The sequence below is a fragment of the Rutidosis leptorrhynchoides genome, chromosome 5 (genome assembly GCF_046630445.1).
Source record: "Rutidosis leptorrhynchoides isolate AG116_Rl617_1_P2 chromosome 5, CSIRO_AGI_Rlap_v1, whole genome shotgun sequence".
In the NCBI taxonomy this organism is placed as follows: domain Eukaryota; kingdom Viridiplantae; phylum Streptophyta; class Magnoliopsida; order Asterales; family Asteraceae; genus Rutidosis; species Rutidosis leptorrhynchoides.
In genome coordinates, this window is record NC_092337.1 from 191,877,730 (window position 1) to 191,949,818 (window position 72,089).

Genomic DNA, 72,089 nt, shown 5'->3' on the forward strand with positions numbered 1-72,089 from the left:
CAAATGGTAAATTAATTTCAGCAGATAATATATGTCGGAATCGAGAAATTAAACTGGTTAGCGAAACATTTAAGATTGATTTGATACCAGTAGAGTTAGGGAGTTTTGATGTGATAATCGGTATGGACTGGTTGAAAGAAGTGAAAGCAGAGATCGTCTGTTACAAAAATTCAATTCGCATTATACGAGAAAAAGGAAAACCCTTAATGGTGTACGGAGAAAAGGGCAACACGAAGCTACATCTTATTAGTAATTTGAAGGCACAAAAACTAATAAGAAAAGGTTGCTATGCTGTTCTAGCACACGTCGAGAAAGTACAAACTGAAGAAAAGAGCATCAATGATGTTCCCATTGCAAAAGAATTTCCCGATGTATTTCCGAAAGAATTACCGGGATTACCCCCACATCGATCCGTTGAATTTCAAATAGATCTTGTACCAGGAGCTGCACCAATAGCTCGTGCTCCTTACAGACTCGCACCCAGGAGATGAAAGAACTGAAAAGCCAATTACAAGAACTTTTAGAGCGTGGTTTCATTCGACCAAGCACATCACCGTGGGGAGCTCCTGTTTTGTTTGTCAAGAAGAAAGATGGTACATTCAGGTTGTGTATCGACTACCGAGAGTTGAACAAACTAACCATCAAGAACCGCTACCCACTATCAAGAATTGATGACTTATTTGATCAACTACAAGGCTCGTCTGTTTATTCAAAGATTGACTTACGTTCCAGGTATCATCAAATGCGGGTGAAAGAAGATGATATTCCAAAGACTGCTTTCAGAACACGTTATGGTCATTACGAGTTTATGGTCATGCCGTCTGGTTTAACTAATGCACCAGCTGTGTTCATGAACCTTATGAACCGAGTGTGTGGACCATACCTTGACAAGTTTGTCATTGTTTTCATTGATGACATACTTATTTACTCAAAGAATGACCAAGAACACGGTGAACATTTGAGAAAGGTGTTAGAAGTATTGAGAAAGGAAGAATTGTACGCTAAGTTTTCAAAGTGTGCATTTTGGTTGGAAGAAGTTCAATTCCTCGGTCACATAGTGAACAAAGAAGGTATTAAGGTGGATCCGGCAAAGATAGAAACTGTTGAAAAGTGGGAAACCCCGAAAACTCCGAAACACATACGCCAGTTTTTAGGACTAGCTGGTTACTATAGAAGGTTCATCCAAGACTTTTCCAGAATAGCAAAACCCTTGACTGCATTAACGCATAAAGGGAAGAAATTTGAATGGAATGATGAACAAGAGAAAGCGTTTCAGTTATTGAAGAAAAAGCTAACTACGGCCCTATATTGTCATTGCCTGAAGGGAATGATGATTTTGTGATTTATTGTGATGCATCAAAGAAAGGTCTCGGTTGTGTATTAATGCAACGAACGAAGGTGATTGCTTATGCGTCTAGACAATTGAAGATTCACGAACAAAATTATACGACGCATGATTTGGAATTAGGCGCGGTTGTTTTTGCATTAAAGACTTGGAGGCACTACTTATATGGGGTCAAAAGTATTATATATACCGACCACAAAAGTCTTCAACACATATTTAATCAGAAACAACTGAATATGAGGCAGCGTAGGTGGATTGAATTATTGAATGATTACGACTTTGAGATTCGTTACCACCCGGGGAAGGCAAATGTGGTAGCCGATGCCTTGAGCAGGAAGGACAGAGAACCCATTCGAGTAAAATCTATGAATATAATGATTCATAATAACATTACTACTCAAATAAAGGAGGCGCAACAAGGAGTTTTAAAAGAGGGAAATTTAAATGATGAAATACCCAAAGGATCGGAGAAGCATCTTAATATTCGGGAAGACGGAACCCGGTATAGGGCTAAAAGGATTTGGGTACCAAAATTTGGAGATATGAGAGAAATGGTACTTAGAGAAGCTCATAAAACCAGATACTCAATACATCCTGGAACGGGGAAGATGTACAAGGATCTCAAGAAACATTTTTGGTGGCCGGGTATGAAAGCCGATGTTGCTAAATACGTAGGAGAATGTTTGACGTGTTCTAAGGTCAAAGCTGAGCATCAGAAACCATCAGGTCTACTTCAACAACCCGAAATCCCGGAATGGAAATGGGAAAACATTACCATGGATTTCATCACTAAATTGCCAAGGACTGCAAGTGGTTTTGATACTATTTGGGTAATAGTTGATCGTCTCACCAAATCAGCACACTTCCTGCCAATAAGAGAAGATGACAAGATGGAGAAGTTAGCACGACTGTATTTGAAGGAAGTCGTCGCCAGACATGGAATACCAATCTCTATTATCTCTGATAGGGATGGCAGATTTATTTCAAGATTCTGGCAGACATTACAGCAAGCATTAGGAACTCGTCTAGACATGAGTACTGCCTATCATCCACAAACTGATGGGCAGAGTGAAAGGACGATACAAACGCTTGAAGACATGCTACGAGCATGTGTTATTGATTTCGGAAACAGTTGGGATCGACATCTACCGTTAGCAGAATTTTCCTACAACAACAGCTACCATTCAAGCATTGAGATGGCGCCGTTTGAAGCACTTTATGGTAGAAAGTGCAGGTCTCCGATTTGTTGGAGTGAAGTGGGGGATAGACAGATTACGGGTCCGGAGATTATACAAGAAACTACCGAGAAGATCATCCAAATTCAACAACGGTTGAAAACCGCCCAAAGTCGACAAAAGAGCTACGCTGACATTAAAAGAAAAGATATAGAATTTGAAATTGGAGAGATGGTCATGCTTAAAGTTGCACCTTGGAAAGGCGTTGTTCGATTTGGTAAACGAGGGAAATTAAATCCAAGGTATATTGGACCATTCAGGATTATTGATCGTGTCGGACCAGTAGCTTACCGACTTGAGTTACCTCAACAACTCGCGGCTGTACATAACACTTTCCACGTCTCGAATTTGAAGAAATGTTTTGCTAAAGAAGATCTCACTATTCCGTTAGATGAAATCCAAATCAACGAAAAACTTCAATTCATCGAAGAACCCGTCGAAATAATGGATCGTGAGGTTAAAAGACTTAAGCAAAACAAGATACCAATTGTTAAGGTTCGATGGAATGCTCGTAGAGGACCCGAGTTCACCTGGGAGTGTGAAGATCAGATGAAGAAGAAATACCCTCATCTATTTCCAGAAGATTCGTCAACACCTTCAACAGCTTAAAATTTCGGGACGAAATTTATTTAACGGGTAGGTACTGTAGTGACCCGAACTTTTCCATGTTTATATATATTAATTGAGATTGATATTTACATGATTAAATGTTTCCAACATGTTAAGCAATCAAACTTGTTAAGACTTGATTAATTGAAATAGGTTTCATATAGACAATTGACCACCCAAGTTGACCGGTGATTCACGAACGTTAAAACTTGTAAAAACTATATGATGACATATATATGGTTATATATATAGTTAACATTATATTATGATAAGTAAACATATCATTAAGTATATTAACAATGAACTACATATGTAAAAACAAGACTACTAACTTAATGATTTTGAAGCGAGACATATATGTAACGATTATCGTTGTAACGACATTGAATGTATATATATCATATTAAGAGATATTCGTACATCATAATATCATGATAATATAATAATTTAAAATCTCTTTTGATATTATAAACATTGGGTTAACAACATTTAACAAGATCGTTAACCTAAAGGTTTCTAAACAACATTTACATGTAACGACTAACGATGACTTAACGACTCAGTTAAAATGTATATACATGTAGTGTTTTAATATGTATTTATACACTTTTGAAAGACTTCAATACAATTATCAAAATACTTCTACTTAACAAAAATGCTTACAATTACATCCTCGTTCAGTTTCATCAACAATTCTACTCGTATGCACCCGTATTCGTACTCGTACAATACACAGCTTTTAGATGTATGTACTATTGGTATATACACTCCAATGATCAGCTCTTAGCAGCCCATGTGAGTCACCTAACACATGTGGGAACCATCATTTGGCAACTAGCATGAAATATCTCATAAAATTACAAAAATATGAGTAATCATTCATGACTTATTTACATGAAAACAAAATTACATATCCTTTATATCTAATCCATACACCAACGACCATAAACACCTACAAACACTTTCATTCTTCAATTTTCTTCATCTAATTGATCTCTCTCAAGTTCTATCTTCAAGTTCTAAGTGTTCTTCATAAATTCCAAAAGTTCTAGTTTCATAAAATCAAGAATACTTTCAAGTTTGCTAGCTCACTTCCAATCTTGTAAGGTGATCATCCAACCTCAAGAAATCTTTGTTTCTTACAGTAGGTTATCATTCTAATACAAGGTAATAATCATATTCAAACTTTGGTTCAATTTCTATAACAATAACAATCTTATTTCAAGTGATGATCTTACTTGAACTTGTTTTCGTGTCATGATTCTGCTTCAAGAACTTCGAGCCATCCAAGGATCCATTGAAGCTAGATCCATTTTTCTCTTTTCCAGTAGGTTTATCCAAGGAAATTAAGGTATTAATGATGTTCATAACATCATTCGATTCATACATATAAAGCTATCTTATTCGAAGGTTTAAACTTGTAATCACTAGAACATAGTTTAGTTAATTCTAAACTTGTTCGCAAACAAAAGTTAATCCTTCTAACTTGACTTTTAAAATCAACTAAACACATGTTCTATATCTATATGATATGCTAACTTAATGATTTAAAACCTGGAAACACGAAAAACACCGTAAAACCGGATTTACACCGTCGTAGTAACACCGCGGGCTGTTTTGGGTTAGTTAATTAAAAACTATGATAAACTTTGATTTAAAAGTTGTTATTCTGAGAAAATTATTTTTATTATGAACATGAAACTATATCCAAAAATTATGGTTAAACTCAAAGTGGAAGTATGTTTTCTAAAATGGTCATCTAGACGTCGTTCTTTCGACTGAAATGACTACCTTTACAAAAACGACTTGTAACTTATTTTTCCGACTATAAACCTATACTTTTCTGTTTAGATTCATAAAATAGAGTTCAATATGAAACCATAGCAATTTGATTCACTCAAAACGGATTTAAAATGAAGAAGTTATGGGTAAAACAAGATTGGATAATTTTTCTCATTTTAGCTACGTGAAAATTGGTAACAAATCTATTCCAACCATAACTTAATCAACTTGTATTGTATATTATGTAATCTTGAGATACCATAGACACGTATACAATGTTTCGACCTATCATGTCGACACATCTATATATATTTCGGAACAACCATAGACACTCTATATGTGAATGTTGGAGTTAGCTATACAGGGTTGAGGTTGATTCCAAAATATATATAGTTAGAGCTGTGATCAATACTGAGATACATATACACTGGGTCGTGGATTTATTCAAGATAATATTTATCGATTTATTTCTGTACATCTAACTGTGGACAACTAGTTGTAGGTTACTAACGAGGACAGCTGACTTAATAAACTTAAAACATCAAAATATATTAAAAGTGTTGTAAATATATTTTGAACATATTTTGATATATATGTATATATTGTTATAGGTTCGTGAATCAACCAGTGGCCAAGTCTTACTTCCCGACGAAGTAAAAATCTGTGAAAGTGAGTTATAGTCCCACTTTTAAAATCTAATATTTTTGGGATGAGAATACATGCAGGTTTTATAAATGATTTACAAAATAGACACAAGTACGTGAAACTACATTCTATGGTTGAATTATCGAAATCGAATATGCCCCTTTTTATTAAGTCTGGTAATCTAAGAATTAGGGAACAGACACCCTAATTGACGCGAATCCTAAAGATAGATCTATTGGGCCTAACAAACCCCATCCAAAGTACCGGATGCTTTAGTACTTCGAAATTTATATCATATCCGAAGGGTGTCCCGGAATGATGGGGATATTCTTATATATGCATCTTGTTAATGTCGGTTACCAGGTGTTCACCATATGAATGATTTTTATCTCTATGTATGGGATGTGTATTGAAATATGAAATCTTGTGGTCTATTATTATGATTTGATATATATAGGTTAAACCTATAACTCACCAACATTTTTGTTGACGTTTTAAGCATGTTTATTCTCAGGTAATTATTAAGAGCTTCCGCTGTCGCATACTTAAATAAGGACGAGATTTGGAGTCCATGCTTGTATGATATTGTGTAAAAACTGCATTCAAGAAACTTATTTTGTTGTAACATATTTGTATTGTAAACCATTATGTAATGGTCGTGTGTAAACAGTATATTTTAGATTATCATTATTTGATAATCTACGTAAAGCTATTTAAACCTTTATTGATGAAATAAAGGTTATGGTTTGTTTTAAAATGAATGCAGTCTTTGAAAAACGTCTCATATAGAGGTCAAAACCTCGCAACGAAATCAATTAATATGGAACGTTTTTAATCAATAAGAACGGGACATTTCACTAAACAGAAGTAACATGCAATCGAAAGTAGATAGTAGCATGCAGTAGCTAGAATAAGCAAAAGCATGCAGCGAGTTTATATAGCAGTAAAAGGAAACGGTAGCATGCAGCAAGTTCATACGGTAGTAAAAGTAAGCAGTGGCATGCAGTAGTAGTAAGCAGTAACATGTAGTAATATAACACAGTAGCATGCAGCAGGTTCCGCAGAAACAAGTAAACTAGCAAGTTGTAGATTAGTCCTATTAGTGAATCCTACTCGGGTCGGTCCTAGACTCACTAATGCAACCTAATTCCCTACAACCAATGCTCTGATACCAACTGTGACGCCCCGTACAAAATCATCGTGTACGGTACATCAACAACAGGATCATTACAAGGTCAAACACTATATGCTGTATGAAAACCAGTTTTGCATTCATGAACAGATAATGTTTTACAAAAGATGAATAGGAAACATTAACATGAGTACATGATACTAAGGTCATTACAAAGCTATTCTTTTGAAAATAACATAAGTTGGGAATGCAAAGTAAAAGTTTAATGCTTCAGACATCTCTAAGTAATGCAGCGGAAGTCTAACACAGCAAGTCTGTAACCGCAAGTCTATACACCGAGACTAGAACAGCAAGGCTAACAGCAGAAGCAACAACGTCTAAACACCTGAGAAATACATGCTTAAAAAGTCAACACGAATGTTGGTGAGCTATAGTTTGTTTGAATTCAGTAATGTAATGTAGGCCACGAGATTTCAGTGCTTCAAACAAGCGTTTCAAATCAATAATTCAAATCAGTATGATAAAGTATATGTATAGCCGTGGGCACCCGGTAACTAGACTTAACGTTTATAACCCCCTGAAAGTACACTTGGCGAGTGCGTATGTTCACGAAGTATTAAACACCCGTTAAATGCTAGCGCGACTAGCCCGAGTGGGGATGTCAAACCCTATGGATCCATATCTAAGATTCGCGTTCACGGTTCAAAAACCAATGATTAAACGTTACCGAGCTAAAGGGAATGTTTATGCCGTTGTATAACCCACACATATATAAGTTTAAGTACTCGTTCCTAGTATGTAAAACATAAAATCCGCATGTATTCTCAGTTCCCAAAATAAGTTAAAGTAAAAAGGGAATGCTATAACTCACAGTGATAAAAGCGGTAAAGTCGGTAATGAAAGTACGCAAGTAGTAAGTCTGTCCGAAAGGTCGTCAACCTAAATAAAGGGTTACTAGGTCAGTAGGTTGTTTTTATAAATTCTAATAGTGCATAAAATAAGTTTAAGTGTCATCATCATCATCATTCATCATCATAAAAGCTAAGTAAGTTCGACAAGAATAGAGATCGAAACAATAGGCTGACTTCGGTCAGCTGCTGAGACCTCTACGTAAATTGAAAAGATGCATAGTCAGTGGCTATGGCTCCGTATGTGAGTCCCCTAACCTCTGACCAATTTTCAGAACCTAACTCGTCTTCATTTGGCCGTGGCGACAGTTTAAGTTCGAGTAGGTCATAAATTTTAGCACAACGTTAATAGGGTGTAGTGACACTCGGAGGGCCATAAATCCTAAACCGTAACTCGGATTAAGACGAGGCCTAAACGGAAAATCATCTACTCGAACCGAACTAACTGAAAATCAACTTTCCAGTAGCCCAGGTGGTCTTATCAGATATGAAAATCAGTGGACAAGTGCTCCGGTGAGGTTCTTGGTGCTTGATGCTCATCACGGTTCTCATCCTTGATGCTTGTAGCTTCAAGTGTACAACTCGTTGATGGTTTAGCATCACTTTTGACCAAAATTCTACCATCAATACACAATATGTTAAGACCAAGTGGTAACACAACTCATTTAAGAGTCTTAGATGGATGATGAACCAAGGTTACATCATATCCTTAGTCTTAAAACAATTACAAGTCCTATTTACAAACAAAGTGACAAACTTTACATCAATCAAACAAGTATGAACATGATCCAAGTCAAAAGAGGTGATGGAACCCTAAGCTAGAGAGCTTGGATCCTTTTCACACAATTTATAAGGTCACAAAGCTAGAAAGCTTGAACCTTTAGTGTTCTTGAAGATCTTTGAAGCATAAAGCTTGGATCTTTAAGATATATGAAGATAACAAACAAAAGTTTGAATCTTTATCACAAAATAACAAAATTAAAGTAAAAGAAAGATGAATCTACAAAGTTGGTGAAGATTCAAAGCTAGAAAGCTTGAATCTTCCATGTTCTTGAAAGATTCATGCTTGAATCAACAAGATATAAGCAAGATCAAAGCTAAAAGGAACTTTGATCTCCATAATATGATGATGATGGCCACGAAAATGAAAGGAAAAGAAGAAGAAAAAGAAGACTTACAAGCAATACTAGAAAGGAAAGAAAGAAAGAACAAGTGTGTGTGAAAACCAAATGAGCAAGTGATTTGAATGAGAGGTAAATGGCTAGTATTTATAAGCAAGGAATTTGACAAGGATTGATGACATGGACAAGAGCTAGTATTTATAAGCAAAGAATTTGACAAGGATTGATGACATGGACAAGGGCTAGTATTTATAATCAAAGAATTTGACAAGGATTGATGACATGGACAAGGGCTAATTAATTGGGTCACTAGCTAGATTAGGGTGGGCTTGAGCCCAACAAGGTTGAAAGTCCAACAAGACTAACTATTGTGCATAATTAAATTAGTACGCGTAATTAAGCATCCAAAAACCCAGGTAATTATTATTATAAAATAATAATTAATATTTCGCAGTCATAATATTCCGATTACGACAAAAGTTAAACGTGCGCGCAGTTCGCGGTTTATTCGAAACGTCAAATAACACTAACGGTTATAAAGGCTTCCAAAGATCAAGTTATGTATCCTACGTACTCTAAGGCACGTTTTAACATATAAATGGAAGTAAACCACGTAAATCAAGTTTCCAGAGTATAAAGTAACACAGTACGCACAAATACGCAGTTTCGCAAAAATACAAGGCACAAAAGCAAGTCGAAAAAGCTGGGTCGTTACAGTACGTCGTGACGAGATACAATTTCCTTTATGTACAGTTGTGCAAGTCTGTCCATTGTATCGATTTCCTTCATGGCTAGGAAGTGAGCGTATTTGGTGAGACAGTCAATAATAACCCAGATGGTATCATAACTGCCTACCGTCTTTGGTAGTTTCGTGATAAAGTCCATCGTTATCCTTTCCCACTTCCATTGCGGGATCTTGGGTTGCTGAAGCAACCCAGATGGCTTTTGATGCTCGGCTTTGACCTTAAGAACAGGTCAAACACTTTCCAACGTAAGTAGCAACATCCTTCTTAAGGTTCGGCCACCAATATTGTTCCTTGAGATCGTGGTACATCTTACCAGCTCCTGGATGAATCGAATACCTTGACTTATGGGCTTCGTCTAGAATAAGGCTTCGTAGATCCCCATAACTAGGCACCCAAATTCGTCCGACGAAATATCGGAGTCCGGTCTCCTTGACTTCGAATCAAGAGACGAGAATGTTCAATCATTCGTGCGAACTATTTTCAACTTTGAGAGCCTCATCTTGGGCTACACAGATTTGGCTATTGAGATTCGAGTGGATGGTGATGTTTAAGGCTCGGATACGAAGGGGTACCATTCTCTCCTTTCAGCTCAAGGCATCAGCTACTACATTTGCCTTTCCAGGATGGTAACGAAGTTCACAATCGTAATCGTTCAATGTTTCAATTCACCGTCGTTGTCTCATGTTCAGTTGCTTTTGATCGAAAATGTGTTGGAGGCTTTTGTGGTCGGTGAAGATGGTAGTCATGGTTCCGTAAAGATAGTGTCTCCACAATTTGAGTTCAAATACAACGGCCCCAAGCTCAAGATCGTGCGTCGTTTAGTTTCGTTCGTGGATCTTCAGTTGTCGGGAGGCGTAAGCAATAACCTTATTCCGTTGCATCAACACACACCCAAAACCATGTTTCGAGGCATCGCAATATACAACGAAGTCATCATTGCCTTTGGGAAGGGATAAGATGTAGTGACCCGAACTTTTCCATGTTTATATATATATTAAATGAAATTGTTATTTACATGATTAAGTGTTTCCAACATGTTAAGCAATCAAACTTGTTAAGACTTGATTAATTGAAATAGGTTTCATATAGACAATTGACCACCCAAGTTGACCGATGATTCACGAACGTTAAAACTTGTAAAAACTATACGATGCCATATATATGGTTATATATATAGTTAACATGATTTTATTATAAGTATGTATCTCATTAGGTATTTTAACAATGAGTTATATACATAAAAATGAGACTATTAATTTAAGAAACTCGAAAACGATATATATAACGATTATCGTTATAACAACGTCTTACTAGGTACATATGAATCATATTAAGATATTGATACACTTGGTTAATTATGTTAAATGATAAGTAAATATATTATTAAGTGTATTAACAATGAAATACATATGTAAAAATAAGACTACTAACTTAATGATTTCGAAACGAGACATATATGTAACGATTATCGTTGTAACGACATTTAACTGTATATATATCATACTAAGATATATTATATATCATAATATCATGATAATATAATAATTTAAAATCTCATTTGATATTATAAACATTGGGTTAACAACATTTAACAAGATCGTCAACCTAAAGGTTTCAAAACAACACTTACATGTAACGACTAACGATGACTTAACGACTCAGTTAAAATGTATATACATGTAGTGTTTTAATATGTATTTATACACTTTTGAAAGACTTCAATACACTTATCAAAATACTTCTACTTAACAAAAATGCTTACAATTACATCCTCGTTCAGTTTCATCAACAATTCTACTCGTATGCACCCGTATTCGTACTCGTACAATACACAGCTTTTAGATGTATGTACTATTGGTATATACACTCCAATGATCAGCTCCTAGCAGCCCATGTGAGTCACCTAACACATGTGAGAACCATCATTTGGCAACTAGCATGAAATATCTCATAAAATTACAAAAATATGAGTAATCATTCATGACTTATTTAGATGAAAACAAAATTACATATCCTTTATATCTAATCCATACACCAACGACCAAAAACACCTAAAAACACTTTCATTCTTCAATTTTCTTCATCTAATTGATCTCTCTCAAGTTCTATCTTCAAGTTCTAAGTGTTCTTCATAAATTCTACAAGTTCTAGTTACATAAAATCATGAATACTTTCAAGTTTGCTAGCTCACTTCCAATCTTGTAAGGTGATCATCCAACCTCAAGAAATCTTTGTTTCTTACAGTAGGTTATCATTCTAATATAAGGTAATAATCATATTCAAACTTTGGTTCAATTTCTATAACTATGACAATATTATTTCAAGTGATGATCTTACTTGAACTTGTTTTCGTGTCATGATTCTGCTTCAAGAACTTCGAGCCATCCAAGGATCCGTTGAAGTTAGATCCATTTTTCTCTTTTCCAGTAGGTTTATCCAAGGAACTTAAGGTAGTAATGATGTTCATAACATCATTCGATTCATACATATAAAGCTATCTTATTCGAAGGTTTAAACTTGTAATCACTAGAACATAGTTTAGTTAATTCTAAACTTGTTCGCAAACAAAAGTTAATCCTTCTAACTTGACTTTTAAAATCAACTAAACACATGTTCAATATCTATATGATATGCTAACTTAATGATTTAAAACCTGGAAACACGAAAAACACCGTAAAACCGAATTTACGCCGTCGTAGTAACACCGCGGGCTGTTTTGGGTTAGTTAATTAAAAACTATGATAAACTTTGATTTAAAAGTTGTTATTCTGAGAAAATGATTTTTATTATGAACATGAAACTATATCCAAAAATTATGGTTAAACTCAAAGTGGAAGTATGTTTTCTAAAATGGTCATCTAGACGTCGTTCTTTCGACTGAAATGACTACCTTTATAAAAACGACTTGTAACTTATTTTTCCGACTATAAACCTATACTTTTTCTGTTTAGATTCATAAAATAGAGTTCAATATGAAACCATAGCAATTTGATTCACTCAAAATGGATTTAAAATGAAGAAGTTATGGCTAAAACAAGATTGGATAATTTTTCTCATTTTAGCTACGTGAAAATTGGTAACAAATCTATTCCAACCATAACTTAATCAACTTGTATTGTATATTATGTAATCTTGAGATACCATAGACACGTATACAATGTTTTGACCTATCATGTCGACACATCTATATATATTTCGGAACAACCATAGACACTCTATATGTGAATGTTGGAGTTAGCTATACAGGGTTGAGGTTGATTCCAAAATATATATAGTTTGAGTTGTGATCAATACTGAGATACGTATACACTGGGTCGTGGATTGATTCAAGATAATATTTATCGATTTATTTCTGTACATCTAACTGTGGACAACTAGTTGTAGGTTACTAACGAGGACAGCTGACTTAATAAACTTAAAACATCAAAATATATTAAAAGTGTTGTAAATATATTTTAAACATACTTTGATATATATGTATATATTGTTATAGGTTCGTGAATCAACCAGTGGCCAAGTCTTACTTCCCGACGAAGTAAAAATCTGTGAAAGTGAGTTATAGTCCCACTTTTAAAATCTAATATTTTTGGGATGAGAATACATGCAGGGTTTATAAATGATTTACAATATAGACACAAGTATGTGAAACTACATTCTATGGTTGAATTATCGAAATCGAATATGCCCCTTTTTATTAAGTCTGGTAATCTAAGAATTAGGGAACAGACACCCTAATTGACGCGAATCCTAAAGATAGATCCATTGGGCATAACAAAACCCATCCAAAGTACCGGATGCTTTAGTACTTCGAAATTTATATCATATCCGAAGGGTGTCCCGGAATGATGGGGATATTCTTATATATGCATCTTGTTAATGTCGGTTACCAGGTGTTCACCATATGAATGATTTTTATCTCTATGTATGGGATGCGTATTGAAATATGAAATCTTGTGGTCTATTATTATGATTTGATATATATAGGTTAAACATATAACTCACCAACATTTTTGTTGACGTTTTAAGCATGTTTATTCTCAGGTGATTATTAAGAGCTTCCGCTGTCGCATACTTAAATAAGGACGAGATTTGGAGTCCATGCTTGTATGATATTGTGTAAAAACTGCATTCAAGAAACTTATTTTGTTGTAACATATTTGTATTGTAAACCATTATGTAATGGTCGTGTGTAAACAGGATATTTTAGATTATCATTATTTGATAATCTACGTAAAGCTTTTTAAACCTTTATTGATGAAATAAAGGTTATGGTTTGTTTTAAAATGAATGCAGTCATTGAAAAACATCTCATATAGAGGTCAAAACCTCGCAACGAAATCATTTAATATGGAACGTTTTTAATCAATAAGAACGGGACATTTTATAAGATAGGTGAAAGTCATCATTAACTTCTGCTTCAAGGTTTAGAATGACGACTCTTGTTCGGCCGCCCAAACGAATTTCATCCCTTTGTGAGTTAACGAGGTTAAAGGACGTGAAATCAAAGAGAAACCTTCGATGAACCTACGATAGTAACCAGCGAGGCCAAAAAATTAACGGATCTGAGTAGGAGTAGTGGGGGTTTCCCACTTACTAATGGCTTCGATTTTAGTGGGATCGACTTTGATACCCTGATCGCTTACAATATGACCAAGAAATTGAACCTCCTTCAACCAAAATACACACTTGGAGAATTTGGCATAGAGTTGTTCCTGCCTCAAGAGCTCAAGCACGAGTCGAAGATGACATTCGTGTTCTTCTTCGCTCTTAGAATAGATTAGGATATCGTCTATGAGTACGATAACGAATTTCTCCAGATACGGCTTGCACACGTGGTTCATAAGATCCATAAACACGGCAGGTGCGTTAGTCAAATCAAATGGCATCACAAGAAACTCATAATGACCATAATGAGTTCGAAACGAAGTCTTAGGGACAACGCCCTTGTAAGACCTGGATTCTGATTCTGCCCAGTCGCGCGCCGCGCGGGGTTATAGCGCGCCACGCCATATGTCGTTGGCAGACCCCTTATGTTATTTTAGAGCTTTTAAAAGGGCATTTTGGTCTTTTCGCATTTGAGCCAGATTTGTGGACTTAACCTCATCCACCCATTTCATTTATTCATTTCTTTTTCCTTTTCTTTTCATTTTCTCTCAATAACTCAAACACCCCATTTGATTCAAAGGGATTTTTGGAAAGGAATAAGTGGATTTTGATCTTTGGCGTAGTAGACAAGTTTGTTCTCCTCATTCTTAGCTACACGGTGATACTAGTGATAAGCTCTAACTCCGAATTTCGTTTTTGTGTTCATCATTCAAATTTGGGGCTTTTGATTGTATGATTCATAGATGGAACCCATTTAGTTGTTAATTGAAGATTAACACCAAGATTCGGGTTTATAAGTGTTAAAGGCGGGTTTTGGGTTGGTTAATGATTTAACCATGTTTAAGACTTGAGAATGGTGTATAATCACTAGTATTAGTGATTATTGATGATTTGGAGACCTTTAGGGTTCTTGTGGTTGACTAATTTTAACTAGAGTTAAAATTAGGGTTTGGTGATGATTATGACCCAAATGTCGATTCGTTAAGGTTTATAAACTTAAAATGGATTAAGTTGAAGCATAGAACCGAGTTAAATATATTTCGGTGTCAAAACTTGCTAATGGCGTGATATTGACTTCTTATGGATCAAATTAGGGTTTAAGTGTCATTTTGGGCAAGATAGGTGTTTAACACCTATGATTGGGTTTGATTGGCATATTAGGACCATTCTCACTTGTGTTAGTGATTAATGGTTAGTTTGGGCGCGGTTTGTGCTTGGAAGTGCATTTGGGTCGAAATTGCACTAGTTGTCAATTTTGGTTGATTTGTATATCCACCCTAATTGTGTTACTTGTTATGTGATAAATGGAATAGGTACATTTCATCGGCGATTGCCGATTATTCGGTGGCATTCTTCAAGTCGACAAGGTGAGTGTTAATATCCTATGTGCATATGTATGTGTAGGATGGGTGCGGGTCGGGTAAAGTGGTTCTCGTTTATAGAGCTCACTTCACATATAGGTGGATTTGATGGACTTGTGTATAGGTCCAATTAGCACGAATGTACGTTTTGGTTGACCACCTTTGGCGAGGTACACGTTTTGTGTGTACATTATCACACGTGATTGTGAATTGGATAACCCCAATGGTGAAGGGTTGATATTGAATTGTGATGTGTTTATTTTTATGAATGGATATGTGTTGTCCAAGTTAGTGATATATGTGTTGTACACTAACGACTTTATAAATGGATATGTGTTGTCCAAGTTAGTGATATATGTGTTGTACGATAATGACTTTATGAATGGATATGTGTTATCCAAGTTAGTGATATATGTGTTGTACGCTAACGGTTTTATGAATGGATATGTGTTGTCCAAGTTAGTGATATATGCGTTGTATGCTACGTTTTCATGAACGTATATGTGTTGTCCAAGGATTAGTGATATATGTGTTGTACACTAACGGTTGTTATGAACACCGATGGGAAATTCGAGTACCATTCCTTTGTACGATTGGTTAACCTTGGGCGGTTTTACGCTCTGTTATATATATATTAATGTATTGTTGTGATGTATCTAACCCTCCGGGTGTAGCTTATTGGCGTTGTTCACATCGTCGTTGGTGACTTACTTTATGGTTGTTGTTACTAGCTTGTTGCTTAGTGATTATACGGTATGCTTAGCTTAGCTTGCCTTTATGCTTGGATGCTCTGGTATGCGGTATTTGATTATTTGTGTGGCGTGTCCATTTTATGCATATATATGTATGTAGTATATTCTCACTCACTAAGCGTTAGCTTACCCTCTCGTTGTTTACATTTTTTTTTATAGATTTGCATGGATGCGGTGGCTCGGGTAAGCGGAGACTAGTAGACTTGCGTAGTTGCTTTAGAAGGCTCGCTTTTGGATTGATTAGGATTGGGTAGCGTATCCCCAATCGCCATGCTCGGCTTTGTTTTGTAGTAAAAGTCTTGTGGTCGAAAACTTGTATTTTGTACTTAAACGGGTAATTTGGGCATATGTGGGCCTGGTGTCGTAAAACCCTTTTTATTAATGGAACGTGTTAGTTTTACATATATGAATTTGTGGTTGAAAGCGTTTTCTATAATTATATCGGGAAACGGTCAAACATTTTCGCGTATTTGACTTTTTGGAACAGCAGCCTGTCCAGGCCCTTCAGCGCGCCGCGCGGGGTCTTGGCGCTCCGTGCCAATAGCTGCACAAAGAATGTTTTTTCTTATCTTGCGTTTTTGGTTGGATAAAGGGTTGGGTTGTTACAAGTGGTATTTGAGCATGGTCTAAGGGATTTAGGTGACTTGAGATAGGTGCCTAGACTTAGACTTTTGTGTGTGCTTAATTTGTTGCGTGACTTATAGGATTACGGGTCGGAATGGGTTCTAGCTAGTGCCTTGTTTATAGGTTGACTAACGTTTATATTAGTAATGCGGATATTATTAATATGCTATTGTGATGTGATAATAATTCTCGCGTGTGTTTATATCGCGTAGAATTTTGTTTGTGTTTGTTTATATCATCGAGCGAGGCGGTCGTTGTACTGACGAGTTGATACGGTGTGTGTGTGCGTAATAAGCACTTGCAAACCTTATTATGGGTGCAAATCGTGTCTAACAATTGATGTGCGACGAGGGTTTAGCAAGATGGGACGGTGTTGTGCGTGCGGTCTATACGTTCATGATCTAATCATTTGCATCCCTTAGAATGAAGACGGAAGATGGATGTGGAACGAGTGAGCCTATTCACAAAGGGAAGGATGAGTTAACGTTAAAGATTGAGGCCGTGTTTGAACAATATGTCTCGGTTTTCACCGGCAAAGTTAGAGAAGTAACCAAGGAGTTGGTCGAAGGACAAATGACAGAAATGGTCCGAGACCAAGTGACTAAAGTTGTAAAGGAAGAGTTTGAAAAGAGGTTTCCCAAACCTCGAGGTAGCGATGATGAAGATGTACTTGCAAGGTTAGGATTACATGGTGCTCATGGTAAGAGGGCACGAAGTACGCCTGAAGGCGTCGGGAATGTGAAGAAGAAGAGTAAGAAGGGTTACAAGCTCACGTGCTTTAAGTGTGGGGAATGGGGTCATTTAGCACAAGATTGTACGGTGGTGCCTTTAGGCTCAATCAGGTGTTTCATTTGCCGGATGGAGGGACACCGGAAATCAGAGTGTTCTGAATCGCAGGACGATCGGGTTAGGAGGTTAGAGCGCGAATACATGACGGGTAGTGGAGCACGGAAGCCCAACAGCGCTACATCAGGTACCTTTAGTACGAAATTATATGTTGTTCGTTTGTAATAACATGCGGTATGTGCGTAAGTCTTAGCTAAACTTTATTCTCCGTTGGAGATAATTCGTAGCAAGCGGGCGGTTTACGTTTATGGTTCCGGTTTGCTCTCAGTAGAGTGTATAAGTGGTGTGTTGTGCCTCGATCCTATGGTGCGAATCCTTGGGTGATTAAGCATTTTAGTTGGTATCGGGTCGTTAAGCTCGTTTGAGTAAGACCCTTAAAGTCTCAATGGTGTTGTGCATGTTATTGATATGGGTGACGTTCCTAATGTAAGTACTCTATGGTGACGTTTGATTGTCGGGCGTTGGGCGTAAGACTTGGTGCAACCAAGCATTCCTTAGTATTTGGGAAATGTTTCTACCAAACCATGGAAATGGGTTTTGGTGTTCGGTCGTTAAGTGCGTTTTCGCTTTCGTGTTGAAGTTGATGAACCATGAGGTTCGTCGGGTGGATTGAAACTCTTGAAATCGAGTGTTGATCTCGATGCATGTTGGTAAAGGAGTCTACGAGATGCGACATTAGGTGCCTTTTTATACCTACTAGCATGGTGTTCGACTCCGATTGTGTTGCGGTTACATTGTACTTAGGGTACCGAAGTGAAACCCTTAGGTTCATGAGTAATCGGGTGAAATTCGACAAACTAAAGCAATTGGATGATTGCGAGTGTATAGTTCGTGTAATTTGTGGTACACTTTTTGTTCGAAGTGTTTAAGGATAGGTTAGGATCCTTGGTATGCTCAAAGTTGGAGTAAGACATGGTGATGGGCCGTGTGAACCCAATTACTGGTAAAGTCTACCTTTGGTAGCATTGTACGGGTGTACGAGATGCGTTTATGGAATGTAATTCCAAGTGGGGGAGTTACACTCCTGCACGAGGAGGTTTTAGTGTGAGATTTCGGACAATGCTTTTGGTAGATCCGAAATTTATGTCGGGGCCTAGATTTGGTCGATTTATGGTAGGGTACAATTTCAGTTAAATTGTACTTATGATTTTGGATTTGAAATACCACCAAGGTAGTAATGTGGTAAATCTCGTTGAGAGATAATGGACGGGTATGGTAAGAAAGGTGAAATCCCTCGGTTAAGGGATGTGCGTATCGGATCCTCTTTTAGAGAATTATTGTTTTGTACCTATGTTTGGTATAGGCGGTTCTTGCTCGATTGTGTGAATGGTTAGTGGTATCCGTTATGATTCACAATGGCGTAGCAGAGCGCGATGTTACACTACTCGTCGTTCGAGGCCAAAAGGGCGTTGATTGATGAAGCATGACCTTCGGGGTCCGCTGACTTCATCATGGTATTGGTGATTGATGAAGCATGACCTTCGGGGTCCGCTGACTTCATCATGGGATCGTTGATTGGTGAAACATGACCGTTCGGGGTCCACTGACTTCATCATGGGAGTATGTGATTGGTGAAGTATGACCGTTCGGGGTCCGCTGACTTCATCATGGGAGTAGTGATATATCGGTGAAGCATGACCGTTGACGGGGTCCGCTGACTTCATCCGGTGTTGAGTGATCTATCGGTTGTTTTATACACCGATGGTAGGGTCGTAAGGACCGTGTGGTGTGATCTATCGGTTGTTTTATACACCGATGGTGGGATTGTGAGGACCGTGTTGTATGATTAGTGATGCGATTGCCGTGTTTCGCTCACATGTTGCTACGGGTGTGACGAAAGTCGATTTTGTACACCTTGGGTTTAGCGTTCCCATAGTCATTTTGGGCGCTATTGGTTTTTAGCCGTTTGTTTAGTGATTGGTGTTATCCGTAAGGATTCGCTTCTATTCGGTCTTCATCGGTTTAGATGGCTGACTTTATTCTGATGTGCGGTTGTTACTAGCAATGTACTTGGTATTGTATGCTAGGGGTTGATATCTCGGTTCGAGATTGGTTGAGATTTTCTCGATGTGAGGGATTGAGCATGGTTTTAGTGCTCGGATTGGTGGATTTGATAATTCGCGAGTGACGATCTTAGTTGATAAGGGTGATTCATTGGGAAGAAATGTCAAGGAAAGTTCAGATTGGGTTATGATTGAGGACCGTTGAGTGGGTCCGGATTGGTTAAGTGGTGAAGATCACGAGGACGTGATCGATTTTAAATGGGGGAGAGTTGTAAGACCTGGATTCTGATTCTGCCCAGTCGCGCGCCGCGGGGGTTATGGCGCGCCGCGCCATATGTCGCTGGTAGACCCCTTTTGTTATTTTAGAGATTTTAAAAGGGCATTTTGGTCTTTTTGTATTTGAGCCAGATTTGTGGACTTAACCTCATCCACCCATTTCATTTATTCATTTCTTTTTCCTTTTCTTTTCATTTTCTCTCAAAAACTCAAACACCCCATTTGATTCAAAGGGATTTTTGGAAAGGAAGAAGCGGGTTTTGATCTTTGGCGTAGTAGACAAGTTTGTTCTCCTCGTTCTTAGCAACACGGTGATACTAGTGGTAAGCTCTAACACCGAATTTCATTTTTGTGTTCATCATTCAAATTTGGGGCTTTTTTTTTTTTAAGATTCATAGATGGAACCCATTTAGTTGTTAATTGAAGATTAACACCAAGATTCGGGTTTATAAGTGTTAAAGGCGGGTTTTGGGTTGGTTAATGATTTAACCATGTTTAAGACTTGAGAATGGTGTATAATCACTAGTATTAGTGATTATTGATGATTTGGAGACCTTTAGGGTTCTTGTGGTTGACTAATTTTGACTAGAGTCAAATTAGGGTTTGGTGATGATTATGACCCGAATGTCGATTTGTGACGCCCCGTACAAAACCATCTTGTACGGATCATCGACAACAGGATCATTACAAGGTCAAACACTATATGCTGTTTGAAAACCAGTTTGCATTCGTAAAAAGATAGCGTTTTACAAAAGATGACTAGAAAACATTAACATGAGTACATGGTACAAAGGTCATTACAAAGCCATTGTTTTTGTTGGGATTTAACAAGTTTCATAATACTTAAAACCTTTTAAGAATCATTCAAAGCGGAAGCATGTAAATAACCATTTATAGACTTGTTAATATATAACCAATTAAAGTTAAAATCCCAATTAGGATCAAGTTATGAAATATGCTTACAAACTACAAGCAAGTAAGGAGTTTATACCTTCTCCAAGCTAGGTAATGAGTGATGAAGATGATGATGAAGAATAGAGCTCCAAATGGATGAAACCTCAAGTTGTTATACCCCAAACTTATCACCAACACCTTGTACTTTGGTTAGGATTTTATTAACACTTGAAAACAAGCTTTCAAAAAAAAATATGAACCCCTTTTCTTCCCTCTAAACTTACGGCCTGGACAGCAGGTTGGGAGAGTTTTTTGGTGCAGTTTTTTCAAGTATTTTGATGTGTATTGCAAGTGTATTATCTCTCCAAGAGAGCCTTGGTACTTATGCATCTTGAAAATGGAAGTAACCATTCAAATGGTTAGTCAAATGTCATGCCTACATGGACTCCAATGCCACTCACAAGTTGTTTATAAAATAAGTTTTATAAAAGAAAATTTTTATAAAACTATTTCATAATACTTCCATTCCATTTTTATATATACATTTTAAACTTGCTTATTTATTTATGTACATTTTAATATATAAAACCAATTTATATAAAATGTAACATAAATTAATTAATTATTTAACCCATAAATAATTAAACCCATGTTATATATAAATTATTCCATAATTTATATATATACACATCAAGTAATATTTAAGAAAACCATTTTTCTTAAAGTTCAAGTGTCGCGTATTTAATCAACAATCCAATCGCTAAGATCAAATACGAATAAGGTGTCGGTAAGTTTGTTATTGGGTATGACCCGACTTGGATCAAAACATATTAGCCACGTTAATTTAATATGTCTCTCGGGCATACGAAATACCTTCAATCTCCCACTTGCACGAGAAACATAAGAAATTAATGCAAGTGATGGATACCACCTAACGACCGTCCATCACCCCCAATATGTTATGACTTTGTGCCATTTAATAACATCATCCCTTTCGAGTTACCATCTCGAATATGAATAGGTGAATCTTTCATTACATCCTTTCATCCTAGATGTCATGTTAAATCCAAGAGACACAGAGCGATCACTCTCTTTTAGATTTAACTTTATCAGGCCTTAGACATCTGACTCTCAACGAATAAGAGGGACAAATTCCATCTTGACTACATACATCCTAAATATGTACCTTGCATTATGCCTGAGCTCTTCCTTGTGAACTACCATATTTCATAATAGTGAAGGAAAGAATCAATGTACAATATTTGGTAAATATCCGAACCTGATATGCATCTCAGGTCAGAGAATACTATGATTTTCGCCTTTTACTCAAGATCACATGTGATCAACCACGAGGCTCCATTTAGTAAATCTTGAGGGCGGGTCTTCCAATATTTGTATCCCACAAATATCTATGAACCTTGGTTGAAACCTTGCCCCACATTCATCCCGTGAATGTATACCAATCCAAGTTCATAATAGTCTAAATCTCACACTTGCTCCCACAAATGTGATCGACTACGGAATTTAGAATAATTACTTATTCATGGATAAAATATGCAAAATAGGAACATAACTCAAAATAAATTAATGCCATAATTATATTAATGAGTTTGAACAACTTCGTTCCATTACAATACTTAAAACAGATCATGACCAATCACTAGAATATCGAAACCCTAATGCACAAACATGTCCTGCATGTTTTGATCCATGTAAGAGCTTCGTGAGAGGATCCGCTATATTAAGATCTGTGTGAACTTTGTGAATACATATCTTTCCCTTTTCAACTTCATCCCTTATGTAGTTGAATCTCCGCTCAATGTGACGGGTCTTTTGATGAGCACGAGGTTCTTTGATTTGAGCAATCGCACCCTCGTTGTCATAAAAGATCTCAAGAGGGTCCTAAATGGAAGGGACTACTCCTAAGTCGTCGATGAATTTCTTCATCCATGCAGCTTCCTGGGCTGCCAATGATGCGGCGATGTACTCCGACTCTGTAGTGGATAATGCAACAACATCATGTTTTGAACTCTTCCAAGAGACCGCACCTCCATTTAATGTGAAGACATAACCGGACTGTGATCGAGAATCATCTCGATCAGTTTGGAAACTTGCGTCCACGTAACCTTTTACGGCGAGTTCCTCATCACCAGACCCATATATTAGAAACATATCCTTAGTCCTCCTAAGGTATTTCAATATACATTTAACAGTAATCCAATGACTGTTTCCTGGGTTATTCTGGTATCTACTTGTCAAGCTTAGAGCGCATGACACATCCGGTCTAGTGCATATCATTGCATACATGATTGACCCAATGGCAGACGCATATGGGACTTTCTTCATTCTCTCCTGTTCATCTTTCGTGGTGGGGTACTGAGATGAACTAAGGAGCGTTCCTCTTTGAATGGGTACCAAACCTTTCTTAGAGTTCTCCATCTTGAACCTTTTCAAGATCTTTTCAATGTATGCAATTTGATTCAAACCTATCAGTTTCTTGGATCTATTACTGTAGATCCCAATCCCCAAAACGTATTGTGCTTCTCCAAGATCCTTAATGGAGAAGCATTTACTTAGCCAAGTTTTAACTCTTTGCATTGCCGGAATATCATTTCCAAATAACAATATATCATCCACATATAGTACAAGGAACATGATAGTGCTCCTACTAGCTTTCTTATATACACAAGCTTCATCACCATTTTTAATGAAGCCAAATTTCTCGGCTTCCTCATTAAAACGATGATTCCACATTCTAGATGCTTGTTTCAATCTGTAGATTGACTTCTTTAACTTGCATACCTTTTTAGGATATTTCGGATCAACAAAACCTTCAGGCTGAACCATATAGACATCTTCCTCAAGATGTCCATTTAGGAAAGCGGTCTTGACATCCATTTGCCATATTTCATAATCATAATGAGCAGCAATGGCAAGTAATATCCTAATAGACTTTAACATTGCCACAGGCGAAAAAGTTTCATCATAGTCAATCCCTTGAGTTTGAGTGAAACCTTTTGCTACAAGTCTAGCTTTATATGTATCCAAGTTTCCATGTATGTCGGTTTTCATTTTTAAAAGCCATTTACAATCAACTAGCCTTGAGCCAGTAGGTTGTTCAACAAGTTCCCAAACTTGGTTGTCATACATGGATTGCATCTCAGCGTTCATGGCTTCCTGCCATTTATCTTTATCAATCCTTGATAAAGCATCTTGGTAGTTTTTTGGTTCATCTAAATCAACCACATAGCAACCATCCATGAGAAACCTATATCTCTCAGGAGGATTACTAATCCTACCAGATCTGTGAATGTCTTGTGTATTTTGATCATCCATTTGATCATTCTCAACATTTTCATGTTGAGTGCTAGTGTCAACCAATTGTGTTTCATCTACTTGATCTTGAACCTCCTCAAATCTATCTTCCTTTCACTATTTCCTTCCATTAGGAACTTAGTTTCAAGGAATTCAGCCTTTCGAGCAACAAATACATTCTGCTCGGATGGATCATAGAAATAATATCCCATATCATCCTTGGGATATCCTATGAAGACACACTTCGTGGATCGAGCATTCAACTTATTAGGGACGTAACGCTTAGGATAAGCTTCACATCCCCATACCTTTAAGTATGATAGAGATGGAGGTTTTCCAAACTAAACCTCATGAGGAGTTCGTTCCACTTTCTTGGTTGGTGCCATATTTAGAATACGAGCCGCGGAGCATAGACAATAACCCCAAAATGATAGAGGTAACGAGCTTCTAGCCATCATAGATCGAACCATATCCATTAGGGTTCGGTTCCTCCTTTCGGACACACCATTAAGCTGTGGTGTCCCGGGTGGAGTAAGTTGCGAGATAATCCCACGACTTCTAAGATGATATTGGAAAGAATCGCTTAGGTATTCTCCTCCTCTATCGGTACGAAGTTCCTTGATTGTCTTATTGAGTTGATTTTGTACTTCGTTTTGATACTCTTTAAATGCTTCAAAAGTTTCGTCCTTATGTCTTAATAAGTAGACATATCCGAAATGACTGAAGTCATCAATTAAAGTAACGAAGTATCTTTCACCATTCCTAGTCATGGGCTTAAAGGGTCCACATACATCTGAATGTATTAATCCCAATAAGTCCTTAGCCCTTTCATAGGTCCCTTTGAAAGGTGCTTTAGTCATTTTGCCTTGTAAACAAGATTCACACACATCAAACGAGTCTAGTTCATTTTATTTCAAAAGTCCATTCTTTTGAAGTGTATGCATTCGATTCTTGTTTATGTGACCAATGCGACAATGCCATAAGTAGGAATCACTCAAATCCCTTTTGAGTTTCTTGGTGCTAGTATGGTATATTGAGCTACTAGATGATGTGTCATCATGAACCAATTCATAAATTCCATTTGAAGGCGAAGCCTTAAAATAGAATACATTATCTAAATAAACGTGGATATCATCATTAACAAAATTAAGATAAAAACCACATTGTTTTAAACGAGAAACTAAAATAATGTTTCGACATAAATCCGGTGCATACAAAACATTGTTCAAAATAAGTTCCAAACCACTTGGAAGTTTTAATACAAAGTCTCCTTGAGCCTTCACTTGATCTTTGGCTCCATTACCCATAAAGAGACTTGATGTTCCCGTTTGCTTGCTACTTCTTTTGAACCCCTGCAAAGAATTGAAAATGTGAGTTTCACATCCAGTGTCTAATACCCATGTATTAGAAGAAGTAATACTAAGCTCTATATATACCATATATATATTACGTGAGGTTTGCCCCGCATCCCTCTTTTCCTTCAACTCCTTAAGGTTGACCGGGCAGTTGCGTTTCCAGTGACCCATTTCACCGCAACCGAAGCACGGATCTTCCTTGGGGTTTGCTTGTCCGGTAACCTTTTGCTTCTTGTTCTTGTTTTTGGTTGGGGTAACCATTCTCCCCTTTCCCTTGCCTTGATGGGCGGGTCCTTTCCTCTTAGACGCCTTTGGCTTAGAGGTGTTGTTACCTTTGGACCCACCATCATTGATCATTAGCACGGGTGAAGCCCTCTTACCCATGCTAGTTTCTGCCGTCCTAAGCATGCCATGAAGTTCGCCAATGGTCTTATCCATCCCATTCATATTGTAATTAATTACAAATTGGTCAAACCTCTTTGACAAGGAGTTTAGGATAAGATCCGTGGCTAGCTCATTAGATATGTTGAGATTAAGACGGTTTGCGCGATCAATGAGGCTTTTCATCTTGAGGACATAAGATGAAACGGATTGGGAGTCGTCCATACGACATGCATGAAGCGCTCGAACGGTCTCGAAGCGCTCGACACGTGCTTGTTAAAGGAACATCTCCTTCAATTGCGTGATCATGTCGTATGCAGTATGATGCTCGAAATCCTTTTGGAGTTCGGGTATCATAGTCCCAAGCATTAGGCAAGCGACTTGCACTGAATCGGCGCAATACTTATCCCAATAAGCCATGCCTTCCGTATCATCCTCGTCGGGTTGATCGGGAATGAGGTCTTCCAACACATACGCCTTATCCTCAAGTTTGAGGACAATCCTAAGATTGTGGAACCAATCCATAAAGTTCGTATGGTTGAGTTTGTCTTTCTCGAGGAGAGACCTTAACGATAGGTTGTTCAAGTTAATAGGTGCGTTTTGCATGTTGTTGTTATTGGCGGCCATCTACAAAATTTACCAAAGTTCATTTAAGTATCGATTTAAATTTAATAAACAATACCCTTTTAAATTTTAATTGACTTATTAAATATTAGAATCCAACGGTAAATCAAATTTCGGTTAGGTGACCTTTATCCCGTTATTTGATTTAGCTAGGTAGTCATTTATATGACAATTGCAATCCTTTTGCAACTTCCAAATTATGGGATCATGCAATCCTTTTGCATGGCATATTTATCCCATCAACGCCTATTTGTTCCTCATGCTTCGGTGACCCTAAGTTCATGATTCCCAAATCAAGTCGTCCTACTTGTGTAAACATGTAAAATTAACATACAAGTGGTTAGGTGACCTTTATCCCACAAGCATGCGAATTTTACCTTAACCATATTAGTTAGCTCATAATGGTTAGGTGACCTTTATCCCATTATGAGTTCCCTACTATGTTTAAGTGTCCCACAAAAGGATGGCGTTAAACTTGTTTACCTTATAGATTAAGGGATTTTAAGTTTTCGTTAATTCTAGTTTGAGAAAACTTTTACACCATACACCAACATGCATTTAGTGTATGGTTTGTATGAAATCCATTTTCAAGTCTTGTAACAATGCCAATTTTATTACTTTGATATAAACCATTTCATATGTGCAATCCGTTTCTAATTCTTAATAACCATTTATTAACGTCTTTTGCCATTTCAATTTAACCAATTAAATTGTAGTTTTGCATGTGTTAATAATGTTAAATTTAACCAATTAAATTGTCATTTTAGTTTGTTGTTAACTTGTGTGATTAACTTGTAGCATACATACAATCCACAATCATACAATAAACAACCAAGCATGCAATACAACATGTTCACAATCAAGCCTTTTGGTAAGCATTTTGTTTAGCCGAAAACAAAATGCCACCGGGTAAGGGGTAATTACACAAAGTAGGAGATTTTAAATCTCCCACTTAATCTTGCATCCAAATGCTTCTTCATGTGTTCTTCAAGTCTTCATTATCTTCATCATTTTACAAAATATATCCTAATACATTTTTGTCTAAAAAAATGAAATTACAACCTAATCTATTTTACATACCAAATATAAAATAAATTACATAACCAAATGAATAAATAAATTACATGCCAAAAGAATAATTATTATTACATACCAAATGAATGAATAATCAACCAAACAAGCATGCAACCAAACACAAGGTCAAGGCTAAGATTGTGAACTTTAACATACAACCAAGTATGAACCAAATGGAAGAACTAAAACCCACTTTTGGAACTCCATAAATTCGGCCATATAATAAACCCACCCAAAACTATAAATTTTTGCATTTTACAATCATGCATGTACATAAAATGCAAAATATATAGTGAGTTTAATAATCATCTCGAAGCATATTTCAACAACTTCGGCTCTAGATACCATTGTTGGGATTTAACAAGTTTCATAATACTTAAAACATTTTAAGAATCATTCAAAGCGGAAGCATGTACAAAACCATTTATAGACTTCTTAATATATAACCAATTAAAGTTAAAATCCCAATTAGGATCAAGTTATGAAATATGCTTACAAACTACAAGCAAGTAAGGAGTTTATACCTTCTCCAAGCTAGGTAGTGAGTGATGAAGATGATGATGAAGAATAGAGCTCCAAATGGATGAAACCTCAAGTTGTTATACCTCAAACTTATCACCAACACCTTGTACTTTGGTTAGGATTTTATTAACACTTGAAAATAAGCTTGCAAAAAGAAAAATGAACCCCTTTTCTTCCCTCTAAACTCACAGCCTGGACAGCAGGTTGGGAGAGTTTTTGGTGCAGTTTTTTCAAGTATTTTGATGTGTATTGCAAGTGTATTATCTCTCCAAGAGAGCCTTGGTACTTATGCATCTTGAAAATGGAAGTAACCATTCAAATGGTTAGTCAAATGGCATGCCTACATGGACTCCAATGCCACTCACAAGTTGTTTATAAAATAAGTTTTATAAAAGAAAATTTTTATAAAACTATTTCATAATACTTCCATTCCATTTTTATATATACATTTTAAACTTGCTTATTTATTTATGTACATTTTAATATATAAAACCAATTTATATAAAATGTAACATAAATTAATTAATTATTTAACCCATAAATAATTAAACCCATGTTATATATAAATTATTCCATAATTTATATATATACACATCAAGTAATATTTAAGAAAACCATTTTTCTTAAAGTTCAAGTGTCGCATATTTAATCAACAATCCAATCGCTAAGATCAAATACGAATAAGGTGTCGGTAAGTTTGTTATTGGGTATGACCCGACTTGGATCAAAACATATTAGCCACGTTAATTTAATATGTCTCTCGGGCATACGAAATACCTTCAGTTTGAAAATAACGTAAGTCACGAATGCAAAATAAAAGTTCCATGCTTGAGACATCTCTAAGTAATGCTGTGGAAATCTAATACAGCAGGTCCATAACAGCAAGTCTATAACAGCAAGTCTAACAGCAAGTCTAACAGTAAGTCTAACAGAAAGTCTAACAGTGGAAGCAACAACGTCTAAGCACCTGAGAAATACATGCTTAAAAAGTCAACACGAATGTTGGTGAGCTATAGTTTTTTTGTAATCAGTAATGTAAAGTAGGCCACGAGATTTCAGTGCTTCAAACAAGCGTTTCAAATCAGTAATTCAAATCAGTAAGATAAAGTATATGTATAACCGTGGGCACCCGGTAACTAGACTTAACGTTTATAACCCCCTGAAAGTACACTTGGCGAGTGCGTATGTTCACGAAGTATTAAACACCCATTAAATGCTAGCGCGACTAGCCCGAGTGGGGATGTCAAACCCTATGGATCCATATCTAAGATTCGCGTTCACCGGTTCAAAACCAATGACTAAACGTTACCGTGCTAAGGGGAATGTTTATGCCGTTGTATAACCCACACACATATAAAGTTTAAGTACTCGTGCCTAACATGTAAAATGTAAAAACCGCATGTATTCTCAGTCCCAAAAATAGTAAAAGTGGTAAAAATGGATGCTATAACTCACAGTGATAAAAGCGGTAAAGTTGGTAATGAAAGTACGCAAGTAGTAAGTCGGTCCGAAAGGTCGTCAACCTAAATCAAGGGTTACTAGGTCAGTAGGTTGTCTTTATAAATTCTAATAGTGCATAAAATAAGTTTAAGTGTCATCATCATCATCATTCATCATCATAAAAGCTAAGTAAGTTCGACAAGAATAGAGATCGAAACAATAGGCTGACTTCGGTCAGCTGCTACGACCTCTACGTAAATCGAAAATACGCATAGTCAGTGGATATGACACCGTATGTGAGTCCCCTAACAGCTGACCAATTTTCAGAACCTAACTCGTCTTCATTAGACCGTGGCGACGGTTTAAGTTAGAGTAGGTCAGAAATTTCAGCACAACATTAATAGGGTGTAGTGACTCTCGGAGGGCCATAAATCCTAAACCGTAACTCGGATTAAGACGAGTCCTAAATGGAAAATCATTTACTCGAACTGAACTAACTGAAAATCAACTTTCCAGTAGCCCAGGTGGCCTGATAAGATACGAAAAATAGTAGGTAAGTGCTTCGGTGGGGTTCTTGGTGCTTGATGCTCATCACGGTTCTCATCTTTGATGCTTGTAGCTTCAAGTGTACAACTCGTTGATGGTTTAGCATCACTTTTGACCAAGATTCACCATCAATACACAATATGTTAAGAACAAGTAAGAACACAACTCATTCATGAGTCTTAGATGGATGATGAACCAAGGTTACATCATATCCTTAGTCTTAACACAATTTCAATTCACAATAACAACGAAAGTTACAAACTTTACATTAATTCAACAAGTATAAGCACAATCTAAGTCTAGAGAGGTGATGGAACCCTAAGCTAGAGAGCTTGGATCCATTTTGTAACATCCCGCCTTTTTCTGGTTACTTTCCGTTTAACTATTTTAAAGTCCGTTATATATTTATAACATCTTTCGTTAATACGCGTTTTAAATTATCTCGATTAGGTAATTCACGCACCCGATTCAAACTTGAGGGACTAAAATTGACACGGGGCAAACTAGTTGACTTGGTCAACTAGTCCACCCCAATCACCACCATTCAACCATCTCCATCTCTCTCTCTTTCTCTCTAGCAAGAACACACACACAATTACCAAATTCATTCAATCATCATCTAAATCCGATCTAGGAGGCTTACAACAAAATAAATTACATATTCGTAATCCTCTCTTCATCCTCTTCATTTTGGTACCAACTTCATCTCGTTTGGGTAACATTTCTAAAACTCTAGATTTCTCTAAATTCGTGTTTTTGACTTGAAATGGTGTTAGTTAGTGTCTATGGCTCATTGTGATGTCGTGTATGTAATTTGTAGGCTCGATCTTTTTATTTGGTGTAACTAGCATGAACACTTGAAATGGGTTAGTTTAACCTTTGATTTTGAATGATAAAATGTGTTTAAATGTTAATGGTTGTGTGTTCAAAGTGTTAGTTACTTCATTAACTTCGTTTTGGTGTGTTGATTGACATGAAAACCTTACATTAACATAATTATTGGTTTTGAGATTTTGGTTAGGGTTTGATAAGCTTTATATGAACTTTTGATGTATCAAATGCTATGAAATATTGTTTATAAGTGTTTTGTTGCACCGTGTGTTTGATTACCTTCGAAACGGCATATCATACATGTAAATTGGTTACCCGAATCATGAAATGCGTTTTTAGAACTTGAACCTTTGATTATGAATGTTTAATGCGGTTTTGGGTTGTTGTAGGTGTTAAATTACTTGTTGAAATGTGTTTAGTTGTCTTCCTCGTCAAATTACCATCCCAACGGTATAAAATACTTGACTTGATTGTTTGCAGATCATAAATTGTGTTTATTTGGTTTTTGGTTCGTGTACTTAGAAACTTACTGCATCAGACTGGAATACCAACCTGGACGCCGTCCAGATCCTTGGACGCTGTCCCATATTTCAAAGTTGGACGCCGTCCAGATATTTGGATGCCGTCCCAGCCTTCAAAGCTGGACGCCGTCCAGAAAATCTGGACGCCGTCCAGATGCACTGACAGGCTTCTGTCTTCGTTGGTCATTTTACGAAAAATGTTTGCTATGCTATGGACCTCCGATTCACATGAAACTTGTTCTAACATGCTCATATATGATTAAAAACCTCAGAAAAATAGTTCGGGACCCGATCCGAACGTGTTGACTTTTTGTTGACTTTGACCCGACCTAAGCTGACTTTTAATCAAACTTAACCAAATGATTGTGCAATCGTTCTAACATGCTTTTATACTTGTACCTTGCATGAAACATGACAATTTGATTCACATGCTATTATGATCGAGTCTTAACGAGCCATAGGACTAATTGAACATCTTTGACCAATCGTGACTATCGTTATTGATACAACCTATTTGTTTAGGTCAAGACTAGCATTGTTCTTTGCACACGTTTACTTGTTGAAGTACTTTACTACTCGTGCACTCAAGGTGAGATCATAGTCCCACTTTTACTCTTTTTGAACTTATATTTGGGATGAGAAAACATAAATATTTCTTTTACTAAGTGAACACAAGTACAGGAAAACAAACATTCTACATACGAGTTTAGAACGAAATCCTCAATTCGATTATCATTAGTTACACTTGTAGGGTGTAAGTGTAGGCGTGAACTTATGTTGTATGGCCATATGGGTTTGACAAACCCTCATCTCGGACGGTTCGCTACCGTCCACAGATGAAATATATTTTCGAGAAACAGTGTTGTTCTAGCACTATGAATGGGGTATCAACGGACGGAATGTTAAGCCTTGATAATTGGGTGCTCGTGAATATTAACTTTTAGAATGTATTACTATTTTATCTTTGATGTAAATCTTGTGGTTCGACTTACTTTTACTCACTTACTTACTTAAACCTATGATTTCACCAACGTTTTCGTTGACAGATTTCTATGTTTTTATCAGGTCCCTGAACGTTTTGTGATACATGCTTCCGCTCATTATTTTGATACTTGCATTGGATGTCGAGTATATATGCATACATGGAGCGTCTTTTGGCTACTTTTAAATTATGTTGCATAAGTTTCATTTGTACTTATAACTTTGTAACGTAATTTGTGGTGGAACAATTCTTATAAACTTTGAACAATCTTTACATTTGAAATGAATGCGACATATCTTTTGGTCAAACGTTGTTTTAAAGACTTATGACCACGTAACGGGACCTAAGTAGACGGCGCCGTCAATGACGATTTTGTCTGGTCGCTATAGATGGTATCAGAGCGTTGGTTGTAGGGATTTAGAGTTCATTGGTGTCAACCTCGAGTCATAGGGTACATTGGTGAGTCTAGACTACAACCAGCATATAGACTTGAAGTAGGAATTACTTGACTACTTGTGCATTTATACTCGAACGCTTCTACTCATATCTACTCTTAGTTCATCTTAATCTCACGTTGTTTAATTTGATTGACACGCCACCTTGACTATATGAAATGATGTCGAATGCACATATGAATCAGGGTAATATAATTTCCGGGATTATATTACGGTGACTCATATGAACGTTCCGACATTGTGGCATAAAGAATTTAAGGCGAGTCCAGGAAAATTTTCTCTCTATCTTTATTCCATATCACGGTTAGTATTATTTAGAATACTAAACAACGGTATTCTTTTGTTTTGAAGGAACAATGCCTCTTCGCCGTGCGCCACGCCGTGAAACTCCCGAACAAGCTCTACAATGCATGATAGCCACCGCCGTAGATGCGGCCATGGCCGGTCACTCATCCAACAACAATAATAATAACAACCACAACAACAACAACAACAATGGAGCCGGTAACTCAAACGAGGGATGCTCCTATAAAGCTTTCATGGGGTGCAAACCTCACACTTTCGATGGAACCGGAGGACCGGTTGCTCTCACTCGATGGTTTGAGCAAACGGAAGCCGTTTTTAGCATAAGCGGTTGTCGGGACCAAGACAAGGTCAAGTACTCCACTCACACTTTCTCCGGAGTCACTCTCACTTGGTGGAACACCTATGTACAATCGGTGGGTATCGATGAAGCCCACACTCTCTCTTGGTCCGATTTGAAAGGAAAGATGATCACCGAATACTTTTCGCGCGAGGAAACCCGAAAGCTCGAACAAGAGCTAAGAACTCTAAAAGCGGTCGGAAATGATCTCAAGGCCTATAATCAACGATTTTCTGAACTAGCCTTGATGTGCCCAAACCTTGTGAACCCCGAGTCTTTAAGGGTTGAACTTTACATGGATGGTCTTCCAAAGAGCATCAAACACGGAGTAATGTCATCCAAACCCCCTAATCATCAAGAAGCTTTGAACATGGCCCGCAAATTGATAGAGACGGTGGACGAAATCGTAGTACCGACACCTAAAGCCGAGGACAAGTCGGGTAACAACAAAAGAAAATGGGAAGCCACTCCATCAAGCAACTACAACAACAATACCTTCACCAAAAAGCCTTTCAACAACGACGGCAAGAAAGGTTATGCCGAAACTCAACCTTTTTGCAACAAATGTCACAAGCACCACTAGGGTGAATGCGGCAAGCTAATTTGCCACCGGTGCCAAGGAGTTGGTCATAAGGCCAACAATTGCACAAGCGCCGCCCCCATCGCTCGAAAGGGGCCCAATACTCCAAAAACGGTCACTTGTTACGAATGTGGCCAAACGGGCCATTATAGAAATGCATGCCCGAAGAGGAAAGATAACCCCAATACGCGCGGCCGAGCTTTCAACATCAACAACGAGGAAGCCCGAGATGATAATGAATTGGTCACGGGTATGTTTCTTCTCAACAACACTTATGTTACTTGTTTATTCGATTCGGGTGCCGATAAGAGTTTTGTATCCAAGACTTTGACTCATTCTTTTAATACTCCACCACGTCCACTAGATACCACTTATACCATTGAAGTGGCTAACGGGAAACTATTGAGTGTCGACACATATTACCGGGGGTGCACATTAAACATTTTGGGTAATGAGTTTGAAATTGACTTGATACCCATGGAACTAGGAAGGTTTGATGTAATAATCGGTATGAATTGGTTAGCCAAAATGAAATCTCACATCCTTTGTGATCTTAACGCAATCCGAATCCCTATCGAGAATGGTGAACCTTTGATTGTTTATGGCGATAAGAGTTGCACCAGACTCAACCTCGTTTCGTGCCTTAAAGTTAGAAAACTACTCCGTAAGGGTTGTTTTGCGATCCTTGCTCACGTTAAGAAAGTCGAGTCCGATGAGAAGCACATCGATGATGTGCCAATTGTTAGTGACTATTCCGATGTATTTCCCGATGAATTGCCGGGTCTTCCACCTCATCGACCGGTAGAATTCCAAATCGATCTTATTCCGGGAGCCGCACCCGTAGCACGTGCACCGTATAGACTTGCTCCATCCGAAATGCAAGAATTGCAAAGTCAAATCCAAGAACTACTTGACCGTGGTTTTATCCAACCTAGCCATTCACCATGGGGCGCTCCGATTTTGTTTGTTAAAAAGAAAGACGGATCCATACGAATGTGCATTGATTATCGTCAACTAAACAAATTGACGGTTAGGAACCGATATCCTCTTCCTCGCATCGATGACCTCTTTGATCAATTACAAGGGTCTTGTGTATATTCAAAAATCGATCTCCGCTCGGGTTATCATCAATTAAGGGTTAAGGGGGAAGATGTCTCCAAAACCGCTTTCCGAACTCGTTATGGTAGTTATGAATTTCTCGTAATGCCATTTGGTCTCACTAACGCACCGGCGGTGTTCATGGATCTTATGAACCGCGTGTGCAAACCGTATCTTGACAAATTCGTTATCGTGTTCATCGATGATATTTTAGTCTATTCAAAAAGTGAAGAAGAACACGAGGAACACCTCCGACTTGTGCTTGAACTTTTAAGACAAGAACAACTCTATGCCAAATTCTCCAAGTGTGAATTTTGGTTAAAGGAAGTTCAATTTCTTGGTCATGTTGTAAGTGACCAAGGTATTAAAGTCGATCCAACGAAAATCGAAGCCATTAATAAATGGGAGACTCCTACTACTCCTACTCACATTCGTCAATTCTTGGGTCTCGCCGGGTACTATCGTAGATTCATCGAAAACTTCTCTTTGGTTGCACGTCCTCTAACCGCATTAACTCACAAGGGAAAGAAATTCATTTGGGCGACCGAGCAAGAATCCGCGTTTCAAATCTTGAAGACAAAGCTAATCACCGCTCCTATCTTGTCACTTCCCGAAGGCAATGATGATTTTGTTGTATATTGCGATGCCTCGAAACATGGTTTTGGGTGTGTATTGATGCAACGGAAGAAAGTCATTGCTTATGCCTCTCGACAACTAAAAATTCATGAACGGAATTACACGACTCATGATCTCGAACTTGGAGCCGTTGTCTTTGCACTTAAAATGTGGAGACACTATCTTTATGGAACCAGGAGTACTATCTTCACCGATCACAAAAGCCTTCAACACATCTTCGATCAAAAGCAACTAAACATGAGACAACGACGGTGGATTGAAACTTTGAACGATTACGATTGCGAGCTTCGTTACCATCCCGGGAAGGCAAACGTAGTAGCCGATGCCTTAAGTCGAAAAAAAAGAGCGGTGCCTCTTCGTGTCCGAGCCTTAAACATCACCATCTACACAAACCTTAATAGCCAAATTCGGGTAGCCCAAGATGAGGCTCTCAAGGACGAAAACATCTCTCTCGAACACTTGAACGTCCTCACCTCTCGATTCGAAGTTAAAGAAACCGGACTCCGATATTTCGCCGGAAGAATTTGGGTACCTAGTTATGGGGACTTGCGAAGCCTTATTTTAGATGAAGCCCATAAGTCAAGGTATTCGATTCACCCCGGAGCCAATAAGATGTACCACGACCTCAAAGAACAATATTGGTGGCCGAACATTAAAAGGGACATCGCTACTTATGTTAGAAAGTGCCTAACTTGCTCCAAAGTCAAAGCCGAACATCAAAGACCATCCGGACTACTTCAACAACCCGAAATCCCGCAATGGAAATGGGAAAGGATAACGATGGATTTTATCACCAAACTATTAAAGACGGTTGGCGGTTATGATACTATTTGGGTCATTGTTGACCGACTCACCAAATCCGCGCACTTCCTAGCCATGAAGGAAACCGACAACATGGAGAAACTCGCACAACTCTACATCAAAGAAATCGTAGCCCGACACGGTGTACCCTTATCAATTATCTCCGACCGAGATGGCCGTTTTGTTTCTAGATTTTGGCGTACTTTGCAAGTAGCATTGGGAACGCGTTTAGACATGAGCACCACATATCATCCACAAACCGACGGACAAAGCGAACACACAATTTAAACCTTGGAAGACAAGCTACGAGCTTGCGTGGTTGATTTCGAAAAAGCTTGGGACAAGCACTTACCTCTCGCCGAGTTCTCTTACAATAATAGTTATCACGCGAGTATTAAAGCCGCACCTTTTGAAGTGATATATGGCTGAAAATGTCGTTCACCTCTTTGTTGGGCCGAGGTAGGTGACAAACAAATCACCAGTCCCGAACTCATTCACGAAACCACCGAGAAGATCGTACAAATCCGAGATAGGCTTCGGACGGCCCGGAGTCGTCAAAAGAGTTATACCGACAAACGACGCAACGACCTCGAATTTCAAGTCAGTGACCGAGTAATGTTAAAAGTCGCACCTTGGAAAGGTGTAATCCGCTTTGGGAAACACGGGAAGCTAAATCCGCGGTATATTGGTCCTTTCGAAATCTTGGAGCGTGTTGGAACCGTTGCTTATCGTTTAGATCTTCCGCCTCAACTGAGTTCCGTTCATCCTACTTTCCATGTATCTAACTTGAAAAAGTGTTTAGCCGAACCCGAACTCGTCATCCATCTCGAGGAGCTTACTATCGATGACAAACTTCATTTTGTGGAGGAACCGGTTGAAATTGTGGACACCTCCGTCAAAATGTTAAAACAAAGCCGAATTCCAATTGTCAAGGTCCGTTGGAATGCCAAAAGGGGACCCTCATCTATTCGTGAATTCATGAATTCGGAAAGGAAGTATCCTCATCTATTCGTGAATTCGGAAACGCAAGATCTCGAGGAAGAAACAACGACTACTACGCCTACTTAAATTTCGGGACGAAATTTCTTTTAAGGAGTAGGTAACGTAACATCCCGCCTTTTTCCGGTTACTTTCCGTTTAACTATTTTAAAGTCCGTTATATATTTATAACATCTTTCGTTAATACGCGTTTCAAATTATCTCGAGTAGGTCCATAACAGCAAGTCTATAACAGCAAGTCTAACAGCAAGTCTAACAGCAAGTCTAACAGCGGAAGCAACAACGTCTAAGCACCTGAGAAATACATGCTTAAAAAGTCAACACGAATGTTGGTGAGCTATAGTTTGTTTGTAATCAGTAATGTAAAGTAGGTCACGAGATTTCAGTGCTTTAAACAAGCGTTTCAAATCAGTAATTCAAATCAGTAAGATAAAGTATATGTATAACCGTGGGCACCCGGTAACTAGACTTAACGTTTATAACCCCCTGAAAGTACACTTGGCGAGTGCGTATGTTCACAAAGTATTAAACACCCGTTAAATGCTAGCGAGACTAGCCCGAGTGGGGATGTCAAACCCTATGGATCCATATCTAAGATTCGCGTTCACCGGTTCAAAAACAAATGACTAAACGTTACCGTGCTAAGGGGAATGTTTATGCCGTTGTATAACCCACACACATATAAAGTTTAAGTACTCGTGCCTAACATGTAAAACGTAAAAAGCGCATGTATTCTCAGTCCCAAAAATAGTAAAAGTGGTAAAAAGGGATGCTATAACTCACAGTGATAAAAGCGGTAAAGTTGGTAAGGAAAGTACTCAAGTAGTAAGTCGGTTCGAAAGGTCGTCAAACTAAATCAAGGGTTACTAGGTCAGTAGGTTGTCTTTATAAATTCTAATAGTGCATAAAATAAGTTTAAGTGTCATCATCATCATCATTCATCATCAAAAAAGCTAAGTAAGTTCGACAAGAATAGAGATCGAAACAATAGGCTGACTTCGGTTAGCTGCTACGACATCTACGTAAATAGAAAAGACACATAGTCAGTGGCTATGGCTCCGTATGTGAGTCCCCTAACAGCTGACCAATTTTCAGAACCTAACTCGTCTTCGTTTGACCGTGGCGACGGTTTAAGTGCGAGTAGGTCAGAAATTTCAGCACAACGTTAATAGGGTGTAGTGACTCTCGGAGGGCCATAAATCCTAAACCGTAACTCGGATTAAGACGAGGCCTAAACGGAAAATCATCTACTCGAACCGAACTAACCGAAAATATACTTTCCAGTCGCCCAGGTGGCCTGATCAGATACGAAAAACAGTAGGTAAGTGCTCCGGTGGGGTTCTTGGTGGTTGATGCTCATCACGGTTCTCATCGTTGATGCTTGTAGCTTCAAGTGTACAACTCGTTTATGGTTTAGCATCACTTTTGACCAAGATTCACCATCAATACACAATATGTTAAGACCAAGTAAGAATACAACTCATTCATGATTCTTAGATGGATGATGAACCAAGGTTACATCATATCCTTAGTCTTAACACAATTTCAATTCACAATAACAACTAAAGTTACAAACTTTACATTAATTCAACAAGTATAAGCACAATCCAAGTCTAGAGAGGTGATGGAACCCTAAGATAGAGAGCTTGGATCCATTTCACACAAGTTACAAGGTTGCAAAGCTAGAAAGCTTGAACCTTTGATGTTCTTGAAGATCTTGAAGCATAAAGCTTGGATCTTTAAGATATATGAAGATAACAAACACAAGTTTGAATCTTTTTAACAAAATAACAATATCAAAGTAAAAAGAACTTAGATCTAACTAAAAGATATGAAGATTCAAGCTTGAAAGCTTGCATCTTGTTTGTTCTTGAAGATCTTGAAGCATAAAGCTTGGATCTTGAAGATGCATGAAGATTACAAACAAAAGTTTGAATATTTATTACAAAATAGAAAGATTAAAGTATAAAAGAAGTAGATCTACAAAAGATATGAAGATTCAAGCTAGAAAGCTTGAATCTTTGTTGTTCTTGAAAGATTCATGCTTGAATCAACAAGATATAAGTAAGATCAAGCTAAAAGGAACTTGATCTCCATAGATGAATGATGATGATACACGAAAATATTGAAGGAAAAGAGGAAGAAAAAGAAAACTTACAAGTATGGAAAGAAAGAAAGAACAAGTGTGTGAAAAATCAAAATGATCAAGCGTTGAAATGAGAGACTAAAGGCTAGTATTTATAAGCATTAGAGATTCACATGGATTGATGAGGTGGCCATGAGGCCTCCTTGGTGGCCGAAATTTTGAGGGAGGGGAGGGGGAGACAAAACTTTACTTTTTGGCTAATGGTATCTAAAGTGTGTCCTTTTGCTAGAATCCCATGTGACAATTAGATAAACCTTAACCATTATGTTAGTATGACTCACTAATTAATTTATTTATTATTTATTTATTATTATGGGCCACTAGTAATTATGCTTGGGCTAATTAATTGGGTCACTAGCTAGAGTAGGGTGGGCTTGAGCCCAACAAGGTAGAAAGTCCAACAAGACTAACTATTGGGCTTTAGCAATTAAATAAATAAAATTAAGCATCCAAAGGCCCAAGTAATTATTATTATAAAATAATAATTAATATTTCGCAGTCCAAAATTTTTCGGTTCCGACAAAAGTCAAACGTGTGCGCAGTCCGCGATTTATTCGTAACGGCAAGTAACACTAACGGTTATAAAGCATCCAATGGAAAAGTTATGTAACATCCATGTTACATCCGTCCCACATCGGTTGGAGAGGGGAACGAATCATGCCTTATAAGGGTGTGGAGACCTTTCCTAGCATGACGCGTTTTGGGACCACAAGCGCAGCAGATCTCATGAGAACTCTGCAGTTAAGCGTGCTCAGGCGAATGCACTACCAGGATGAATGACCTCCTGGGAAAGTGCTCATCGTGTGTGGTTGCCAAGAAAAATCCGTGTGCCTACGGGCAAAGAGGACAATATCATGCTACGGGGAACGTTTACCTGGGATGTTACAAGTTAAGCATTCCACATACACTAAGGCACGTTTTAAGGTACATACGAATATAAAACACGTATATCAAGTTTCCGAAGGATAAAGCAACGCAGTACGCACAAATACTCAGTTTCGTAAAAATACAAAGCATAAAAGCTAGTCGAAAAAGTCGGGTCGTTACACGATTCGTTAAGGTTTATAAACTTAAAATGGATTAAGTTGAAGCATAGAACTGTAACAACCCAAACCAACCCGCGATTAAACCGTGTAAAATTTACAAAAAAATAAAAAAAATTTGCTGAACTGCCACCTGGCGCGGCGCGCCATATAGGCCGCGCGGCGCGCCAAACCTGACTGTCCGGAAAGTCTTTAAATGCGAAAATGTTTGACTAGTTCCCGACATATTTAGGCGTAACGCTTTTAACCCCATGTTCCATATATAAAAACTAGCACGTTCTATTAATAAAATTATGTTTATGAAGCGGGGCCCACATCGACCCAAATTACCCTTTAAGTATCAAAATATAATTTTTGACCATACGACTTTTAATACAAAACAAAGCCGAGCATGGCGATTGGGGATACGCTACCCAATCCTAATAAATCCAAAAGCAAGCCTTCTACGCAAACTATGCAAGTCCTCTAATCCTCGCGCTTACCCAAGCCACCATCCGCATGCAATCTATAAAAAGAGTCAACAACGAGAGGGTAAGCTAACGCTTAGTGAATGATAATATACTACATACATATATATGTATAAAATGGACACGCCACAAAATAACAAATACCGCATACCGAGGCATCCATATATAAGGCACTACACTAAGCATACCGTACGATCCCTAAGCAACGAGCTAAAGATACAACAACAATATAAGTTCACCAACGACGATGTGAACAACGCCAAATAGCTACACCCGGAGGGTTAGCTATAACACAACAATACATTAATATATAACAATATAAACGAACAAGGTTAACACCTTAACCCAATACCGAGAACCAAATACCACAATGAAGATTGGCCGAACTACACGAGCCATAGTAATCCGAAACCACACGAGATTACTATCTTCACAACATCGAGGTTGGCCGAACTACACGAGCCTTAGTAATCCGAAACCACACGAGATTACTACCTCAATAAGATGACCGAACTACACGAGTCACCATGAATCCGAACTACACGAGATTCATTTACATAAGATGACCGAACTACACGCCTCATCGTGAATCCGAACTACACGCGATTCACTTCTCCAACTCAAAACCCTTCGCCATTGGGGTTATATCATCCACATCACAATCACGTGTGATAGTGTACACACAAAACGTGTACCTCGCCAAAGGTGGTCAACCAAAACGCACAACCGTGCCAATTGGATATAAACGCAAGTCTATCAAATCCACCTATATGTGAAGTGAGCTCTATAACCGAGAACCACTTCACCCGACCCGCACCCATCCTACACATACATATGCACATAGGATATTATCACTCACCTTGAAGTCTTGAAGAATGCTTCCAAGTAATCCGCAACTCGCCAATGGAAAGTACCTATTCCATTATCACAATTACAACAATACACTTAGAGTGGATTTACAAATCAACCCAATTCGTCACTTAGTGCAATTTCGATCCAAATGCACTTCCAAGCACAAACCGTGCCCAAAACTAACCAATAATCACTAACACAAGTGAGAATGGTCCTAATACGCCAATTAAACCCGAACTCAAGTGTTGAACACGTGTCATACCCATTTTGACACTTAAACCCTAATTTTGACCCATAAGGTCAAAATCTCACCATTTACAAGTTTTGACACCAAAACACTTTTAACTTGGTTTTATACTTCAACTTAATCCATTTCAAGTTTATAAAACTCATTAAATCGCCAAATGGGTCATAATCACCACCAAACCCTAATTTGACCCAAAGTCACAATTAGTCAACCAAATAACCTTAAATGGGTTTCAATACTTCCATAATCACTAACTTAAGTGATTAAACTCAATTTCAAGTCCTAAACCTGGCCAATTAGTTCACCAACCCAAAATCCACCAACAATTAACAATAAACCCAATTACTAGCATCACTAAACCCATTTCATCATCTAAAAGGGTTTTTCATCAAACTAACTCAAACCCTAACTTGAATATCAAATCAAATAGATGAAATTCGGAGTTTGAGCTTACCAATACCACCACAACGTAGCTAGGAACGAAAGGAACAACTTTAGAACTCGAGCTTTTGATCAATTCGGCCTCCTTCTTCACCAAAACCCTAAATCTCTCTCTAGAATCTCTCTCTCTCTAGATAGTTGGGAGTGATGAATGGATGTGAAAATGATCCAAAACTGATCCAAACCAGCTAATGTGGCTCACAAATCCGGCCCCAAGTGAAATTACCCAAATACCCTTCATTTAAACCAATTTAAAACAAAGGATTCTGTCAGCGCCAAATGGCGCGGCGCGCCCCAAACCCGCGTTGCGCGCGATCCTACTGAAACAGTTTCTTTTGCATTTTAATTTATATACAATAAAACCCACACCCTTGAACACCATAATACACAAGTAAGTAAGATAATTATTCGGGTCTTACAACTCTCCCCCACTTAAACTCGATCACGTCCTCGTGATCCTCGTCACTTAACCAAACGGACCACACTCCACGGTCCTCAAACATACGTCCCAATCCGACTTTCCTAGGCAACTCTTCCCAATGAATCACCTCTAACAACCAAAATCGTCACACGCGATTTAACAAATCACAATCCGAGCACTAAAACCATGCTCAATCCCTCACATCGGGAAACTCAATCAATCTCGAACTGAGATATCAACCCTCTAGCGTAACGTTACCAAGTACAATGCTAAAAGCAACCAAGTTTAAATCCTAAAGTCAACAATCCGAAACGATGAAGACCGAACCAAACGATCCCTTACGGATTACACCAATCACTAAACATCCTTTGTAGTGCGCCATACGACCAATACGCACCCACCGTAACATCATAATCCAATGGCTAGAACCGATAGCGCCTAAAATGACTATGGAAACGCAAAACCCAAGGTGTACGAAATCAACCATCGTCACACCCGTAACAAACATGTGAGCGAAACACGGCTATCGCCTCACTAATCCCACAACATGGTCCTCACAACCCCACCATCGACGTATAAAACGACCGATAGTTCCCGCAACATGGTCCTTACGACACTACCATTGGTGTATCAAACAACCAATAGATCACACGACACGAAGGCTGGCCGAAAACACACGCGCCCTAGTGAATCCGAACTACACGCGACTCACTACCTTCACCATAACAACAATCGAGAATGGCCGAACTACACGCGCCATAGTGAATCCGAACTACACGAGAGTCACTATCCCGGAGGAATGACCGAACTACACGAGTCAATTGTGAATCCGAACTACACGAGACTCACTCCTCAATACAATGACCGAAACCACACGAGTCATTTGTGAATCCGAACTACACGAGATTCACTTCCACAACATCGAGGTTGGCCGAACTACACGAGCCTTAGTAATCTGAAACCACACGAGATTACTACCTCAATAAGATGACCGAACTACACGAGTCACCATGAATCCGAAGTACACGAGATTCATTCCAATAAGATGACCGAACTACACGCGTCATCTTGAATCCGAAAACACACGCGATCCACAATCTCAACACAGGAATGGTACTCGCATTTCCCACCGGTACTCGCATTTCCCGATAGTGTTACACCATACCGACATAACACTACTCCCTTGATGAAGTCAGCGGACCCCGAAGGTCATGCTCCACCAATCACAACACCGGATGAAGTCAGCGGACCCGAAGATCATGCTTCACCGATATAACATCACGCTCATGATGAAGTCAGCGGACCCCGAAGGTCATGCTCCACCAATCACAACACCGGATGAAGTCAGCGGACCCGAAGAGCATGCTTCATCAAACAACCATACCATAATCGAGCAAGAACCACCTATACCAAACATAGGTACCAAACAATAATTCTCCACAAGAGAACCCGACACACACCTCCCTTAACCGGAGGATTTCACCTTGCTCGCCAAACATGTCCATTATCCCTCAACGAGATTTACCACATTACCACCTTGATGATAATTCAAATCCAAAATCATAAGTACAATTTATCCGAAATTGTACTCTACCACAAATCGACCCAACCAGGTATCGACAACATTTTCCGGATCTACCAATAGCATCATCCGAAATCTCACACTAAAACTTCCTCGTACGGGAGTGTAGCTCCCCCACTTAGAACCACGTTCCATATCCACAACTCGTACAACCGTACAATGCTACCACAGGTAGACTTTACCAACAATTTGGGCTCACACGACCCATTACCACATCTTACTCCAACCTTGAGCACACGAAGGATTTTAACCAACCCTTAAACACTTTGTACGAAAAGTGTACCGCAACACAATCGGAGTCGAACACCACGCTAGTAGGTATAAAAGAGGCACCTATTGTCGCGTCACGTAGAATCCTTTACCAACATACATCGAGATCCAAAACACTCGATTTCTCAGGTTACATCCCACCCGTCGAACCTCATGGTTCATCAACTTCAACACGAGAGCGAACATGCTCTAACATCCGAACACCAAAACTCATTTCCATGGCTTGGTAGAGACATTTTCCAAATACTAAGGAATGCTTTGTTATGCCAAGTCTTACGCCCTTCGCCTGTCAATCAAACATCAACATAGGGTACTTCCATTAGGAACGTCACCCATAGCATAACATGCACAACAAAGGCACGCAACTCAAACTCAAACGGCATTTAATAAATAATCAAAAGACATATTTATCAAAATTAAATGTACCTTAACGTCTCCTGGCCGCACCCGTCCCCGCTAACTTAGGACATTCCGACTTACGATGTCCTTCTTTTTGGATTGAAGCACACCATACCATCACCCTTTGGTACCGAACATTCCCAAGACTTGTGACCCCTCACGCCACAATTGTAACATCTAACCGCACTAGAATCCGACATACCCGTTCGCGTACCACCCGTGCTCACACTCGGACCCTTAGCCCTCTTACTCGGAGCATCATAAGAAACGACCCTTCGCTCACTTGAAGGTTTACCCTTTTTCGATCGTGAATACGACTCGAAACCTCTAGCCAAGTTGAATAATTCCGAAAACGATTTCGCTTGACCCCGGCTACTTTTCAAGTCATCATTCAAGGTCTGATAGAAATCCCCCATTAACAAACGATCATTCCCCAAATACTCCGGACAAAAACGAGCCTTCGTCATAAAGGTCGTCTTGAGAGTACTCAAATCCATGGATCCTTGTCGCAAATTTCTCAACTCATTACGCAATTCCCACAAATTGGTCGAAGTTCGGAACTCCTCGAAGAATTCCTCCTTAAAGTCGTCCCACGATAAAGCCATAAACGTCTCGCCACCGACAAGATCAATCTTACCATCCAACCAATCCCTTGCCCTACCCCGCAACAAACTCGTAGCGAGTCTCGTCTTTCTCTCGGGAGGGCAATCAATAGTACGGAAACACCCTTCGACGTCCAAAATCCAAGTTGTGCTTACCAAAGGATCCGGCTTTCCGTCATACATCGGGGGTTTAGTCCTCATGAAGCTCTTAAGATAACGCTCCATTTCACCACTATGAAGTTCGGAATACCTCCTTTTCATTCTTTCTTCTAACTCACCCATTTGCTCCGCAACCGCGGCCGCAACCCTAGTGTTAAACTCCGCGTCATTCGCCTCGGTCTCGTTTCGCGTTGTCATTCTAAAGAATGCAAAACGATTAGTCCACGAACGTGTAAAACCGTACGCGCGACACAGCCCCATCTTGCTAAACACTCATCGTACATCACTTGTTAGACACGATTTGCACCCGTAATAAGGTTTGCAAGTTCTTATTACGCACACATGCTGCATCGACTCGTTAGTACAATGACCGTCTCGCTCGATGATATACACAAACACAACCAAAATTCTACGCGGTACAAACACACGCGAGAATTATTATCACAACACAACAACATATTAATAATATCCGCATTACTAATATAAACGTTAGTCAACCTATAGCCAAGGCACTAACCAAACCCATTCCGACCCGTAATCCTACAAGTCCCGCAACAATTTAAGCACACACAAGTCTAAGTCTAGGCACCTATCTCAAGTAACCTAAATCCCTTAGACCATGCTCTGATACCACTTGTAACAACCCAAACCAACCCGCGATTAAACCGTGTAAAATTTACAAAAAAATAAAAAAAAATTGCTGAACTGCCACCTGGCGCGGCGCGCCAAACCTGACTGTACGGAAAGTCTTTAAATGCGAAAATGTTTGACTAGTTCCCGACATATTTAGGCGTAATGCTTTTAACCCCATGTTCCATATATAAAAACTAGCACGTTCTATTAATAAAATTATGTTTACGAAGAGGGGCCCACATCGACCCAAATTACCCTTTAAGTATCAAAATACAATTTTCGACCATACGACTTTTAATACAAAACAAAGCCGAGCATGGCGATTGGGGATACGCTACCCAATCCTAATAAATCCAAAAGCAAGCCTTCTACGCAAACTATGCAAGTCCTCTAATCCTCGCGCTTACCCAAGCCACCATCCGCATGCAATCTATAAAAAGAGTCAACAACGAGAGGGTAAGCTAACGCTTAGTGAATGATAATATACTACATACATATATATGTATAAAATGGACACGCCACAAAATAACAAATACCGCATACCGAGGCATCCATATATAAGGCACTACACTAAGCATACCGTACGATCCCTAAGCAACGAGCTAAAGATACAACAACAATATAAGTTCACCAACGACGATGTGAACAACGCCAAATAGCTACACCCGGAGGGTTAGCTACAACACAACAATACATTAATATATAACAATATAAACGAACAAGGTTAACACCTTAACCCAATACCGAGAACCAAATACCATAATGAAGATTGGCCGAACTACACGAGCCTTAGTAATCCGAAACCACACGAGATTACTATCTTCACAACATCGAGGTTGGCCGAACTACACGAGCCTTAGTAATCCGAAACCACACGAGATTACTACCTCAATAAGATGACCGAACTACACGAGTCACCATGAATCCGAACTACACGAGATTCATTTAGATAAGATGACCGAACTACACGCCTCATCGTGAATCCAAACTACACGCGATTCACTTCTCCAACTCAAAACCCTTCGCCATTGGGGTTATATCATCCACATCACAACCACGTGTGATAGTGTATACACAAAACGTGTACCTCGCCAAAGGTGGTCAACCAAAATGCACAACCGTGCCAATTGGATATAAACGCAAGTCTATCAAATCCACCTATATGTGAAGTGAGCTCTATAACCGAGAACCACTTCACCCGACCCGCACCCATCCTACACATACATATGCACATAGGATATTATCACTTACCTTGAAGTCTTGAAGAATGCTTCCAAGTAATCCGCAACTCGCCAATGGAAAGTACCTATTCCATTATCACAATTACAACAATACACTTAGAGTGGATTTACAAATCAACCCAATTCGTCACTTAGTGCAATTTCGACCCAAAAGCACTTCCAAGCACAAACCGTGCCCAAAACTAACCAATAATCACTAACACAAGTGAGAATGGTCCTAATACGCCAATTAAACCTGAACTCAAGTGTTGAACACGTGTCATACCCATTTTGACACTTAAACCCTAATTTTGACCCATAAGGTCAAAATCTCACCATTTACAAGTTTTGACACCAAAACACTTTTAACTTGGTTTTATACTTCAACTTAATCGATTTCAAGTTTATAAACCTCATTAAATCACCAAATGGGTCATAATCACCACCAAACCCTAATTTGACCCAAAGTCACAATTAGTCAACCAAATAACCTTAAATGGGTTTCAATACTTCCATAATCACTAACTTAAGTGATTAAACTCAATTTCAAGCCCTAAACATGGCCAATTAGTTCACCAACCCAAAATCCACCAACAATTAACAATAAACCCAATTACTAGCATCACTAAACCCATTTCATCATCTAAAAGGGTTTTTCATCAAACTAACTCAAACCCTAACTTGAATATCAAATCAAATAGATGAAATTCAGAGTTTGAGCTTACCAATACCACCACATCGTAGCTAGGAACGAAAGGAACAACTTTAGAACTCGAGATTTTGATCAATTCGGCCTCCTTCTTCACCAAAACCCTAAATCTCTCTCTAGAATCTCTCTCTCTCTCTAGATAGTTGGGAGTGATGAATGGATGTGAAAATGATCCAAAACTGATCCAAACCAGCTAATGTGGCTCACAAATCCGGCCCCAAGTGAAATTACCCAAATACCCTTCATTTAAACCAATTTAAAACAAAGGATTTTGTCAGTGCCAAATGGCGCGGCGCGCCCCAAACCCGCGCGGCGCGTGATCCTACTGAAACAGTTTCTTTTGCATTTTAATTTATATACAATAAAACCCACACCCTTGAACACCATAATACACAAGTAAGTAAGATAATTATTAGGGTCTTACAAGAACCGAGTTAAATATGTTTCGATGTCAAAACTTGCTAATGGCGTGATATTGACTTCTTATGGATCAAATTAGGGTTTAAGTGTCTTTTTTGGCAAGATAGGTGTTTAACACCTATGATTGGGTTTGATTGGCATATTAGGATCATTCTCACTTGTGTTAGTGATTTTTGGTTAGTTTGGGCGCGGTTTGTGCTTGGAAGTGCATTTGGGTCGAAATTGCACTAGTTGTCAATTTTGGTTGATTTGTATATCCACCCTAATTGTGTTACTTGTTATGTGATAAATGGAATAGGTACATTCCATCAGCGATTGCGGATTATTCGGTGGCATTCTTCAAGGCGACAAGGTGAGTGTTAATATCTTATGTGCATATGTATGTGTAGGATGGGTGCGGGTCGGGTGAATTGGTTCTCGGTTATAGAGCTCACTTCACATATAGGTGGATTTGATGGACTTGTGTATAGGTCCAATTAGCACGAATGTGCATTTTGGTTTACCACCTTTGGCGAGGTACACGTTTTGTGTGCACATTATCACACGTGATTGTGAATTGGATAACCTCAATGGCGAAGGGTTGATATTGAATTGTGAGGTGTTTATTTTTATGAATGGATATGTGTTGTCCAAGTTAGTGATATATGTGTTGTACGCTAACGGCTTTACGAATGGATATGTGTTGTCCAAGTTAGTGATATATGTGTTGTACGCTAACGGCTTTACGAATGGATATGTGTTGTCCAAGTTAGTGATATATGTAATGTATGCTAACGGATTTACGAATGGATATATGTTGTCCAAGTTAGTGATATATGTGTTGTACGCTAACGACTTTATGAATGGATATGTGTTGTCCAAGTTAGTGATATATGTGTTGTACGCTAACGGTTTTATGAATGGATATGTGTTGTCCAAGTTAGTGATATATGCGTTGTACGCTAACGGTTTCATGAACGGATATGTGTTGTCCAAGGATTAGTGATATATGTGTTGTACACTAACGGTTGTTATGAACACCGATGGGAAATTCGAGTACCATTCCTTTGTACGATTGGTTAACCTTGGGCGGTTTTACGCTCTGTTATATATATATTAATGTATTGTTGTGATGTAGCTAACCCTCCGGGTGTAGCTTATTGGCGTTGTTCACATCGTCGTTGGTGACTTACTTTATGGTTGTTGTTACTAGCTTGTTGCTTAGTGATTATACGGTATGCTTAGCTTAGCTTGCCTTTATGCTTGGATGCTCTGGTATACGGTATTTGATTATTTGTGTAGCGTGTCCATTTTATGCATATATATGTATGTAGTATATTTTCACTCACTAAGCGTTAGCTTACCCTCTCGTTGTTTACATTTTTTTTTTATAGATTTGCATGGATGCGGTGGCTCGGGTAAGCGGAGACTAATAGACTTGCGTAGTTGCTTTAGAAGGCTCGCTTTTGGATTGATTAGGATTGGGTAGCGTATCCCCAATCGCCATGCTCGGCTTTGTTTTGTATTAAAAGTCTTGTGGTCGAAAACTTGTATTTTGTACTTAAAGGGGTAATTTGGGCATATGTGGGCCCGGTGTCGTAAAACCCTTTTTATTAATGGAACGTGTTAGTTTTACATATATGAATTTGTGGTTGAAAGCGTTTTGTCTAATTGTGTCGGGAAACAGTCAAACATTTTCGCGTATTTGACTTTTTGGGACAGCAGCCTGTCCAGGCCCTTCAGCGCGCCGCGCGGGGTCTTGGCGTGCCGCGCCAATAGCTGAACAAAGAATTTTTTTTTATCTTGCTTTTTTTGTTGGATAAAGGGTTGGGTTGTTACAAGCCTTCAACCTCAACTGGTGATAACCTGACCGCAAATCAATCTTAGAGTAAACGCTTGATCCTTGCAGTTGATCGAATAGATCGTCAATCCTGGGAAGGGGATACCGGTTCTTGTTTGTCAACTTGTTTAGTTCGCGATAGTCGATACACATATGGAAAGATCTATCCTTCTTCTTTACGAACAAAATGGAGCGCCCCAAGGCGAAGAACTTGGTTGGATAAATCCACGGTCTAGCAATTCTTGTAGTTGACTCTGCAACTCTTGCAGTTCAGAAGGTGTAAGTCGATAAGGTGCGCGAGCTACAGGTGCAGCTCCTGGCACTAGATCGATCTGAAACTCCACTGATCGCGGCGGGGGTAATCCCGGTAATTCTTCTGGAAAGACTTCGGGAAATTCACTTACAATCGGCACATCCCTCACGCTCTTTTCCTTAGTTTCCAATCTCTTCACATGTGCCAAGATAGCAAAACGCCCCTTTTTCATGACCTTTTGTGCCTTCATGCAACTAATAAGGTTCAACTTTGGGCTACATCTTGCTCCGTAAACTATTAATGGCACACCATCTTCGCGAGGTATGCGAATAATCTTCTCCCCACAAATAACTTCTGCCTTCACCTTTGACAGCCAGTCCATACCGACTATCATGTCAAAGCTCCCCAACTTAATGGGTATCAAATCAATCTTAAACTCCGCACCAGCTAAGTTAATTATGCCTCGTCGGTCAATTTGGTCAACCTTTTCAAGTTTCCCATTGGCCACCTCAACAAGAATACTCTCATCAAAGTAACTAATGACCAATATAACTTAGAGAAAAAATGTCTACATACATAACTCCTATCGGTACCAGTATCAAACAAGACAGAAGCTAATAGTTTATTAACATTGAATGTACCAGTAACCAAGTCAGGATCCTTGCGGGCATTTCTGGCATTCATGTTGAAGACTCTTCCACGTGCTGGCCCGCTATCCTTCTTCTTGTTAGGAAATTCATTCTTGAAGTGACCCTGATGGCCGCATTCAAAGCACTTCCTTGGCGCATTAGGATTCACTCTCACAGCTGAAGTGTTGATCTTACAATCCTTGCCGATGTGTCCAGTCCTCTTACACTTCTTACACACCACATTGTAGTACCCAGTATGATGCTTATAGCATCTCTTGCACTGAGGAAGGCTACCTTTGTAGTTCGGATTAGGACTTTTCCCCTCATTGTTTCCTCTAAAGTGCTCATGCCTCTTAACTGGATTCTGATCAATACCTTTACCCTAGTTTTCATCCCATTTCGCTTCCCATTACTTGCTCCAGATTCTGATTGCACATTTTCTGGCTTTTGACGGATGACTTGATCCATCAAAGTGTGCGCCATGCGCATAGCTTCCAGGACAGTTCCTGGTTTTGAAGAAGTGACATTCCCCTGGATGTCCTTGGGAAGTCCCCACAGATACCTCTCCATCCATTTGTACTCAGGAGTAACCATTGTGGGGCACATCAAGGCTAACTCCAAGTATTTCCGATTATAACCATCAAGGTATGTTCCTACGACCTTCAATTCCCAAAATTCCGCTTCCATCTTCTGAATTTCGGTTCTGGGGCAGTATTCCTCTATCATAGCCCTCTTGAACTCTTCCCATGGTGTTGCATAAACTTCATCAATTCCTTGAGCCTGGGCGATCGTGTTCCACCATGTCAGAGTGCCATCCGATAGCGTGCATGATGCGTACTTAGTCCTGTTCATGTCAGAGCAGTTGCTAACATGAAACACCAATTCCATCTTCTCGAACTATATTGTTAGCCCAACTGGCCTTTCCATTCCACTAAAATTGTGGGGCTTGCAGCTCTGAAATTCCTTGTAAGTGCACCTATTCTGAACGTTCTAGTTAGCCCGTTGAGCTTGTGGGTTGGCATTCGCCATAGCTGCGGCTACTCGAGCAGTCACCATTTCCCCGATTTGTGATGCGGTGGGCATTTCTCTTGGATCTCTTCCGTTTGCCATCGATCTTCCAATCAAGAATTTTGACTCAAGTCAAAATTCGTTATCCAATAACTAAATACGCTATAGTAATATAGTAATCTACTATTCAACCAACACAATACATGAATCCTATGGTGATGGAGGATAAATGATGTCCAACATGTGGGACACGTGGTCCTCGAGCTCAGTTACCCGGGCACGTAGGGCACGCACTTCCCTCATCAGCTCCTTGATGGTGGGAGATGCCGGTGGGGAAGGTGGTGCAGGTGGTGCAGATGGTGCAGGTGTAGCACTAGAAGTAAATGGTGCAGTAGGGGCGACCTTACGCTCAAATGGATCAGGAGGAAACGGCACAACCCACTTACGGGCGGTGACCCTAACCAACTGTCCATGTGCATTCACGAACGGGTTGCCTCCATTTACCCCAGGAATAACGGTACCATCGTAGTGGTAACGCTTCTTCGGCGGGGTATAGGGTGGCGGTACAGACTCCTCCTCGGGGTCCTCCTCAGAATCCTCCTCGGGATCCTCCTCGCTGGTCTCGTCAGATGATAAACTGTCTGAGTCGTCTGAAGGCAGTCCAGGTGCATCACGTGCAGGAGAATAGGTCCGGCCGGTGGTCTTGATCCGATGTCTGCCAGATGGAACCAGCACAACTCGTCCGTCAGCGGTGTATCTGACCCAGTGTCCACGTTCATTAAGAAATGGACTGCCCCCGTTTACCCCAGGGATCACGGTACCATCAGAATGATACCGTGGCCCCGGAAGACTAGGGCTGGGTGAAGCTGGGATCTCCTCGGGATCCTCGTCACTGTCAGAGATTAGGTCAGGTGAGTGGATATTATCCCTAGAATACGAATCCTCAGAGTCGTCGGAGGGTAGTGGTGATAGAATAGGTGAGTCAGCAACAACAATCGGTGAAGTTGCAGATAAATCTGAATCACTCTCCAAGTCAATGATAATAGGCGGTATGTCTGACATCTGAACAAGGAAAAATAACTCTTTCCATGTTAGTAAGACATATAGCAAGCATGTATCAGGAAAAATAACTACAACAGCCTAGATCAACTACAGCAGTACATAGCATGGTAATAACAGTATCCTATAGTAGTATTTTGTAATCAAAAGCAGATAGTTGTAGCATGCAGTGGTGAGAACAAAAGTAGCACACAGCAACATCAAATAGCAGTAATAGTAAGCAGTAGCATGTAGTAGTTCCACATAAACAAGTAAACGATCAGGTTGTAGATTGGTCTTATTAGTGAATCCTAATCAACTCGGTCAAAACACACTAATATAGCCTAATTCCCTACAACCAATGCTCTGATACCAAATGTGACGACCCGTCCAAAACCATCATGTACGGATCATCAACAACAGGTCCATTACACGGTATAATACTATATGCTATTTTAAAACGAGTTTTGCATTCATGAAAAGATAACGTTTTTACCAACGTCAAATGTTTTACAAAAGTAACGTGCTTCTACGAATAACAAGAATTATCAAAAGTACGTGATGCTTAGGTCATTACAAACCATAGTTCGAAAAAAACATAAGTAACAAATGTAAGTAAAAAGTTCCATGATTGAGACATCTCTAACAATGCATCAGAAGTCTAACACAGCAAGTCTAATACAGCGTAAGAAATAAGCGTCTTAGTTACCTGAGAATAAAACATGCTTAAAAGTCAACACGAATGTTGGTGAGCTATAGTTTGATTGTAAGCAATTATGTAAGGTAGACCACGAGATTTCGTATTCAAAAAAGTATGAAAAGTATATGCTTAACCGTGGGCACTTGGTAACTAACTTAACGTAAAATAATATATCACCCCCTAAAAGTACACTTGGCGAGTGCGTTAAAATAGACGAAGTATTAAACACCCGTTAAATGCTAGCGCGACTAGCCCGAGTGGGGATGTCAAACCCTATGGATCCATATCTAAGATTCGCGTCTACCGGTTCATAAACCAATAGTTAAACGTTACCGAGCTAAGGGTAAAATTTGAGCCGTTATATCACCCACACATATATAAAGTTTAAGTACTCGTGTCTAGTATGTGATTACCCGGAAATTTCTGACCAAATTTAAACTTAATCTTTATATAAGTTCGACACGATAAGCAAAGTCTGTAATGTTAAAGTCTCAAAAATCTCTGAACTGTGTTCATGAATACATTTGACCTTTGACTAATCCCGACGATTCATGAACAATTACTGTAAATATATATATATATATATATATATATATATATATATATATATATATATATATATATATATATATATATATATATATATATATATAAATGAAAGTGTATATAATAATTAGAAAATTATAAAATATAAACATTAGAAATAAATATGTAAAATAAGATACAAAATAATTAAGTGTAATTTAAAATGAATCTACATAACTAAATATGATTCTAAGTATAAATAGTATTATATGGATATTGTAATATATATATATATATATATATATATATATATATATATATATATATATATATATATATATATATATATATATATATATATATATATATATATATATATATATATATATATATATATATATATATATATATAAAGTCTGTAAATATTCAAATATATATTTTATAATTAGTAAACATTGCATATGTAATAAATTGTAAAATTTAGATACTAAAATATAATTACAAGTTTAATTATAGTTGTTATATTATTATTACAGTCATTATATTACTAGTATTAATAATATATGTACTATTAATATTATTAATGAAATTTGATACATTTGATTGGATATATTATTATTATTATTATTATTATTATTATTATTATTATTATTATTATTATTATTATTATTATTAATATTATTATTATTGTTATTATTAATAATATTAGTAAAATTGGTATTATTGTTAATAACAATATTATTGCTATACATTTATGATAATTGTTATCATTATCATTAGTAATATTATTATTACTAATATATCATTATAAATTTGTATTATTATTATATATAATATTAAGAGTACTACTATTATAGTTATATTTATATTTATTAATAATATTAATTATAATCTATAAAAAAATAAATATATAAATATAATAGATAAACATATATAGAGAATGATATATACAGATATATATAATATTTGCGATATATACAGATAATTATATTAGGAAATCAGTAATATTATTTATTATTATTATTATTAATATAAATATTAATTATTAATATTAATTAAAAATAAATTAAAAAGCTAAATAAAATGGAATCTGTTATATCTTTTGATCTTATCTGATGTAATATCCTGTCTAGATTTATGTTATAAGTCCATATCATACTTATTGGATCATACAGTCAATTACAAAATTTGTTATGCGTCGTTTTCTTCTTCTTATTTTTATTATATTTTTCTGTATCTTTCTTCTTATTTGATTATCCTGGTCGGGCTTTCCTTGCTATAAGTCAATCGAATTATGTAGTGTTTTTGTTTAACTCACCAAGTCTTTTCATCACTATTATCAATTATCAAGTTAACTAACCCAAATTTTCAAAATTTAAACTGAAATATACAAAGAACACAGGTATCGGCCCTGTTCTTGTTTCATTTATTGAAAACTTCGATTTCGAAATACATTTAAAAATCCTTAAATGCAGTTTGTTTAGGAATCAATCAATAAAACTACTTGCAAAATCTCAGGATCCAATTCCTTCCATTGAGCCTGAATTTAGGAGTCAAAGTTTTATTTTCAAAAAGTCAACTATCTGTTCATCGTAAAATTTGAATTCGTTTGGATGTTTTAAGTTCAATTGATTATCCAGAAAGTTTATAGGATTGATTTATAACCTTTTTTAAGAAGGTATATTAGTCTAAAACGGTCTCAAATTTGAAATTGATGATTGAGTTTAAGGTGTTCTTCACGTGTTGATTTTTCTGCTGTTCTTATTTTGTTTTATTTTTCTGTTAGTCAAAAATATTTACAACCAGATCGTTATGTCTCTATTAGAACACCTATATCTAACAAATGATTCAAGGTTATGATAATTATGGTCTCTGGTCGATTGATCTTGTGATGAAGATGATGAAGTGAGGAAAACAGAAAATATGTTAAATATAAATGGGTTGTGGATATAAGCAGGAAAACTGAATTAGAGGGATGGTTAGGCAGTGTGTTAAGGGAACGAGAGGTCTCGGGTTCGAGCCCGGTTGGGTGTGTTTTCTTTTTAAAGGCTTTTCTAAGGTAGTTTCCTTTTTAGAAATTATTATTATTATTATTATTATTATTATTATTATTATTATTATTATTATTATTATTATTAGTATTTCCTTATTATTATTATTATTATTATTATCATTATTATTATTATTATTATTATTATTATTATTATTATTATTATTATTATTATTATTATTATTATTATTATTATTATTATTATTCTTATTATGATTATTATTATTTTTGTTATTACACTTATCATTATTATTATTATTATTATTATCATGAAGTATTAGAATTATTATTATTAGTATTATTATCACTAAGTATTATGAATATTAGTTATTACTATTATTATTACTAATATAAGTATTAGTTATCATTTATTATTATTATTATTATTATTATTATTATTATTATTATTATTATTATTATTATTATCATAACCTTAGTTACGATTATGATTATTATCATTTTTATTGTTATTACTAATATTATTATCAATAAAAGTATTATTATTAAGTAATATGATTATTAATTTTATCATTTTTAATAAGATTTCTATTATTATAAGTATCGGTAGTAACATAAATATCATTCTTAACAATATCATTATTATTATTAGTGTCATCATTATCACTATTATCATTAGTAGTAAAATTATTATAATTATTATTACTACAAGTATTAGTATTATTATTATTACCATTATTACTAAAAGTAACACTATGTTCAAACCTGTCGTTTTTGTTAAAACTAATAGTATTATTAAAAGTAACATCTTACTATCATTATTATTATTATTATTATTAGTATTATCAATATCATTAAAATTATTATGATTATGAAAATAAAGGTTTTAAAGATATTGTTAAGGTTATAAGTATAAAATAAAGATTTCATATACACAAATATGTTTAAATTACATAACTTAACTATATTAAAATTTCTATATATAAAAATGAAAATATATAAGTAAATAATGAAACTTATAAATTATTAAATATAACAAATATATCATTAATAATAATAAATAGAATTATTCGGTTTCAAGAATATGTTTTAATATATATACAAATGATATAGGTTCGTGAATCCGAGGTCAACCCTGCAATGTTCAATGTCGTCATATGTATTTGTCGTCATATGTATTTTACTACAAAATACAGTATTGTGAGTTTCGTTACTCTCTTTTTAAATGTTTTTGCAATATATATTTTTGGGACTGAGAATACATGCGCTGTTTTTATAACTGTTTTACGAAATAGACACAAGTAATTGAAACTACATTATATGGTTGAATGATCGAAGCCGAATATGCCCCTTTTACTTGGTAACCTAAGAATTAGTAAACCAGTCTACTAATTGACGCAAATCCTAAAGATAGATCTATTGGGCCTATCAAACCCCATCCGTTGTAGCGGATGCTTTAGTACTTCGATGTTATTTTATCATGTCCGATGGATGTCCCGGAATGATAGGGGATATTCTTATATTCATCTTGTTAATGTCGGTTACCAGGTGTTCAATCCATATGAATGATTATTGTCTCTATGCATGGGACGTATGTTTATGAGAAATGAAAATATGAAATCTTGTGGTCTATTAAAATTATGAAATGATTATTTATGATAAACTAATGAACTCACCAACCTTTTTGTTTGACACTTGAAAGCATGTTTATTCTCAGGTACGAAAGAAATCTTCCGCTGTGCAATTGCTCATCTTAGAGATATTACTTGGAGTCATTCATGACATATTTCAAAAAGATGTTGCATTCGAGTCATTGAGTTCATCAAGAATATTATCAAGTCATTTATAGTTTAGATATATTATGAAATGGTATGCATGCCTGTCAACTTTCGATGAAATGAAAGTTTATCTTTTAAAAACGAATGCAATGTTTGTAAAATGTAACATATAGAGGTCAAGTACCTCGCGATGTAACCAAATGTAATGTATTCGTCTAGGTGGATTAGGACGGGTTATTATATAGTATGTAAAACATAAAAAGCGTACGTATTCTCAGTCCCAAAAATAGTTAAAGTAAAAAGGGAGCTAAAACTCACAGTGAATGTGCGGTAAAGTCGATACAAAAACGTAAGCAAGTAGTAAGTCGGTCCAAACAAGTAAGTTGGTCGATCCAAAAGGTCCTCAACCTAAGTCAAAGGGGTACTAAGTCAGTAAATTGTCCCATAAAGTTTAAAAGTACGTAGGTTAAGTCCTAAGCATCATCATTATCATCATCTTAAATAAAAGATAAAGTAAGTTTTAAACAAGAATAGAGATCGAAAAAAAGGGCTGACTTCAGATAGCTGCTACGATCTCTATACAAACTGAAATGATGTGCGGACAATGGCCAAGGCTCCATTTGTGAGTCCTCTTACCGCTATCCAATTTTCAGATCCTAACTCAATATCGTTTGACCGTGGCGACGGTTCAAGCGCGAGTAGGTCAGAAATTTCAGCACGTCATTACGAAGGCGTAGTGATATTCGGAAGGCTATAAATCCTAAACCATATATCGGATTTTGGTGAGTCTTAAATGAAAAGTCATCTACTCGAATTGAAATATCTGGAAATAAACTTTCCAGAAGCCCCAGGAGTCTGATCCAACCCTGAAAAACAGAAACAAGTGCTCCGATGGGTTTCTTGGCGTTTGATGCTTATCACGGTTCTCATCCTTGATGTGTATAAGCCTCAAGTGTACAACTCTTTGATGATTTAGCATCATTATGACCAAGTTTTAACTATTAACACACAACTAAAAGTAAAAGCTAACTTTCTATAAGTTTTGAACATCAAAGTTGTCTCTTTATTGTATAAACACAATAAAGCTTCAACCTTTGTCCTTTTGATACAAGTTTATGCATCTTCATCATATGAGATGATGAAGACTTGATTTTTATCACCATAAAAATCATAGAAAGGTTCCAAGTAAGTGAGATCTACAATAATAACTTAGATCTCAAGTGTTAAGAAACCCTAAGCTAGGAAGCTTGGATTTTTACAAGTTTAATGAGATAAGCTAGAAAGCTAAGATCTAATAAAAGTAATGAGATCATAAGCTAAAAAGCTTAGATATAAACAAATTAATGAAAACCTAAGCTAGAAACCTTGGATCTTTAATGTTCTTGAAGATCTTTCAAGCAAAAAGTTAGATCTTCAAGTTTCATGAAGATCATAAACACAAGTTTTAATCTTTTAACAAAATAAAGTGATCTTAAGCTATAAAACTGAGATCCAACAAAGTAATGAAGATTCAAAGCTAAAAATCTTGAGTCTTTCATGTTCTTGAAGGATTCAAATCAAATTTTGAATCTACAAGATATAACAAGATCAAAAAGCTAAAAAGCTTGATCTCATGATGAAGATGATGATGATGTCGTGATTAAGAAGAAAAAGAGAAGAAGAAGAAAATTCAAGAACTTACAATTTTAGTGTGAGAAAGACTAGAGAGAAAATTCGAGAGCAAGTGTGTGTGAAATGAGAATTAAATGAAGAATGAGGCTTGCATTTATAGTGGTGGTGGTGTGCATGGTTGCCGTAGGTTTTGGGGATAAGGGGACAACTTTTGCTTTTTGCATAGTGGTGGTACAAAGGTGGTGCTTGTATGTTGGGATCCCATGCAACTTGTTGTAGTAATGGCACACAAATATGCTAGTATGTTGGCTTATCTTAATGGGTTTTTGTCTTACATTTTAATGGGTCATAAATCCATTAAAATTGGTCTAACTTAAAAGTTCATTAGCTAGAGTAGGTTGGGTGATGTTATGCGAGGTGTATATGAAATAGCTTTATTTTTACAACTAAATACTATTAAATATGCTACAATTTTACACAAGTTATTTATTTATTTATCGAGTGGATATACTTAAAACTTTCTACAACACTTATAGGCAGTGTACCTAATCGTACAGTAGTGTAGTTTTTAGTAAGTCCGGTTCGTTCCACAGGGAAAATCTTTAAACGGAGCTTAACGCTATATTAGTTTAATTTATAAAAATACAAATATATATATAAGTAATATTATTATTATAAAAGGGGGGTTTTTACCGTTTAATGACCGGTTTGTCGATTTTAAAACTTTAGTCGCAGTTAAAGCCTAATGTAAAATATTAAAAATAAATACAAGACTTAATTTAAAGCGTAAAGTAAATAACGATAATGAAATTGCGATAAATGAAAGTGCGATAAAATAAAAGTGCGATAATTAAAATTACGATAATTAAAAGTGCAATTAAATACAATAACAATAAATAAAAGTACGATAATTAGAAGTGCAATTAAATATAAAATAAAGGAAATTAAATATGAAATAAAAGAATTATGCTTATTTAAACTTCCGTAATCATGATGTTTGACGTGTTGATTTTAGTTTTATGCTCATGGGTTAATTGTCCTTTGTCCTGGATTATTTAATACGTCCGTCTGGTTTTTGTCCATAACAGTCCATCAGTCATAAATATAAATTGCGAGTATCCTCATCAAATTATCCTTATACCCGAAGTCAAATATTCCAAATAATTGGGGACATAAACTGTAACAAGGTTTTAATACTTTGTTTAATAATTACACCAGGATATCGACTGAGTGTAACCCAAGGTTTTAATACTTTGTTATCAATTATGCCAAGTGTCCTTATACATAATTTCACCCCTATTTTAATAATTCTAGTGACTATTAATCCATTCCCATGTCCGGTTAAATGAACGATTATTCGTACATATAAATACCCCGCCCATCGTGTCCGATCAAGTGTATATGGTTATTTATGGGTACGTCCAATTGTAAATCTTTATATTAAAATTAACAAACTATCATTTAGTTAAACAAATATAAAGCCCATTAATAGCCCATAGTCTAATTTCCACAAGTGTCGTTCTTTTGTCCAAACCCCAGTTATGGTACAAAGCCCAATTACCCAATTTTAGTAATTAGCCCAACATCATGATTACTTCGCTTTAAATAAGCATAATAATAACTTAGCTACGAGACATTAAATTAAAAAGGTTGAACATAACTTACAATGATTAAAAATATCGTAGCGTTACACGGACAGAATTTCGACTTACACCCTTACAATATTCGCTAACATACCCTTATTATTGGAAATTAAAATTAAAATTAAAATTAAAATATAAATTATATATATATATTTACGTATATAGAGAGATAGATAGAATTAGGATATATTAAACGTTCAGAATGCGCGAGCTTTTATAGGCATTTTCAGAATTTGGGGCTCCGCGAGTCGCGGTATTTTTTCCCTTCAAACTCCGTAAGTCGCGGAGTTTGCTTTTACAGCTCATCCCTTTTTGGATCTTCTTTGCCGACGGTTTTAATATATAAATATAATATATATATATATAATTTATATAATTAATTATATATTATATTATATTTATATACATAGTTAACTTGTAATTTTTAGTCCGTTGCGTCAAGCGTTGAGAGTTGACTCTGGTCCCGGTTCCGGATTTTCGAACGTCCTTGCGTACAATTTAATATCTTGTACTTTGCGTTTTGAATCTTGTACTCTTGTAATTCTGAGATGTTTCTTATCAATAATTGGAACCTCTTTGATTGTATTTTATACTTTTGAGCTTTTTGGTCGTTTGCGTCTTCAATTCATCGAATCTGTCTTTTGTCTTCACCTTTTATTATTTAAACGAATATCACTTGTAAATAGGACAATTGCAACTAAAAGCTTGTCTTTCTTGAGGGATAATGCTATGAAATATATGTTCATTTTTAGCATTATCAAATATTCCTAAACTTGAGCGTTGCTTGTCCTCAAGCAATATAGTCTTGAAATACTAGAATCACTTCTTTATTCTTTACACTTTGTACATCAGTGATTTCTATACGGCGGTATAAACAATGGTAGTAACGATGTGGTTTACAGTCCCACATGACTATAAAAATTTAGATCCATTAAGGAAATTGGATCTTTATGAAAACATTTGATCTTTTTGAAAATTCAATCTAGTTTTTTACCCTACATAAGTTTTCCGGAATAACCCTTCACTGGTGTTTGCAAAATATTTTTGTGGGTTTGGTGGGTTTCAGATTTGAAAATTTTAGCTCAAAACTTGTAGTTTTGTATCACCCACTTGCTAACCTTGTATTAGGAAAGCAACACGTCCAGTATACTTGCCCCGTATATTACCTTTCGGTAAACTACCGTCCGGTTGTAAAGGAAAGCGTTGAACAAGCAACTGTTAAGGCAATGTCCCCTGACATACTTTTAATTATGGTCTATAACGTGTCGGACGCAATTACTATCCTTTGTAGGAGCAATAGTAAAGCTCACCCTTATAATTTTCCGGTCTGGCACAAGGTCCTGTCTTTGACCATGCTATGCAACCACCGTTCTTACGGTTGACACCCGATTTGGTTCAGGTGACCTAATGAATTCCAGGTGAATTCCTAGGATTAACGCATTGAAAATGGGTTTTCAGAAAACAAATCGGTTTTATTTTTGATCAAAATATTTTCTCGTTCAAGCTCGAGTTTAGATATCATCGAATTCCATGAGTTTGTAATTCTCAATCTTTAAGCTCAATCTCTAGGATTGAGTAATATCAGTCTTAAAAGCTGATTTTTGATCTTTAAAGAGATTATCCTTTCTGGGGATCTGATTCATAGTCTTATCAAGCTAATTTGCACGACGTCCTCCCCATTTTACAAGACAGATCCTCTCATGGTTAGGATAAGTCTGACCACTTGGCGACCCTGTTTGATGCTGAGGTCAGTGGATTTCCTGCTGATTTTAGTGATGACTTTTCTAGATTTTTCGTCAACCTACAGCTGGTCTGGACGACAACTTCATGACCTAAATCAAGAAGCGCGTTTCTTTTTCGGAAGACTTTACTTCCTTTTAATGATGGAATTGATTCATCGTGTAGATCCATCTTTCTTACAGTAAATCGGGTAAAACTTTTTAGTTTAGTCCAAAGCAAAAGTATTTTCAGTTATTTGTTACAGAAATATGTGACATATGTTTAAAATAACTTGGTAAATTTTCCCACACTTGGCTTTTATTTTCCTTTTTATTTTCCTCTATTCCATTTTTAATGAATTCTAACATTTTGGTTTGTTTCTCAATTTATGTCCTTTCCGAGGTAACAATAATTTCAGTGTTAACACCTAGTTTTATCGTTCATAAATATGTATAAACATGATTTTGAGTTCATTTAATTGAAAATTTTGAAAAATTTTACTAGAATTGGGTAGTCAGTATATAAGACTAGGGCTGTTCTTTATTATCAGAGAGTACTAGATTCTAATACAACTACTGCTTTACTAGTATTTCTAATGGTAACCAAGTGTATAAAGTAAAAATTTTAAAATCCAAAAGAATTTAACCCCTTCCTACACTTAAGATCTTGCAATGCCCTCATTTGCAAGAAATCAGTAACAATTTAAATTATTGAGGGTGATTAGCATAGAAAAATGATCAAATTTTACCAAAGTTTCCAAACATATTGGCGTTTGTTTGCTGAATGATAAATGGTGCATATCATTTGTTCATTCTGTCTTGTTGTTACATCACATTTATTTTTCATCTTGTCGTCAAAATTAGTTGCTTTTGCTGAACTTAATGCCAGTCTTTGAAAATGCGTTGTTTTACCCTGTTGTGTAGATAAGATAAACTGCAAACATATATACATATTTTTGAAGTTTGGTATATTACCCCACATTCAAAAATTATTAAAATCTAATAATAAAAGTTAGAAAATTATAAAAACTATTACAATATCAACATAAGTGTTAAATGTAGTAACATTACAAAAATAAAATAAATAAAACAAAATAAACTAGGGTTGATACTGATACCAGTAGGGGTTCAATGCATAACCGTATGTGTTATAAAATGCTTCAGCTGGGTTATAAGTAGGATACGGTGGTTGGATCTCTATAGACCAGGGAGGAAATACGGGTGATAGTGCTCCAAATGAACATATATTTAGTATCAATATCCCTCCGATATGTAAAGATTTCAGTTGAAATTGTTCCATTTTCATGTAATATTCATTTATATTAAATAAGTGCGAAGACAAAAGGCGAAAACAACGAATTGAAGACGCAAAGGTCCAAAAAGCTCAAAAGTACAAGATACAATTAAAAAGGTTCAATTTATTGATAAGGAACGTCTAAAAATGACAAGAGTACAAGTTACGAAACGCAAAGTACAAAATATCTCAGCGTACGCAAGGACGTTCGAAAATTCGGAACCGGTACATGAACCAACTCTCAACGCTCGACGCAACGAAAAAAAAATTACGAGTCTACTATGTATATAAATATAATATAATATATAAATAATTATAAAAATTATTTATATATTATATATATTTAAATAAAAACCGTCGGCAGCCTTGGATCTTAAACTTGTGGGCTGGTTTTGGAACCTCCGCGACTTGCGGAGCTGGAAGGCCAAAAGTGCCGCGACTCGCGGAGCACAGAAATTTCAGAATCCCTATAAAAGGTCGCGAATTCTGCCGAGTAATATATAATAATAATAATAATAATAATACTCCATAAGATAATAAATAAATAAATATATATATATAGTATAGATTAGTGTTATATTAGATTAGTTCGGGTTATGTAAAGGTTATTTTACGGGTTTTTGAAGTCGAAACTCTGTCCGTGTAACACTACGCGATAAATAATCAATGTAAGCTATGTTCTCCTTTTTAAATTAATGTCTCGTAGCTAAGTTATTATTATGCTTATTTAAAATGAAGTAATCATGATGTTGGGCTAATTACTAAAATTGGGCAATTGGGCTTTGTACCATAATTGGGGTTTGGACAAAAGAACGACACTTGTGGAAATTAGACTATGGGCTATTAATGGGCTTTATATTTGTTTAACTAAATGATAGTTTGTTAATGTTAATATAAAGATCTACAATTGGGCGTCCCTATAAATTACCATATACACTCAATCGGACACGATGGGCGGGGTATTTATATGTACGAATAATCGTTTATTTAACCGGACACGGGAATGGATTAATAGCCACTAGAATAATTAAAACAGGGGTGAAATTACATTCAAGGGTAATTGGTGTAATTGTTAACAAAGTAGTAAAACCTTGGTTTACACGCAGTCGATAACCTGGTGTATTCATTAAACAAAGTATTAAAACCTTGTTACAATTCGAATCCCCAATTAGTTGGAATATTTAACTTCGGGTATAATAATAATTTGACGAGGACACTCGCACTTTATATTTATGACTGATGGACTGTTATGGACGAAAACCAGACGGACATATTAAATAATCCAGGACAAAGGACAATTAACCCATGGGCATAAAACTAAAATCAACACGTCAACCATCATGGTTACGGAAGTTTAAATAAGCATAATATATTTTATTTCATATTTCCTCGTACTTTTATTTATTGTCATTTTAATTATGATTATTTATTTTATTGTTATTTAAATATCAACATTTACTATACGCTTCGCTTAAAATATAAATCGACAAACTGGTCATTAAACGGTAAACCCCCTTTTATATATTATTTTATATAATTATATATATTTTGTACAAATATAGTTGTTTAAAAATATAGTGTGCAATAAGCCCGCTCCCTGTGGAACGAACCGGACTTACTAAAAACTATACTACTCTACGATTAGGTACACTGCCTATAGTGTTGTAGCAAGGTTTAGGTATATCCCATCCGTAAATTAATAAAACTTGTGTCATATTTTGTAGTATTTTGTATTAAAAATACTACTATTTCGTACCCTCACGCTACATCATCAAGTTTTTGGCGCCGCTGCCGGGGAATCGGTGAAACGCTATATTTTTAATATATATTTGTATAAATATATTTTTAGAAAAACAATATAAAATTTATTAAAAAAAAAAAAAAAAAAAAAAAAAAAAAAAAACGTTTTACATCCTCCGCGACTTGCGGAGTTGTAAGGCAAGTGGAACCGCGACTCGCGGAGCCGCCCTGACGAGCTGACAGAAACCCTAAAATCGCATTAATTACGGATTATTATTTATTATTATTTAAACCTAATTAGTTTATTATTAATATAATTTAGTTTTAAGTTTTAATTAATTAGTTATAATTAATTATATTTAATTTTAATATATAAAAAAATTTATACTTTTATAAAATATAAAAATAAAAATATAAAAATAATATTTTTATAAAAATTGTACTTTTTACAACTTTAAGTTTATTTTTATTTGTATAAAAAATAATATTTTTGTGTAATATTTGTATCGTTATTGTTCGTAGCTAGTTTTAAGTTCTAGTATTTTGCCGTAGCTTATTTTTATTTTTAGATTTTTAGGCTTTGCCGTAAAATCCCTTAAGTGCTTTTTCTTTAGACTAAGATTTAGGTGCTTTAGAATTTTGCGACGCAGTTTTTAGATTTTAGTGCCTAATTAAGTTATTGCCGTTTTGGATATAGAATTCCTGTAAGCTTTAATACATTTAAGCGCAACTTTTTAGATTTAATTTTTAGACTTTTAAGTTTCGACGCGCTCTTTTCTTATTTTTATTTTTCGACGTTTTTTTTTCGACGCGCATTCTTTTTCTTTCTTATTTCTCAACGCTTTAGTTTTTAGGACTTAGAAATTTTCTCTATTTCTTATCTCAAACGGAAAGAAAAATTATTTAAGTGGTTAAATTAATGGACGTTGACAATTTTCTGCTTCGTAGTAATAGTTGGATTTGTTAGTGGCTGAGTTGTGAGCTTCCGATTTAAAGGGTTCTGGCTCCCTGCTGCATCTTTTGGCTATTCGAAACGTGGGCAAAAGCAGAAAAGTCTATTAATTGGACAACTTATATAAGTTTTTCTATTTTTATAACTAATAGGATAATTAGTAAATGCACCACATTGTAGCTAAAATCTGGCCATCGCAATAAAATGGAAAATTTTGAAAACAAGGCTATGGAAACTCTTTTTGATATCCGAAATCAATTAAATCAATACTCTCAAACGAGTGTTGATAAAAATTCATTCGGTCAATCTTGGATCACGAACGACGAAACAATAACTGGTTGTGAAATTTGTGGAGATTATCACTCAACATGGGAATGTTACTATTACGTTCCTATGGAAAATTACGCACCCACGGAACCTGAATGGAACGATTACGAAGAATACAATTCAAATTGGGATTATTCCCAAGAATATATCCAAACTCAACAACCAGAAGACGAGGAAAATTATGTGCCTGAAAATTCTTTAGATTATATGAAAATCAAACTCGAAGAACTCAATGCTCAAAATGAACAAATGAGAGAGTTTGTAAACCGGCAAGCTGAAACTCTATCAGACTACACACCTGTTGATCTGAGGAGTCGTGTGCAAGAAAATCTCATATCATCGAATTTTGATGAATTCGAGAGCTCCGAAATCACCAACTATCCCGATGATACTTTTTATTCAGTCTTACCAATTTCACAACATATCGACCCATTAGCCTCTACCGACGAAATCATCGATCCATCAATGGATAAAGAAGAAGTAAGGGTGACAAATTGGTACTCTTGGGAATACGATAACGTTGAAAATTTTACCCCCGAGGCCAAACCGAACTTCACCATTCCACAACCTTCCAACACAATATTCTCAATAGACGAGTCATCCACCGGAAATGAACTACGAGCTGTAATAGATAATGACACCTCGAATTTCACCCAATTGGGTAATAGAGGTGAAAACTTTGATCCTGAGAATAAAAGGAAGGAAATGTTAGGAATTGTCCACCCTATAGAAATATGTATGTCGGTGTATATCGATCCATTTGACCAAGAACCAGAAAAGAGACATATCCATTTACTAAAAGCTACACTTAAAAAAGAATTAAGTAGTGACAATCGGGTGGGTCTAAACTTTAAACCCATTGATATAATATATACCACCCGAGATGTAAATAACTGGCTCACTATTTTAATTCTTGGAACTTATTCTACTGACTTCACATATCGTCAGCTAAGTGTGGGGAAGTTTAACCCTACTTAACGTTAAATTAGGGGTTCGGGTTAGTGCATAACTCGTTAATAAACATGCATAATAAATTAGGGCAAAAGACGTATTTTTAAAGATTAGCAAACAGTTCAGAAAAGCAACCGTTTTTGAAGAAAAATATGTGTGATAAAACATAAAGGAATGAACGATGAGACGCGCCATCTATCATTCGACGAGCTTTGTAATTACAAACTGGGTATTTTTAATTACTTTTCTACACTAATCACCCTCATGAATTTATAATTATAGTCTGATTTCATGTAAATGAGGGCATTGCATGATCTCAAGTGTGGGGAAGGGTTATAAATTCTCTCGGGTTTGCACTTAGTTTATTTGCCAAATTTTGTGAAAATTTGAAAAATTTTCAACTAAATGAAGTCAAAATCATGTTTATACATATTTATGAACGATGAAAACTAGGTGTTAATACCGAAATTATCGTTACCTCGGAAAGGACATAAATTGAGAAACACCCTAAAACGATTGAATTCATTTAAAATAGAATAAAGGAGAATAAAAAGGCAAAGAAAGAAACTAAGTGTGGGGAGAATGTACCAAGTTATTCAATTAAAAACTATCTATCACATGTTTCTGTAAAGTTTATTGCAAGTGTTTTTGTTTTGGACTAAATTAACTGTTTTACCCGATTTATTAAAGAAAGATAGATCTACACGATGAATCAATTCCATCATTAAAAGGAAGTAAAGTCTTCCGAAAAGGACACGCGCTTCTTGATTTAGGTCAAGAAGTTGTCGTCCAGACCAGCTGTAGGTTGACGAAAAATCTAGAAAAGTCATCACTAAAATCAGCATGAAATCCACGGACCTCAGCATAAAACAGGGTCGCCAAGTGGTCAGATTTATCCTAACCATGAGAAGGATTTATCTCGTACAATGGGGAGGCACCGTGCAAATTAGCTTGATAAGACTAATGAATCAGATCCCCAGAAAGGATAATCTCCTTAAAAGATTAAAAATCAGCTTTTAAGCCTGATATTACTCAATCCTTGAGATTGACCTTAAAGATTGAGAATTACAAACTCATGGAATTCAATGATATCTAAACTCGAGCTTGAACGAGAAAATATTTTGATCAAATTATAAACCGATTTGTTTTCTGAAAACCCATTTTCAATGCGTTCATTACCATTGAACGTAAAATCCTAGGAATTCACCTAGAATTCATTAGGTCACCTGAACCAAATCGGGTGTCAACCGTAAGAACGGTGGTTGCATATTGGTCGAAGACAGGACCTTTTGCCAAGACCGAAAAACTATAGGGTGATCTTTACTATTGCTCCTACAAAGGATAGTATTGCATCCGACACGTTAAAGACCATAATCAAAAGCATGTCACGGGACATTGCCTTAACAGTTGCTTGTTCATCGCTTTCCTTTACAACCGGACGGTAGTTTACCGAAAGGTAATATACGGGACAAGTAAACTGGACGTGTTGCTTTCCTAATACAAGGTTAGCAAGTGGGTGAAACAAAACCATAAGTTTTGAGCTAAAATTTTCAAATCTGAAACCCACCAACCCACAAAAATATTTTGCAAACACCGGTGAAGGGTTATTCCGGAAAACCTGTCTAGGGTAAAATCTAGCATGAATTTTCAAAAGATCAAATGTTTTTATAAAGATCCAATTTCCTAACGGATCTAAATTTTCATAGTCATGTGGGACTGTAAACCACAAATGCTACTATCATTGTTTATACCGCCGTATCAAAATCACTGATGTACAAAGTGTGAAGAATAAAGAAGTGATTCTAGTGTGTTTTATTTCAAGACTGTATTGCTTGAGGACAAGCAACGTTCAAGTGTGGGGATATTTGATAGTGCTCCAAATGAACATATATTTAGTATCAATATCCCTCCGATATGTAAAGATTTCAGTTGAAATTGTTCCATTTTCATGTAATATTCATTTATATTAAATAAGTGCGAAGACAAAAGGCGAAAACAACGAATTGAAGACGCAAAGGTCCAAAAAGCTCAAAAGTACAAGATACAATTAAAAAGGTTCAATTTATTGATAAGGAACGTCTAAAAATGACAAGAGTACAAGTTACGAAACGCAAAGTACAAAATATCTCAGCGTACGCAAGGACGTTCGAAAATTCGGAACCGGTACATGAACCAACTCTCAACGCTCGACGCAACGAAAAAAAAATTACGAGTCTACTATGTATATAAATATAATATAATATATAAATAATTATAAAAATTATTTATATATTATATATATTTAAATAAAAACCGTCGGCAGCCTTGGATCTTAAACTTGTGGGCTGGTTTTGGAACCTCCGCGACTTGCGGAGCTGGAAGGCCAAAAGTGCCGCGACTCGCGGAGCACAGAAATTTCAGAATCCCTATAAAAGGTCGCGAATTCTGCCGAGTAATATATAATAATAATAATAATAATAATACTCCATAAGATAATAAATAAATAAATATATATATATAGTATAGATTAGTGTTATATTAGATTAGTTCGGGTTATGTAAAGGTTATTTTACGGGTTTTTGAAGTCGAAACTCTGTCCGTGTAACACTACGCGATAAATAATCAATGTAAGCTATGTTCTCCTTTTTAAATTAATGTCTCGTAGCTAAGTTATTATTATGCTTATTTAAAATGAAGTAATCATGATGTTGGGCTAATTACTAAAATTGGGCAATTGGGCTTTGTACCATAATTGGGGTTTGGACAAAAGAACGACACTTGTGGAAATTAGACTATGGGCTATTAATGGGCTTTATAT